General features: G+C 47.2%; 3 protein-coding genes across 4 annotated transcripts; 2 read left to right on the top strand and 1 right to left on the bottom strand.

Moving 5' to 3' along the window:
- Nucleotides 1–14,640: 14,640 nt before the first annotated feature.
- On the bottom strand, nucleotides 14,641–37,977 carry LOC8042624 (ubiquinone biosynthesis monooxygenase COQ6, mitochondrial). The gene is made up of 13 exons (XM_042293256.1): nucleotides 37,532–37,977; nucleotides 35,617–35,748; nucleotides 33,749–33,807; nucleotides 31,299–31,457; nucleotides 29,293–29,403; nucleotides 25,614–25,721; nucleotides 19,400–19,462; nucleotides 19,024–19,131; nucleotides 18,643–18,721; nucleotides 16,307–16,430; nucleotides 15,625–15,740; nucleotides 15,300–15,466; nucleotides 14,641–14,710 (listed from the first exon to the last, which is right to left on the bottom strand). Exons 1-13 carry the CDS (start codon nucleotides 37,749–37,751, stop codon nucleotides 14,681–14,683), a joined length of 1,476 nt encoding a protein of 491 aa, XP_042149190.1. The 5' UTR covers nucleotides 37,752–37,977; the 3' UTR covers nucleotides 14,641–14,680.
- Nucleotides 37,978–38,240: 263 nt separating this feature from the next.
- On the top strand, nucleotides 38,241–42,238 carry LOC115329336 (bromodomain-containing protein 4). Of its 2 annotated transcripts, XM_040216279.3 has the most exons (4): nucleotides 38,241–38,773; nucleotides 39,037–39,268; nucleotides 40,444–40,754; nucleotides 41,736–42,238. In XM_040216279.3, exons 1-4 carry the CDS (start codon nucleotides 38,328–38,330, stop codon nucleotides 42,118–42,120), a joined length of 1,374 nt encoding a protein of 457 aa, XP_040072213.1. In that variant the 5' UTR covers nucleotides 38,241–38,327; the 3' UTR covers nucleotides 42,121–42,238. The 2 variants fall into 2 exon arrangements, with proteins under 2 accessions (XP_040072213.1, XP_029846757.2); XM_029990897.4 differs by lacking the exon at nucleotides 41,736–42,238 and having other exon boundaries at nucleotides 40,444–40,984.
- A 402-nt stretch (nucleotides 42,239–42,640) lies between these two features.
- LOC120844490 (protein FAM161A) lies at nucleotides 42,641–44,576 on the top strand. Its single transcript, XM_040216280.3, has 2 exons — nucleotides 42,641–42,735; nucleotides 44,161–44,576. Exons 1-2 carry the CDS (start codon nucleotides 42,646–42,648, stop codon nucleotides 44,458–44,460), a joined length of 390 nt encoding a protein of 129 aa, XP_040072214.1. The 5' UTR covers nucleotides 42,641–42,645; the 3' UTR covers nucleotides 44,461–44,576.
- The last annotated feature ends 7,916 nt before the right edge of the window (nucleotides 44,577–52,492 follow it).

Below are 52,492 nucleotides of genomic sequence, written 5' to 3'. Positions count from 1 at the left end.
ACGCCGGGTATCCTGCCGAGCAGCCTGAAGCCCTTCTCCGCGTCGAACCTCTCGCTCGGCGTCTCGGGGAAGTGGATCCAGCCACGCTGGACCCCGAGACGACGCACGATAGCGACGGACACGGCGCGGACCGCAACGCTGACTGTTTTTTGGTCCCGCGCTACGTGTTCGTCGCTCGCCACCATGCCTTGGAAGCTCCCCGTGCCGTAGAAGCGCAGTGCACACAACACTTGAAGCTCCACAGTCATGACCGTCCACGAGGTACGCACTCTCCTCACCTCCGGTTCCTCGCGAAGTTCGTCGCACAACCACCGCACCACGATCTTGGGCAGGCGGTATTGCTTCCGAAAGATCTCCTCCGGGAGCTCGAATGCATCGCGGTGTTCCCGATACAGCCTTTCGGGCGAAAAAAAAAGCTCTATTACAGAAAAAGTCGAATTAACGAGACGGCGACGCCTCGCCGCCGAAAACATGGTGCCAATGACACCTAGTTCCGAGCAAGTACCTTTTGAAACGTACTCGGTACAAAACGAAACGTCATTTTGTTGTCACGTCCGGTAGCCGACTCCGCCCACATTTTTCTAGGGAAATTACGTCACTTTTGTTTCCAACCAATCAGACGTGATGACGTCACTTCCGTGTACTAAAAAAAGGTACATGTACAATGTCGAACCTAGCTATCCTGCGCTTCTGACCAATGATGTTTTGGGGAACGGACCGCCTGTCTCACAAGACAGTGCCCAGCCCACTCCAATCAATGCGACGATCCCGATCAACGGAGGTCCCAGCATACCTTCAGCGCTGCCTCATGAAGAGCAATCAAGCGATATGCCGTACCAGGAGGTCACCTCAGGTAAACGGAAACGTTGCAGAGACATCAACACGAAGTCGAAGCCGACCACCGGTCTGGTCGTCCTGTTTACCCCGGCCGATCCGACAGTGAGCGTCGAATCCATCAACTCACTGCGCCTCTCGGACACCTTCCAGGAACTGGCGCCTTCCTGCATTATTGAGGTGCGCCCAAACAAGTGGAAAAACGTGATTGCCGTTGACACCCGAAACGGTCAGACCACGCAATTGCTCTTGAAGTTGACCACCCTTTGCGGTATAAAAGTACGAGCTTTTGAACCAAGGGGGAAGACCTCCAGTGTCGGTGTTATTCACGACGTTGATCCAGAACTTACTGACGCCGTGTTACTTGCGTCTATGCGCTCAGACGCGCCCATAAAGGAGGTACGCCGTCTTGGCAAGTCGCGCACCGTTCGTATTGAATTTCAATCACCGACGCTGCCAGAACATGCCTATGTTGGATTGGTCTGACACCAAGCCACTCTGCATGTCAACAGCCCTTTGCAGTGCAAGAAATGTGGTCATTTTGGCCACGTGTCAACGTCGTGCAAGCGAGAGGTACAATGTCTCCGGTGCTCAAAGCCACACTCCACTGACAAATGCGACGCCCCCAGCCCGTGCTGCATTAACTGTAAGAAATCCCACGAAACAACGTCAATGCGTTGTTCCCAGTGGCAGAAACAGCGAAGTATCTGCCGCTATAGTTGCGAGAATAACATCCCCTTTGCTGAAGCTCGAGCTGAGGTCAACAAGAGTCACGGAAGCAAGGCTAATGTATCTAAGCAAACCCTGCGAGAAGACCCAGCAGCAACTGGGGACCTTGCCTCATCGCACAAGCCACGGCATCCGAGACGTTCCAGACGTCGCTCGTCAGACCACCGACAACCATCATCGCATGATCCTGCTGAAGAGAAGGTGAGCTCCATGGAAACAGAGATGCCTACCAACTATGTCTGTTCTGTGTCGGCCCCGGCTCTGGTATCAATTCCAGGACTAAACCTTCCACACAGCTACGCCGAGGCACTACGCAGTGAACCTAGGCTGCCTACAGCTGCTACTGCCTCTGCTCAAATACCTCTAGCTCCTGAAGCGTCACATTGCAGAACAGCTTCTGAAGGTCCACGCAGTACAACGCTGTCCGCCCTGATTCGCCTTGCGATTTCCACCGCACGGGAATTTATTTCCATCATGGCGTTCCCAGGGGCGCATACACTGCTGCAAATTCTCTCCTTCATTGAGCCACTTGTCGACAGCATTCTAAAATGAACCCAACTTATATATTTTTTTTCCTAATAACAATTCAACATTTATCTTCATACACGTACAGCGTGGCAACACAGGTAAAGAATAAAGCCAAGCCGATCATACCTACAGTTCTACAGTGGAACGCTCGTTGCCTTCGAACACGTCTCCCTGACCTCAGACAGCATCTCTTCCTGAATCCTGTGGACGTTCTTGCCATACAAGAGCCATTAACGCAACCTGGGGACTTTAGACTCTCACCATACGTGATTTACAGCAGTGCGCCGGCGCTAGCAAATGGACGAAGCCGAGCGCTACTGCTGGTGAAAGCTGGACTCTCGCATAACCACGTCGATCTCTCTGCGTTTTCCTCACACAGCGCAGAATACGTGGCCGCCACGATTCGCGTTCGTGGGGTGGAGTTCACAGTGGTGTCTGTGTACGTGGCTCCGGGTTCCACATCCGACTGGGACGCAAGAATCTTGAGGGACATAGCCCGTCAATGTCCCGGCAGACTTTTATTTTGCGGGGACTTCAACGCCCACAATACCACATGGGGTGACAATCGGACCACACCAAGGGGGTCAGCACTTGAGGAGGTTACCACCTCCCTTGGCCTGGAGGCCCTTAACGACGGCTCTGAAACATTTGTCCGTCAGGGTGTCCACGGCAGTGTTCTAGATCTGACCTTCACACCACGGGACATTGCAGCCTCTTGGACAGTAATGGCAGACACGTGGGGGAGCGATCATGTCCCAATCATGGTAGTATCACCTCATACGAGAACCAGAAAGTACAAGAAGTACGAAGTTACACACTGGGATCTATTCCGCCAACATCTCAGCAAAGCCCTGGAACATGGACCAATGAACGATCTTGGCACAGCAATCACGAACGCCCTCAGCCTATCAACGAGAACAGTCAATTTGCCAATCCAAAGGCCTGCACCGGATTTGGAATACCTCAACTTGCGCGCTGCTCGCAGGAGAGCCCAGCGGAAAGCTCGCCGAACGAACATTGCAGCTGACTGGCAGCACCACCGGAAGCTTGACGCGAAATTTCGCCGACATACGACACGACTGCAACGTAAGCAATGGAACCAGCTATGCGCCTCTTTCGCATCCCCAGGAGGCCTCACTAAAGCGTGGAAAATAGCCAGAGCACTCTCTGCGGAAAAAGTGCCGACACACCCTACTGCTGGACTCGCCATTTCTCTACAGCTAACACTAGAGGCGACTGCAGAGCTCCTTGCCGACGAATTTTCTAGAAATATCCCGTCACCTGCGGGGTATCGTCCCTTCACCATCTCACCCCCAGATGGCCCTCCTCCTATTTATTTTGACACGGATTTTACAGTTGACGAGCTGAAAACAGCCCTTGTGCAATGCACGCTTCCATGCCTGGAAGCTCTCGCACGTGATACCAATACCCAAATCTGGCAAACCGCTCACGTCACCCGAGTCGTATAGACCAATTTCACTGACCAGCTGCGTTGGAAAGCTTCTCGAAAGGCTAGTCCTCAGGCGCCTAACTTGGCATCTGGACGCAACAAAGGCTCTACCTGGTCAACTTTCTGGATTCAGAAGACACCGCTGCACAGCGGATGCTATCTGCGATATTGTATCTGCACTGGAAGAGGCCCGCGCGACCCGCCAAGTGATGTACTGCGTGTTTTTGGACATACGCAAAGCATTTGATGCTTTACCTCATGACACAATTCTTCGCCAACTCAGCAATTTTGGAATATCAGGCCGGGCTTATAACTACATCCGCGCCTTCCTTCAAAACCGATCATTTGTCGTCAAAGTCCTCAATGCCACGAGTACCCCAAGACATGTCACACAGGGAGTACCGCAAGGGAGTGTGATTAGCCCGTTTCTCTTTAACTTGGCGATGGCATCCCTTCCTGGAGTCATACCACAAACAGACAACCCTCTGGATACGCGCGTCAATATTGCAATATATGCAGACGATGTGGCAATATGGGCGGTAGGAACCACGGATAAGGCAAAACTCACCGGCCAAACTTTGCAGGTAGCGCTGGACAAAACGGTGGCAAAAAATTCGCGCCTTGGATTGACCCTATCCGCACAAAAATCAACCCTGCTTTTCAGCCACCCTACCTATGCAAGACAGACTCATCATATCCTTATTGAAGGCACTGAGGTGACAAGAGAGAAAACGCACCTCTACCTTGGGCATCTTATTGATGAGACGGGGAGTTGGCGACCAGCAGTAAAACGACTTCTCATGCAGTGCCGGCAACTACTAGGCCTACTGAGAAAATTCCGTGCCCACAGTCAGCAGGGCCTTCCTCCCAACGGGTTGCTCACCCTCTACAAAGGCCTTATAAAGTCGAAGTTTCTCTATTGGCTACCTCTTGCAAACATCCGCGGTCTACAGAGAGACCAGCTGGAAAGGTTTCACAGAGTTGCATTACGCCTCTGTTTGGGATTACCCTCCAACTCCCCGAATATACCTACTCTCGTAGAGGCAAGAGAACAACCGCTATTCCTCAAGGGAGAGGAGAGCAGCAAAAGGCACCTAATTCGCATTCATGTGGCGCTATCTACTGATTATCTTCTGATGAATCTCCACTCGAGGTCCTCGTCACACTTCGGCCGAATCGCTGCAGAGTTCACGAATGAGATCGGTGACCCTGGACCTCGGTTCCCCATCCGCCCACCCGACTCGACAGAGCCACCTCTCAACGTGCAGGGATCACTCCCCGACGTCCGGGCGAGAAAAGACGTTCATCCAGTTGTCGCACGCACTGCTGTGGCAGTAGCACTTGAGGAGAAGTACGCCAGCAGCCTTGAAATATATACAGATGGTTCCGTAAATAAAAGCGCAGGTACGGCAACCGCCGCTTACGTGATTTCATCCATTGGGAAAGAATACGCCGTCCGTATAAACCTTGAAACATCGTTCACGACTGCGGAAATGGTCGCTATACTCTTGGCCCTGGAATACCTTAGGACCACCGAGTGGATGACCGCTGCGGTAATATTAACGGACTCCCGCACGGCCCTGCGCAATTTAGCCAATGCCGGCGAGGGATCACTGCTCGCTCAAGAAACAGCCCATCTTGCAACGACACTACAAGAATGCGGGTGGACATTAGCATTTCAGTGGGCCCCGGCGCACTCAGGAATTGTGGGTAATGAGCGCGCCGACACCCTAGCCAAGAACGCACACGCTCTACCCTCACCTACTTACCACCTCCGACCCTTTCATGAAGCGAGACTTCTTATTGCCAGAAATATCAGGAGTCGGCACCCAGACCCATCTACAGCGCGAGGCACACCCCCCATCCCAGTCCCTGATTCCAGACTGACAAGGGCAGACGCATCGCTACTCCATCGCTCCATCGACTCCGGACAGGGAGTGTGTTTACGAGGCTAGCACTTCATCGCTACGGCCGAGCCGGCAGAGTTGACAGCCCGGAGTGCACAGTGTGTGGGGACCCCGAGGACATCACCTATATACTCCTCATCTGCCCAGAATACGACGCAGCAAGGAAAGTGCTCTTCGCCACTGTCCTAAAAGCAGGAGGACGAACGGCTACAACCACGTGTCTCCTTTTTCCCACTGGTAGCCGGCGGCAAGCATGGAGCATTTTCCGTGCCGTGCTAGAGTTTCTCCACCAGACAGAGCTTGCCGAGCGCCTGTGACCCCTGCATGTCTTCTCCTCACACTCCTATCGCGCCCGTCACCCACTCCCCCCCTTTCCCCCTCTCCCCTCTCCCTTCCCAACCTTTAAATCCGCCTGGAACTTTGAACTTGTGATTCCTCTTTAATACCCTATCCCACTTTTAATCCCTCATCCCTTTGTTCATGCGAGTCTTTTCCCCTATTAGGGTGAATAATAGTACGCATGAACATTTACCCCCTTTTCCCGTATTTCAACACTTCCCCCCTCCCCAAAAGGTTAAAAAGCGCCACCAAAACAAGGACAATAAAGGCACAAAGTCGACAGGACGGGCGCTGTATAGCGCCCGTTCTGTCGTCTTTGTGTCTTTATTGTCCTTGTTTTGTTGGCGCTTTTTTACCTTTTAAGTCATAGTGAGGATACTTCAACTTTCTCTGCTGGTGCAAGCACGTGCAATGCCAAGCTTCTCTTGACTATGAAAATAAAACATAACCACGTGTTTAGGTACGTGCACTGCCCAGAGGGAGGTTTGAGAGAAGAAAACAAAAGCGCCCCTAGGCGAGCTCCTCGCCGCGAATAGCATATGGTCTGAGATATTGCAGTGCACACCAAATTGACTAGGCCTCACTTTTCCCGTGGGCCTACTGGAAATGATACCATTTGATAAATCGATAAAACGTCTTGAGAAAGGCCATTAAAAATTGGGCGTTTTAAGTGTACGAAATGGAACAAAAAATAACTGCGCATTTCCATATAAACGCCTGTTGGACAGGTAGTCAGTATACATAGCCAGCTTAAGTCCTTTACAGACACCAAATTTTAGAATTGATACAACATTCTGACGAGCATGTTTCAAATTAACTCTCAAATTCAATACTCTGCGTAAAAAAAATCCACACCACGTAGAACGGCATTCTCAACTTAGACGCTGAGTAGTAAGTTAGTAATAAAGTTTAGCAAGCCTAAAAATTTTTGCACACGCTTAAAATTACAATTTTCGGTGATTATATATCAAATGAAGCAAATCTCTCACGTTATATTTTCAGAACGTTCAGTAAATATTCTCAATGTTAGCGGAATGTACCGTTTTGGGAGGGGCACAGGTAGTCCAAGTTGTGTATGCCCACGCTTTGCCGCCTTGGAGCCCACACCGTTGCTAACTTGGCCTCGCGGAGCCGAGGTGGGACCCACAGGGATTTTACAAGGGCAGTCTAAAAGCCCCTACGCACGCTTGCGTTTGAGTGAGTTTGAGTGCGTCTGTCTGCGGTTGCGTCGAGAAACGAAAGCGAGTCACAGGTGCATGTGTGCTTCGAATGAAGCGAGGAATCAAATGCAAGGAATAGTTTGGCACGCGTCATTAGAAGCAGGGATGTTGTCGGATGTCGCGATCCTGGCGGTTGGTGGTAAAATTTCTGTCGAAAAAGACGAGTGGACGCAAGGGTCGCTGTCGTCGCGGTGTCTAAACTCGGATCTGCTTTGGTTTCCGTCGGCTGTCTGACTGCAGACAGACAGCAAAAGAGGCGTCTGCCGCATTCAGCTCCACTGATGTGCCACCGCCAGGGTCGCAGCAGGCAACAGCATGATACTTTTGTGACGGTATCAGGTGGAAGTCGAGGGACCAGCTGTGAGGACTCAGTAAACACACCAGTCGGAGACGGGCACAGTCCTGAAAGTACAAGTAGAGGTGTCTTTGCTGCTCCCCGTGTCCAGAGGTCACAGATCGAAAGCTACCGCAAGGTGCACAGCATGGTGCTGAAGAACGGTGACATGGTGCCCCTCCGGGAGCTCTTCAGCACCAAGCACCTTCAGATGCTGCTGGAGCGCCAGGCGGTGATCTTGCACGGCCAGTACATGAGCGCCGACGTGGGCAAGGACTGCCACAAGTACCAGGGACTCTTCTACTTCAGCCACGAGAAGTTCCTCATGATGAACCTCATCTGGTACTACCGGAAGGACCTGGATAAGGGTCTCCGCTTGGCCATAGACAAGAGGTGCGCGGCGAGGAGTGGGAAAGCAGCTGAAGCACCACCACATAGTCTTTCTCGCAACCTTGCACCAGTCGTTATTTCATATGCATTCCGCTGCACTCCCTGCATCCGTGAGTTATTAGAGCTCATAGAACTTCAGTCTCAATCACGACATTCTTGTTTGCTTAAAATATTCTAGTGAACGGGTACAAAAATGAATTCTAATATTGTTTTCTCTTTGGGTTTTAATCTCGATTCCGCGGAAAATCCAGACTATATATAGATGCCACTGTTGTATCAAAGTTGACTGGCCAGTTTGACGATAGATACAACAGTCTTTCCTACGCAAATGCAACTGCGTAGTCAAATGCAAGTTAGAAACGCACCAAATAAACATAACCACGTACGAGCTACGGCACCGAATTAACCTATCCGCGGATCAACCAGGAAACGCAGTAGCATTGACGAGTTATGTGACGACAGCGCGACGCGCGCCTCGGTAGCGGACTATTCGCGCACTGAGGTGGAGCAGTGATTGACGGTATAATGAGGGTGTGCATGCCGAGTCAGTGGGATGTGAACGCATTTGCGGCGACCTATATTCCACATAACTAGTGCGCATGCTCTAGCCGTATTCCACTGCCCGGTAGACAAAGATGTCAGTGCGCAGAAAGCTGCTGAATAGTAACTCGCAGAACAAGACCGGCACGAGATCTCTTAGTCAGTGTCCCGTGGTTGTCCCACCCCTAGCGCGAGCTCCTTATTTTCGATAGCCTTTCGGCGTCTCGTGTGCTTCGAGTGTGCACGGGTAGCCATAGCGCGGTGGAGAAACACGAGCGCGAGCTGGAGGCCGAGCATCACTAGGAGACGTCTTGCCGCTCTAACCCCGTTGCTCTCGCGCCATAAAAGAGAGTAACGTCCGATTACGTCTGATTGTGCACGATCCAAGTTCGAATACAAGTGCCTGTCAGCATTCGTCAGTATCTGTCCATGCGCGATAACAAAATGTCTAAAAAATATTTTAAAAGAAGAATTGTGCAGCTCGCGGTTTAAGCGACCCATCAAACATTAATTTCAGCTTTATTATTTGTATTGCTTTCTTTCATAGCCTCCGTGAGCAAGTGTTTAATTTTACGTGATAGCGAAGCCGAAGCTATACTTGCTAAAGCATGTTCCCCTGAACGATGCTCGCACTGCACGGGCGCGCGTGCTTAGCAGGGACACTGAAAGCTCGGACTCGCTCTTGTAGCCTCTTGTAATTGAACGGACTATATAAGGAGTATTCATTGGCGGTCATAGCTGTGCGCGCGAATGCTGAGCGCGTGCTGATGGCGAGCTTCCACAGTTCTTTTGCAACGTGCATTCCGCACCATCAAGAGTGCCGGTTTTAACAGCCTATAAACGTGAGCTCGTTCTGAGCATGCGCTCTAAACAGCACCCACAAATATGGCGTCCAGTGAATACTCCCTATATAAACTGTATAGGCGGGGAAGCGTACTGACGCATGTTCGAAATCGAAACGCGACCTACAAATACCGCATTTTGCTCGCCTGGAGCGCTGCTCAAAACTTGAGAGCTACGGGCCCATGTGAATGCCAAAAGAACCAATAAACGCGAGATCTGTTCAATTTTTTCTAATATTCTTGTAAACCAACTTGTCTCCTCCAAGACTTTAAATCGTACAGCCGAAAGCCGTCGAATCTCCAACTTTCTTGTTCGTGTAGTAATTATGCTTTCTAGCACCGGGCTGGTGACATAAGCAAATTCAACGGGCTTGCAAAGACAGATCGACCAGAAGTTGGATGGGACGCAAGCAGCGGTTCATGTTTCTAAACAGTAAAAGGGCCTATATGGTGCTTGCACTGACGTAATTTCGTCTGCCATGTTGTTGTCATGCGCTGTGTGGCGCGCGCTGAAGGCGAGTGTTCCGTACGTAACCCTCAAATCGGTTGTGCGCGAAAGCTTATGTTTCATCACGTCCCTTTTTCGTTTCTACTTCCGATAAATAAAACATTTTATCACTCACTAACAACAAAATGGCGAATTGACGTCATGTGAAAAACGCCATATTTGAGTGCGCACGCTCACAATGAGCTCACACTTCTAAGCTGCTTAGACCGGTAGACTTAGTGGTGTAGTGTGAACGTTGCAAAAACACAGTGGAAGCTCGCCATGAGCTCGCGCTCAGCAGCCATGCAAGCTCTCAGCTATGGCCGCCAGTGAGTACACCTTATTCACCTCGAGATTTGATCGCCACGGCTCATATAAAGCAGGACTACGCTATGTTTCACACTTCCTTGGAGCGATACGAATTTTACGGACGCGAGGTCAAAGCAATGAGAGGCGGCAGCGCTCGTGCACTGAATTCAACTGCTAAGAGCTCGTGCTATGTACCCTTGCCCGTGCTCTTCGCCGTTAGTGTGGATAGTTTATCTCCAGCCGCATTGTGGGCAGAGGGAACCGCCACGTGCCTCATAGAGAACCATGAATAAACAAGAGCACGCTTCCCTTAAATTCAGTTTGGGTCTCGAGGCCAATAGGCTGGTGGAGGTGCATTCTTTTTCTCGTGCAGGGTTCGCTGGCTGACGGAGTCGGCCGTGCCGTTCGTACGCCACCACGACGTGCATCCGTCGGTGGAAGAGTGCTTCCTACACTCCGGCCAGGTCCCCGAAGAGGAGGCCAACCAGGCACTCAGCTACTCCGACCTCCAGCCCTTTTTCCTGCTTCACGTTCTTTTGCTCACCTCCTCCGTCGTGCTGTGCGCGTTCGAGGTGGTCCTCGGGAAAACCGTTTCTTGCAAGAAACGTGGTTAAAGGCCCGTTCGTACTCGTGCGTTTGCTTAGGACCGATCTCTTCGGACCTCTTGAGAGGACACACTTAGAGTGCCTTCATACACACGCGTGCTTTTGCTTGAGTGGCAACATCTCAGCCATTTTTCTGCCCAATCGTTTTTTTATGTATTTTGAAGTGCGCGCAATCCGGTGTCACTCAGCTGGAGCGCGTAGCCTTGTCTAATGCATAGACGCCATTTTACCGCCCAAGTCACGCACCGAGTGCGCCAGAGCGTCACGCGCTGGCACATTCAGGGCAACAATGAATGTCTTCACCCTGAGGCAGACATGTAGGCATCCTAGACACACTGGCGCCATCTATGAGGTTACCCTGGAACTGCATTCCTCTATAGCACAGGCTTTGTAATATTTGCGATATCAAACGTACGTAGTGTCTACGAAAAATGGTCGTTTGTAACATTGTCAAAAGTATTTCGAGCCAAGAAAGAATGATGCTCGAAAAATATAGGAATATAGGGAAATTGAAAGTATGATTCCCACACGGCCCCTCAAGGAAGAACAAATGACGATAATGATGACAATGAAAAGTAAGCATAATCACTAATGTCACCAATTTTAGTTAAAAAAAAAAACTGCCAGTCGAGCCCGGCTGTACCACAGTCAGGTATTTCGAATTATGGTTTATATCTAACAGTCCAAACATCCCCTTGAATTTCACGGCTTCATGCGTGGAAGGTCTGTTAAGACAAATCTGGTGTCTTTTTTTTAATTTTTGTTTCGCCTACTGTGTGTCAACGTGGACAGGTAGACGTTGTATATTTTGATCGCTCTAAGGTTTTTGACCTAGTAGACCATTCGCTCCTTGCACACAAACTAGAATCGTACGGCGTGGGTACCTCTCTTTGTTCCCTGTTTCTAGATTATTTGTCTAATAGACACAATTTTGTTCGTGTTCTTGGACATCCCACTCCCGGCCTTATGTTTCTTCTTCGGGTGTGCCGCAAGGCTCCATACTTGGGCCGATCTTTTTCAATGTTTTAGGGGCGAAGCACCTTAGGGTCTAGCCTTGTCCGTCCGGCGTCCGTGCTCACATCGATCTTGCTGGTGCTCGTGCTCGTGAGCTCACGTGCTCACGTGCCCGTGTATGGCAAAACAAAATTGATAAAAAAAAAATGTTTGCGCAGTCAACAGGATTCGAACCTGTGCGGGGAGACCCCAATGCATTTCTAGTCCATCGCCTTAACCACTCGGCCACGACTGCGGGACGAGTAGGGGGCTCTGAGATGTGGTAGTAACTCGAGAGCTGGGGTTTCTGTCATCGATGAAACGTTGCATGTAGCCGCTCAACGTCGAGACAGGAGAGGGCGCTGCGGTCAAATGCGTATATATAATCGCATTAAACTTTGCATGCATTGGCGCTGCGTTCAAATGCTCAAATGCGTATATAACCACGTTCCACACCACACATTCTCTTTCTGACATGGATGAAAACGAACGAAAGGCTCTGCATGCTGCGGCTCAGCGTCTACGCAGAAAAGCACCACCAGAGCTTCGCGCCAATCAACATCATTCACCACGTGGAGATGCGGTCAATTTTTATTAATGATTTGAGCTCGACTGTTCGCAATTCGGTCGTCTTGCAATATGCAGATGATGTCAAGTTGTTTAGGCAGATCATATCCTTGGAAGACTGTGAAAAACTTATGGAGGATGTTAGGCGTGTGTGCAATTGGTGTCGTCAGAATATGCTAACGCTCAATCCTTCTAAAACCGTTATTGTGTCTTTGTCTAGAAAGGTAGAAAAAATTAACTTTTGTTACCAGATTGGCAATGATCCCCTGCGAAAAGTCGAGTGCACGCGTGAACTTGGTGTATATATAGTCTCTTCGTTATACTTTACTGTACATGTTAAAAACATTAGAAATGGCTCTTTGCGTAAGCTGGGGAGTAATTTCTAGAATCACGCGTGAGTTCTCCACATCAACCTGTACTCTTGTGTTATATTTCTCGTTAATCCGGACCAAGTTGGAGTTTTCCTCTGTAGTCTGGAATTGTATTAGTTCTACGAGCCAAGAGATGATTGAAAATGTTCAAAAGCGTTTTTTTCGAATTGTTTACGATTGTTACATTGGTCGTACTGTTTATTATTCTTATGCGAGACTCTTGGAACGATGCAAATGCCCTTTGAGTTCCAGACGCCGTGAGCGCGATTTTGTTTTCCTGTATAAATGCATTCATGGATTAATTGATTGCCCAGATCTCACATCTGCTATTAATATTCACGTTCCGAGTCGAGTTTTGCGGGTTTCTCCAACTTTCCATGTTAATCACATCATCCATACCAGTCCCATGAGCCGTATTCAGCACTTCTACAATACCCTCAGAGGAGCAGATATTGATGTTTTTAACCCATGTAACCTGTGAAAATTTTGTTGTGCATCATTACGAAGGCGTCAAGCAGTTCATGAGCACAGAAAATAAATGAATGAATGAATGGCGAACGAAGCCCGGCCGCCCGTTGCTTTTCCCGGGATCCGATTGCGCCGGCGGCGAGCACATCACTTGCGTTGCGGGGCTGGCTGACGGCCAAGCCAGCATACACGCCGTAAAAAAAAAAAAAAGAAAAAGTGGAGGATGGTAAAAACAAGGGAAAGGGCACGCGCGCGCGCCTAGGGTGAGCAGGGAGTGTCCGCGTTCAGAACGGTAGCCTGCGCCCGTTCTTCCCCAACCCCCCCCCCCCCCTCCCCCCCTGATGATCTCCCTAACCTCAAAATAAAAGGAGCAAAAAAAAAAAAAAAGTTTTCGGTAAGTCAAGTGTGTCGACAACAACGGTCGTGCAATCGCACTTCGAACGCCTTATCTTTGGTTACCTTTTTTCATTTGCCTTTATCACTTTGCCAGTTTTCTTTTTTTCCTTCTTTCCTGTTTGAATTTACCCAACTTATTTCTTTGTTGCTTGCTTAACTTTTTTTTCTATGGAGCGGGAGATATTTATTATGCGTCTCGCCTTTCCGGTTTTTATTTATTTATTTATTTATTTTTTCGGCCAGGTTTTGGCCAGGCGCGCGTGTAAGCGCGCGGGGGTGTTTGCGATCTCCGCCAACTACGCTCTACTGCATTTAGCGGCTCTTGTAAGCTACCGTTTGTCGCGACCTTCGGTATTAGCAGAGAGGCCAGGAAATTTCAACTCTAACTTATTTTAACATATTTTTGTGTATAAAGTTATTGATATATCGAACTATTTTACGATCCCCTTTGAATTCGATATATTTGGTATCGACTGCACTTGTTGGCAAAACCTGGTACCGTTCCACGCCATTATTTCTCTTATTATCCAACCAAATTAGCAAAATTGCTCTATGAGGTCTACAATCAGAGCCATGTTAGCAACACAGAAAAAAATTATAACTTTTTTTTTATTGACAATTGACACAAACCTAGCTAATGCTAGCACATTTCGTAACCATATAATAAATATAAATGGCTCCCAACAGCACCTGAAAAAAAAATTTCTTTAGTGATTTTCAACACTTCATCCAGCAATATGTTTGTATGGTGTTGTGCCCAATTTCTGAGAAGAAATGAACAATGCAGGCACTAACACCTTTCAAGAAAAGCTAAGTGCAGGTTTTTTTGTTTTTTTTTTGTAAATGTAATACAGTATAAGCTCGTTATAACAGACCTTGATTTTGATCAAGATTTCGATCTGTTGTAAAAGAAGTATGTTGTATGCAGATATGAAGAAGAGAGGGAAAACAACCAAACTTCCCAAATCGGTATGTTATATCCAAATGTCTGTTGTAATGAGCTTAGACTGTAGCTACAAACGCCATGCACTCATTAAAAGAGTTGAAAAAATTTCTCTTTGCATGCCGTGAAACAATATAATAGTGAGATTTGCCTAAATATGACAGAATTACTATTTCCTTTTTCATTAGAGGTTTGTGCACCAAGTTCAAGGTTTTTCCACGTCCAGTGACTGCTATGTCATCACATTGTTAGTGTTTGAGTTTTTCTACTTGGGGTGGATGTGCTAGCTGGGAGAAGTGCACACAGCCAAGCCTTGCCAAACACTTAAAGCACTGTCTTATCTCGCTATGATGGCTATTATGATCATTATATATGATATTATTCTTACCATTTTGAGTGCCTAATGGCCATTTACAGAAATAAAGTCATCAATAGGATGCTCGGTCAATAATCTTGTCCTGCAAAGGAAAACAAAGGCGAAAATTGAGACATCACAGCAGCATTGTGAACAACTTTACGGTTTGCAACTATGAAGGGACGGTCACTAAGCTCTAGCAAAGTATATCTTTTATATGCAGGAAAAAACTAGATTTTAAGATGCACCCGTTTTAGCCCTCGTGCTTTTCAAGATTTAATGCAATCTAACACCCAATAACGCCGGTACTCGATTCTGCCAAAAACTTTCTCGAGCAGAGAAAAAAGGAACGGTTTGGCGTTCTGGTGCGGCTCAGAACCGGATTATAGTGGCAGTAATCCGGAAGCTCCAGACAGGCAATAAAAGCAGGGGCAGCAAATCTTAGCAGAGTTTCCTGGGGTTTCCTTAGGCTCACAAAACTTTTGACGATATTATAAACGACTCTCTCTCATGGATAGTATGTGTATTTCATCTCGCAAATATCGAAAAACCTCCGCTCTAGTAAATTGCAGTTCCAGTGTCACCTCTTAGGTGACGCCAGCGTGCCAGCGTGTTCGCTCGTCGTAAGGTACCGCAAGCACTCGGTCGTAAGGGAGTGCAAGCGTGTGAGCGTGCCTTCAGTCCCCGCATACCTTGATCGCGGTGCAGGCATCGAGGATCTGCAGGCCCACGCTGCGTGCCGCAACGGCGGGGCCCGAGTTGAACCGGTAGAGCGCCACCAGGCCCTCTATGGCCAGCAGGAAAGGCACCGTGTGCCTCTGGCGCTCCGTCTCGTAGGCGAGCAGCGTGTCGAAGCTCACTGCGCATGCAATCAGACCCAAGGTTTGCGGCGATGCGCAGTATGGAAGACAAGTAACGGAGTGGGTCACTCCGATTCCGGACTGCTTTCTATGCATGGGCGGGGGGTGGACACCAAACTAACAGGTCAAAGACGCGTTCCGTGCGCCGTGTCCTCACCTATGGGGCTGTCCTCGTAGACCGAGCGGACCAGGAGTTTCGCGAGCCCCTGGGAGTCCCCGAACCCGAGGTTGACACCCTGGCCAGCCATGGGATGGATCCTGTGAGCTGCATCCCTGACGGAGAAAACAAAACGCCACCGAACGATCTCGAACGGGTCCTAAAACAATTTTTCGTTTCGCTTTGGACAGAGTAAACAATTTTCGTTCTATAAAAAAGGAATCAGTTTTTTTTTTTATTTTTGCACAGCTTCGGTAACATTGTCGCGTTCCTTCTCCTCCTCGATTCCGTCTTTTTTTTCCCCCGACCCCAATGAGCAAAACCTCGCGCACACAGATGCGAAACATGCCTTTGGCAGGGCAACGCGTTTCTGCTAAGGAGCACAGACAGGAGCAGTTGGCACGCCCCCATGTCACTTAACAAAATCTGTTAGAACAGCATCCTATACCAGCTGCGTTTAATTGCAAACGAGCATCTGCAAGCGCCCGACAAATTCCATCCCACAAGGGTCGATCATCGGGGCTGGGCTCGGTTATGTATGGTATGCATAACACGGTCATGGATGCTTTCAGCGCAACTTTTGTCACCTGACATTGAATGACTCCTGCCTTGAAAAGCTCGGTTATGTTTGTGTTTACGGTATGTATAGTTGACAGTGACAATGATGATGATGATTGCTCACCCTATGAGGGCCACCCTGGGCAGCACATAGTGCGCAGCGTAGCTGAGTCCGAGGGGAAAGGTTGCGCGGCTGCCTGGCACCAGCTGGAGAATGTTCACGGGAGCCGCAGGGTGGCCGCCGTTCACTGCATGCCACCCAATGACATAAAGGAAACATTCAAGCGGCATGATGATAGGCAATTAGTTTTAATAAACCCAAAAACAGTGCGCAATGGCCTTTGTAGGCATGCACAGAAGCACATGAGAAGAGCAGAAAATGCATACTACATATGTTGCAACAGGGGAAATTATCATTTTTTAAAATTATTAACGATGTAGAAATTATTTTATTATTCTTAACAATATGTAAATTAAATTTTTACAGTTTATGGTGCTTAATCTTCTCTTTATAAATCTGGTGTTAGAATTGTTATAGCTTGTTCTTTTTTTGGTTCTCGATGCAATGTACATGCAAAAAAAAAAAAAAAGCTACAGAAGACTGCAATGGACAGGAGATGGCTAGGCCTACTTGTCAACGTAAATGTGATGGCGGGCGACGTCCCAACTTAAAGAACGACGCAGAAAGAAATGGCTCGAATTCATGTCGTTCTGGGTTACCTGGAGGTCTTCAAATGCGTATTTGACTAATTTCGCAATCATGACTGGCACTAATTATTTTTATACAGCATATATAAAGATTCAAAAATAATAAAACACCATAAAACCTGAAATTACCTTTTTTGCAGGAAATTGCCGTTTTTCGACCCACATCTATTTCGCTCCCTCCCTCCATCCTCCTCCTCCTCCTTCCCCCCCCCCCCCCTTCTTAAGCGGTCTTCACACTTTTTGAGAGTTAAAGCACCTGAGAATCGGGAGTTCAGAATGCAGATGTATATTCCCAACAATCAAGACAAACTTTAAAAAAAAGTTTATTTTTACAGACATTTACGCTGCCTAAGGCCCACTTCTGACGGAGCAATAGACCCTTTCCTAAATTCAGCGCCATCTGGTGGCTGAAATGGCGGTTTAACTTTTGCCATACGAATGGCGGCAATGAACCCGTAGCCTGCAGTATTTTATCGGGCAACGTCACTTTTGCATGTCAACGGCAGACGAGAATAAACTTTTCGCTATACAGGTTTTTCTGGATCATCTCATCCAGTCTCGATTCCCACAACGATACAACCAGTCAGAATGAAGCGCCAACCCAGACAGACGCCTTGATAAAGTTCTATAAGTCAAGGGGTTTCGAAGTCGATCTTGTGCCAGTAACAGGTTCACCGGGCTCGAATTAGAGAAATGAACACTTACGCAGCGCTTGCATTCAATTCCGGTTTTGCAACGTGCTACCGTCTAGAATGTATAGGCCTCGAATCCTCAGCTTAGGAGTATCTTCAGCATGTTCCTTCATCAGTAAATAGAAAGCCGCCATTGGTATGGCACATATGCCATTTTCTGATGATGATGATAGTGATCAAAGTGGCCAGACTGAATTTCGGGAAGGGTCTAGTTCACCCAGCAACTTGACGTCGCAACGCCAGCAACACAGCCCGCACGCGTTCACACGCAGCAACTGAATTGCTACAACTTGCCATCATCATCATCATAAAATTTTATTTTTCTTCCACTCTTTAGACACACAATTATGCGCTATAAACGTGTTTTTATTCATTTAAATGACGTTGAGAATACTAGTGCATCTTTCTGCAACGGTTTATCTCCAAAAACGATAAATTTCAAACCAGAGCCAAGTCTTTAGTTGTCATCATCACCGGCACGGGGTTTCACGGGAAAATACCGCATCCCTGATTGGCTGCAGCCGCTTCAAACGTCTTCGTTTTGCTCCGAGTTGCTCGCTTATTTCAAGCCGGACCCGATCTCAGCAATTCGTGTCGATGTACGGAAAGCTAGGGAACAACCCACCAGCAACACCAAAATTGCTGAGAAAGTTGCTCCATCTGAAGGCCTTAGCCCCTGCACCCATGAGTAAAGAAAAAATACATACTTCATAATGTCTTTCAAGATGCATGAATTTCCATGTCCTTTTCGCTAATAGAGGCTTGCGCCATTACAGAGATCTGTGTGAGCATTCATGACCTACCACTTTTCAGCACTGGGTGTGAGGACAAGGGAAAAAAAGGCCACATTGCAAGAAAATATGCGCACCCATGTGCCCAATTTTACTGAACAAAAGTGCCACAACCCCGCCGAGAAAAGAGTAAAAACTTTATCCACAAATTTAGCGAGCATCGACAGCTATACATACAATCGGCATTTGCGCCGAATGGCAACGTTCGCCAAAAACATGGGCACTCATGTGGCACGCACATAAACAGAGCGATCTAGGAAGGTTCTCACCTAGCCCGAACCTCTTGAGAGTGGAGCCGACCGCAGAGACCACACCCTCCACCAGAGGGATCTGCCTGCTCTCTCCCCACTGCCAGGAATTGTGCAAAAAAAAAAAAAGAAAGCAAAGCGTTGAGTTGGACGTGCTTTACACCACCTCTATGGCACCTGGAATGCTCACATTCTCTTGTTCTTTTTTGTTTGTTTTTTTGGCAGGATCGGGACATTTGACAGCATGACACAGTCTTTTGTGATGCCATCTGTGATCACTTTCGGACCACTTTTGATCCATGGTTGGGAGAGGATGCCAAACGCACCAGTTGGAGATACGAGCAATGCACCGCCGTCAACCCGTCGTGATGAGGCGGTGCAAATCCCCTCATGATCGCTCATCATCGTTCGGTTGAGGGCATCCACAAAGCTGTCCTCTTCCAGCCGCATCAACTTGTCCGCCAGATCCGTTCTCAGCGTCCACACCAGGGAAGAGTGCTTGGTGTCCAACTAAGATTGGACGAGAATAAAAAACGAAACAAGAAAAAAATTATGGTGACGCAACAAACAATTTTTTTCCTATCAACGGTAACTCTGTTTAGTCTATGCAAGGCCCAGGCAAAAATCAGTCCACTTCCAGCTGGATTATGGAACTGTAAATGAGGCTGGATCCAGCTGGAAGCCGGCTGGACCCACCTGGACCGCCTCATTTCCAGTTCCATAATCCAGCTGGAAGTGAACTGATTTTTGCGTGGGGGGTTAGGTTAGCAATCCTTACCGGCAACAGAGCCACCACGCCATGTGGTAGAAATCGCTGCCATGCCACCGTGTTGTCCGTTGGCTGCATGAAAGCGGAGAAAGATAAGCGGTAGTTAACGGGGTTGTAGAGCTACGATGCCAAAACCTGACCACAAAACAATTGTTTTCACTTGGGCTAAATAGTGTTCAGAATAAAACGCTTCACATTTATAAAGGTTGGAATGGGCACTGCTTTTTCTCTACAAACGCTAATTTTTGCAAAAAGAGGCTCGCATTTCTTCCCCTCCTTAACTGCCCGTTTGTGCCTTTGAGAGCTGCGTACAATCAAAAATATTTTTTCCCTCTCAGTGATGAATAATCTATTCGGTTTTGCTTGCTGGAGGTCGAATACAGAGGATGTAAGCTGTAAAACACCACTGTAGAACAGAATTCTATCTCTAATGACTTTGGCAGCAACGGTGGCAGCGAATGGACGTTTCATAATGAGGCATTTCTGCATTTTACAACTGACCCCTGCTGAACTTTGGGCACTTTCGAAGAGGACAAGCTGTGTGGCATAGCCATGTTTTCTGGATTCAAGCTCCGTGGACCGTGATCGTACGTCCAACCGGCTGATCGCCGTCTGTTCGAGTTGGCTGTAATCTTCAAACTTGTTATCGCTTGATTTGACTGGGCGTGCCCGTAATGCTCTGGCCACTTTGACAGCAACGGCGGTAGCGAATGGACGCTTCACAACGAGTTATTTTTGCATGTTACATGTTGCTAACTTATTTTGTTTTTACTTGTATTGAAGTGTGTACCTCACACACTGCTAGCACTGTTGCCGCCATAAGCGCTTTGTTGGGAGCGTTTTCATGTGTGGTTGCTATTTCGTTGCCCAAACATTGTTTCTGTAGTGTGTTCCTCTAAAACCTGGAGTTATGAAAAAAGAATTTTGGGAACCTGAGTGAGCGCTGTCAAAGCTATTGGAGAGAAGCTTCCCAATTGCATCGAGGAAATCGACAACATTCTGATTGACTCGATAATTAAACTTGATGCATTCGCGACGGATATAAAAAATGATGTCGGGAGGTATCAAATTCGAATTCAGCCATTCATGCCGAGCTTATTGGCATATGGAAGTTGACACTTTTCTTAAGCGCAGATGTCGAACAATTCAAGAAGGAAGTTGCGGGTTTCTGTCGAGATATATTCTAAGTAAAACAACAAAACCCACGACATCTCAAAGACAACCAACATATGATCAAAGAGCTCAATGAAGCAAAAAGAGAAATAGTGAAACTTAAACAGTACACCAGAATGTATGAACATTGAGATTAAAGGGCAACTCCGCTCAATTCCGAGGATTTCGGGATAATGAGTGATTTCGAATTAAAAAGCCCTGGTAAAAGATACTACGTCGTTTGCTTTGCGAAAAATGGCATATATATTTTTAAATCTAATTTTAAACACGAGCGGAAATCGAAACCGAAACTTCGGCTTCGTCTGGCAACATTGACCTCAGGTCGCCAAGAACATGGCCATTACGTGGTGCGAGATGTTACGTGATCCTCGGCCCAACGACGAACGGGATTGGGGCGGGCGTGTGGCAGGCGCAAGTGTCGTCTGCACCGCACTCTTCGCCACATTTTGGTGTCTACGGCATTCGACGACGTCTGCACAACTGCGGCATGAGTCTGCGCACGTGGTGTTTGTAGTGGGGACGAAACTTGGAGAGACAATAATCGCAAACGGTGAGACGATGACGGTAGTTGTGACGTGGAAGACGGCGGTAATGGCGGGACCTCGGTGGGCGGCCGGACAGCTCCTAAGAAGCGCGCTGCGCAGGCGCGTTATGTCAATCACGTGGACACCGCTGAGCGCCGAGAGGCAACTCTGCTGACGTCATGCGCTAAGCTCGCCCAAAGAAGTAAAAACAAGCAAAAGGGAGCCATGATCGTGACGTTTAGCTCAATGTTGGCTCCGCCCATGCCATAGCCTTGACTACGCTGTTGGTTGCGCCTAAATTCGCCCGCTCGAGTCAGCCGATTTCGGCAACTTGGTGAGTTGCAAAGTATGCCGGACCGTTTAAGAAACATTTAGACAGAACTGCGTTATAATATTTGACGTGTGGTCTTCCTAGGCGATACTGAAGAGGACTGCATTGTTTTTTCAGAACCAAAAATGAAGCAGAGTTGCCCTTTAAAGGGCTTCCGAATGTTACAAGTGAAGACTCGAGGAAAACTGTGGAGGCAATAGCAAGCTGTCTTGGCACAACGGTTTCTGGAAGTGACATAGTTGCAGTGCATCAGGTGAAATCCAAAGACAAAGGGAAGACAACCGTTGTGGTAAAATTTGCCACACGTTCCGTGCAAGACAGGATGCTCTCCGTAACAAAGAAGACAAAATTAAATACCAGTGTTCTAGGTTTCCAAAATAGCGAACCACCGTACGTAAATGAACATCTTTGCGTTAAGAACGAGACACTACTTGGCAAAGCTTGTCAGTCGAGCCGAGAGGAAGATTGGAAATTTGTCCAGGTAGCGCAACGTAAGGTCCCAATGCAAAAGGCTCAAAACTCGCATGTTCTACACGTCAAGTGGGAAGATGACTTGACAAGAGTTGTGCGGTTTATGCAACAAGAGCTCTGGATTGTTATTTCACGGTCAACATGCCTTACAATTATCATCAAGTTAATCAATTAACACATAACAGTGGTACTGTTTCAATATTTCATAGCAATGCACGTAGTACACGTTAAAAACTTTAATTCTTTGCTTGCGTATCTTTCACGGCATGAGTTTGATTTTGGTGTAATTGCCATAAGTGAAGCATGACTGCAAAACAATGAAATGGCATTTATACAAGGCTATAATTTGTCTTCGCTTCCACGCAATTCATTTAACCACGGAGGTGGTGTAGCGCTCTTCGTAAAAGAGAACACTGGTAACCAGGTTTTATCTGCTGCATCTATCAGTGATGATGTTATTGAAGCCCTTTTTATGAAGCTTGATTGTAACCTGATAATCGGTGAAGTGCACTGCCCTCCCAGCTCAAATAAAGCATCTTCCTTGTAAAATTTGAGTCTGTCCTTGCAAAGACATCTCATGAATATAGTGGTAGCATTTTTGTTGTTGGAGATTTTATTATTGATTTAGCTGGTGATGCTCAAAACGACTACACGCTTCTTCTGGAATAATTCAACTTACACAATCTTATATATGAATTTACTCACATTACTAGCCTAATATGTTAATTAACCATGCCCTTGGTAATAATGATATGGGTGTGAGTGCTGGGGCTTACTCTGACCAAGTAACCGAACATTTGTCTTTTTTTATTGCAGTACAAAGACAACTGCCAAGCACTGTCGAACTTTTCCGTACAGAAGCGTGTACCAAAATAAGTTATGCTCAACTTCGAAGCGTACTAGGACAAACAACTTTTTATGCCACATATGATCCTAACAACCACATAGCATACCAAAACTTCAACACTACTCTTAAAAGTGCAGTGATCCAGTGTGCTGTAAAGCAGACTTTCCATAAATATAACATACCGGTCTGTCCTTGGATGACGAGCAAAATTCTAGGGGTATTGAAAGAAAAAGATAGTTGGTACCATAAATGGAAGCAACATAAAAGCAACAATCCTAGGCCAGTTTAGATGCTTGAGAAATAAATCAGTCTCTATGATGACAAAAAGAAAAAAAAAGAATACTAGTCCTCACTTATTGAGCAAGCTGATGGGGACATAGTAAGTGATGCAACTGCCCTTCGCTCAAATAAACATGTGCTTCCTGATTTCATAAAACAGGAGGCGGTTGATACCTTTAGTTACCATTTTACTAACATGGGGCTTCCCCTAGCAGCTCAACTGCCACAGGTTTCTGATCCCCTGCAGCCACTGAAACTAGCCACAAATAGCTTCGTCACGAAGGAAATTGAAATGGCTGAAATTATATCAACAGTTGTAGAGCATCTGAGTGAGTAAAATGGCTGGACTCCACACAATTCCTGTTAAATTAGTAGAAGATAACATTGATATTTTAGGTATTCATCTTCTATATATGTTCAATCACTCAGTAGAGAGCACAATCCTATGAACTTATTAAGGTAGCTAAGTGCCTGTGTTTAAAAATGGAGATCCTTCCGAACCTTCAAGTTATAGACCAATATCAGCTAGTTTTAAGTATAATTAATATTATACTTAAAAATTTTCTTTGTAGGCAAATAAAAGATTTATAAATAGGTACAATATGTTTTGCCCTAATCAAAATGGTTTCAGGCAGAATCGATTTATCTCCTCTGCCATTCTTGTTTAAACCCAACTTCTTAAGAAGGCTCTTCGTGACAATAAGATTGCTGTGGTTGTATTTTTCGATGTAAAGAAGGCTTTTGACACAGTTAGTCACGCCGCACTACTGAATAAGTTACATAATTATGGCTTTTGTGGCAAAAGGTCCAAACTGTTCAATAGTTATCTTTCCGATAAAAGACAATCTGTGGTAATTCATGAATTTATTTCTACCCCACGAACTACGTTAATTGGAGCCAATCATTTTTTTCCCTTTACGTCAATGACTTCCCATTGTTATTAAAATACTTAGATGCATTAATGTAAGCGGAGGATATGGCACTGGTTGTTGTAGCAATGTAAAATAAGTAAGGAGCTTTCCAGAGTCTTAATAATGGTTCACAAGTAATCAACTTGCCCTTTATATAAAACAACTACTAAGTACACAGTGCTTCACTCAAGGAAAAAGGAAATAAACTATGACGAGTCTTTTTATCTGCTTAGATAATACAGAGTTGAATCATGTTTCTTCCTACAAATATTTAGGAGTTCTTTTTGAATCGGAAATGAATTGTAAAAGCCAAGTTAAAAACACATGTTCAAAGCTAGCATACAGATGTTATACACTATTGAAGGCACGTGAATATATTTACTCTTTCATTTTGCAAACATACTATATTTTTTTACTTGTGCAGTCACCTAAGTTATTGCATCGAGTCCTGGGACTGTATGTATCCTACCTACCTGGATCCAGTTATTCGTCTGCAGAAACGGGTGCTCAGAATAATCACATTCTCAAAACCCACTGACCCAAGTAGACATTTATGTAAGCAAATGCGAGTTTTATCCGTATATTCTTTGCATAAATTAATGCTAGCTCAAACTGTTCATAAAATCATAGCATCCAAATGAACCATTCTCATTAAGTTTGTTTAACTGTTCGAGCAGGCAAACGAGGGCTGCTACCAATCTTAACTTCAATTTGCCTCCACGTCAAAATATGTATGGTCAAAGACTAATAGAATATAAAGGTGCATTAATTTGGAATTCAATACCCACTGATGTAAAACAAAAATCCAACTTCTTGTCGCTGTTAAAAAGTTTGTTTGATTTAAAATAAGATTTGTGCGAACGACCTCAACACTTTATTAGGTTAGTAATATTTTTGTTTCTTGTTTTATCTGCCGCCAGTCGCAATTTAAATTTGACTTTTATTTAGACCCTGCACTAGCTTCAAGGCTATGGGCTCAATCAATTTTTGCGTATTTGTAAAAACAAAATTTTAAAATAAAGAAAAATTTAATTGATTTCGACTTTTCTTGGTCTCAGAATTGATGCAATAAAGCAGTGCAAAGCTTGGACATTATAAACAATAATAATCTCGTTTAAACAAAAGTCACAAAGCGAAACTGAAACCTTGCCCGTGGCAGGCAACATTGGTCCTTCCTGTCAACTACTGGATCTCACGTGGTACAGAGATGTCGGCCATGTCATCAACGAAAGCGTGACGGCGTTGTTGACCCGGCACAATTGCGCAGCGGCAGTATCACGGAAATGTGCTTTCTTCCTTCCCTGTCCCACGCTCTCTTTTTTATCTTTCACCCTCACGCTCCGCGCCTCGAAAACTAATAAACAAACAAAACAATTCTTCCACTTGTTTACGTTCTGCTCACTGGTGGCTGCGTCCACACACCGGCATTGACTGCGCTGCTCCACGCGCCACGCGTCGCCCGCTAGATTGGCCGGATTTTGGCGACCGTGAAGCCGCTCCGACTTCGTTGGCCGGTTTAATAAACTTTCAGGCGGAAATGCGACGTAATATTTTACGTGTAGCCTTTTCAGGTGATACGGCGTAAGACTGCGGTGTTTTCTCAACATCGAAATTTGACCGAAGTTGCCCTTTAAAGAGCCCCAAAAGGTCAGGCACGGTATCAGAAGACACAAGGGGTGTGACTTGCCTCCGACAGCTTGAGCGTCGCAATGATGGACTTCTGGTTGTAGTTCCACTGCAGGCACTTGACTCCCATGCTCTTCCGGACTTGGGAATTGAATCCGTCAGCTCCCACCTGAAATTCTTTGCAAGGTTTAGGCAGTGGGAAGTTACGGTAATCTATCTACCTTGAAATCAAGAAGAAAGAAAACACTGAAGTCTTCTGGTTCGCAGTGGTATAGCACCCAAAGACACCGATAAATCTGGGCCAAGTACTTTTTTCATGAAACGGTGGAAAGCGCTATACAGAGGAAATCAGACCAAATGCTCAATGTTTATGACAGTTTTATTCCTGACCAATTGGAAATTACTGTCAATGGAATTTAGGCAGTCACAATAATGCTTACTGTTTAAGACTACAGGATCAGGAAGACTGAAACAACCATTGAGACTTTTTTATATGTAGTCATGCCACTTAGCTTGCTTTTGTGCCATGCTACATCCACCTTTACATCATTTTATAATTATTCAAAGTGCTGGAGTAGTGACCAAGCAGTATGAACAAAAAACAATATCTCCACTACATCGAAAAAATTTTAGAAAAGTGTAATATGCCATATCATGTAATAAATTAAATCTCATGACCAGAGCCTTCAAATTTCAGTGAAACTAACTTTTACACGTTTTTGGAGCGAACAGTGTTTAGTTCAATTACAATATAACCTTTCGAAATTATATTGACCAATGCACATACTTACGTTGATATAGACTCATCATCAGCGCTATATGTGTTGTGACTATCACCAAGAACTCTACTGCGAGTAGAGTGCTGACTGTTATGCGAATATTCAATATTTCAAATAGCTTTTCGAATAATACACAATTCGATATTCGCTACGAGACAAACTTTGATATTCATATTTTTTTTACGTGTCGATTGCGGCGGGTTATCCTTGTTGAGTGCGCTTTTTACCGAGCACGAGTGCACTGCGGAAAAGCAACACCCACAAAAGCGAACGCCGCGGGTGTTGCTCCTCCGCAGTGCACCAGTGCTCGCTAAGAAGCGCACTCCACAGGGTAACCCGCCGCGATCAACACTTGGAAAAGTATGAATATCGCAATTGCATGCTTGGGAAAAAAGCACACTTTCAAATCGGGATAGTGCATGCCTGCACCTGGTGTATTTAAAAAGAAACCGAAACTTTGTAAATTTTAATATCTACACTGAGGTAAAATTATCAAAATTAAACTGTGGCTGCTATGCAAGAATAACTGTTAGTCAGAGATGCCCTGCTAACCTGCAATCATCATTTGTGATTTTTTTGTTCAAATTTGAGATTGAGGAAGAAAATATTCTCATATAGCAAAATTTATGAATACACTTAATTAGGTATAGGTGGGCATCTTGGTTTAATTTTGTGTAAAATCCGTCATTTACTTGCCATCCCAAGGCAGTGGACTTTCTGAGGTCACAGTCCATAACTGTAGTTAGATTAAACTTATCTTATAAATAAACAAGTAGGAGCTTTAGAACAACCTTCACAAGTTTAGATGTGTCCTGCAACAGTAGTGAAAGACTCGGAGAAACTATTTGATATTCAATTCAAAAATATTTGGCCAGAACCACATACAAAGCGCTTTAACTCAAAATTAGCTATTCGCACATGACTAGTACCGAGTCAAAATAAAACGGTACAAGCATCGTTTTAGTATTGAAAAAACTAAGTTGATAGTCAGCAAGCAATACACCTACATGTCATGGGGTGAAGGCCAACGAGCAGCCAGAAAGGGGAAATTCCCTCAATTCTTTCTTTCCATTCGAGAAAGAGGGAGACCCTCCTCCTTTCTGCGGGGAGTAGCTCAGAGACATGCTCCAGAGGGGAGAGGAGGAGAGAGAAGTGCAAAAGGGAGTGGAGAGAAGGAAACTGGGAGCTGGTTGTCTGCCTGGCAGAAGACGAGTATGGATGTCGGACTAGAGTCACTGAATGTTCCCAGAATACCAAATTCCATTCAGTCCGCTCATCGGAAGTTAATCCCGCAGAATCCAGTTCTGATTGACTGGTTTAGCCCGTGGCGGGAGTTATCAGTCAGCCATTTTGTGGATCCGCCCAAAACAACAAACGACGCCTGAAAAACGTTTCCGCGTTCCCACGGCTACGGCGGGTACGCATGGGTGGGAGCATTGCATATCGATGAGTTAGGATTGAACGGTGTGGAAACCACAAGTTCCCCGCACCCCTATCTAGGCCTAGCTCAGGCAGGCCGTGGGGGGTCGCCATGTGGGGGCGCGTCCCAGATGCGAAGGCGAAGCCGTATTCCCTTGTGGATGGCTTTCCCTCGCCCTTCTCGGGTGATTTGCCGAAGGCACAGCCCTCGGGATCATGAGTGGATGCGTCCGCCCCCCCTCGGGGAGCCAACCTACATTTGACCCACCCCGGATGCGTCCATTCCCGCAGGCTGTATAAAACGGCCCTAATCCAACGGCCGGGACTCTCGCTGGGGGAGGCTCTGCTCGACGGGGCCTTCCTTTCTTTTACCGATCCTCCCCCTTCGTGATACTGTCAATAGCGGCAGCGCGGACTCCGACTGGCGATCCTGTCAAAAGAGACAGCGCCGTCATCTCCACTACTGTTGGCCCTCGGGCAAATGTGTGGCGTTGCCGTGAAATAAACACATCATTATCCGAACCAAAGGAACCTACTGTGTTTCTAAGTGGTAACCCTTAAAGGGGAAACCCACAACGGACGGTGCAAGGTTGCCGGCTCGTTTGCTCGCTCTGGTTGCGCTGTTGCTGCGTTTCTGACTCTACGTCTCAGACGCTAAGCCTAACACTCGACTTCGATGTGTTTTGAGGCGTGAGAGAGAGACGAGACAGTGAGGAGCAAGTCACGCATTGCTCGAAACGAAGGAAAGAATTTTAATAAAAACAAACCAGCGTCGCCACAAACCAGGGAAGTGGATTGAAGAGCTCGCACGAGAACGTACGCCACACGGGTATGCACTTCGCTTCCACCGCACAGGGCAGCGCCATATGGGGATCGATACTGCTGCACGGCAACTCAACTCTGAAACGAAGCTTGGGGGTTTCTGCACCCTGGGAACATTCAGTGACTCTAGGTCGGCTTTCAGGGAGAGCAAATGCAGCCGTAACTGGAGACATTGGTAAGAACAATGTTACCTTTGAGCTGTAGTAAGTATAACATAATTACTTTTTAAAAGAAAATTTACGGCTCCGTCGTGAGCCTCCGGCGCCGGTACAATGCCGAGATGCGTCCTTGACTGGTCTGTTTACCGTCCTGCACCATCCGCACGTCTAAAGTGCTCCCAAAGTGGCAACCAATCGCGTCGCAAAAGCCAGCGTGCCACGCTGTCGAATGCCGTAATCCTGGCGATTGGCCAGGGAAACGCCAGCGAAAAAGGAGAGCGGACGCAAGGAACACCGTCGTCGCGGTGTCCCGTCTCGCGTCTGCTTTGGTTTCCCCCGACTGTCTGGCTGCAGAGGAACCTACCGCAGAACAGGCGTCTGCTGTATCTACCTCCACTGCCGTGCCATCTCCGGAATGGCGGCAGGGGACAGTACGACACTTTTGTGATGTCACCGGGTGGAAACAGAGGGACCACTTTTGAGGACGTCGGCGACCGAGACACCGAGAGCGTAGAGTGAGCGTTGCGAACGCCGAAGAGGGCAAACATGGAAGCTCCCTCACGAGAAGCGACGTCTCGAAGAAGCCGCGGTCTCCGTGTAGGTGGATCCGCACGGGAGGGCAGGGGTCCATGGGGTGCCTCTGCCCCAGGCACGGCAGCTCGTAGCGAGAAACCTGGCACGGGGTAGAGGGGAGCGGTGTCGCACGGGTCATTGGCCACTCTTCGAGTCGCACTCGCCACAACCAGGAGAAATGATTTCCCCAATGACTATGGTCACCGGCAGAACGAGAACAGCAGGGTGTGTCGTCCGAACGCCCGGCCTACAGCACGCGCTCCTTGCCTTCCATTGTGCTTTGGCTGCGCATATGCGCACAAAGATGCCAAAGGGCTGTCAAAGGTCAGCCTAAGGCGAGATGAGAGAAACCTCCCCCTGCCGTTCTTGCCTCGTTAGTGACTATGCCCATGCCTGAAGGACGTAACGTGTGGGGAAAACAAAAAAGGAACATTGATGTGCTGAATGATGAAAATAATCCCTGGAGAAGGGGAACAAGGGGGACAGAGGACAAACACAAATCTCCAAACACAGCTAGGTGACTAGTGCGCGACCGAAAAAATCCGCCTGGTCCGGGTATCGAACCCGGGACCTCTCCATTACAGGTGGAGCGCTCTACCAACTGAGCTAACCAGGGGTTAGACGTCAGTAGAGCAAACGAGTTTTATCAGCTGCCACCAGTCGAACACCAACAAGGGTGAAGCTTGCAATTTAAGGTTATAATTATAATGCAATTAAATGCAAAGGCGCAAGCGAGCTGGACAAGAATGATGAAAATAATCCCTGGAGAAGGGGAACAAGGGGGACAGAGGAAAAACACAAATCTCCAAACACAGCTAGGTGACTAGTGCGCGACCGAAATTTTCACCATTCTTGTCCAGCTCGCTTGCGCCTTTGCATTTAATTGCATTATAATTATAACCTTAAATTGCAAGCTTCACCCTTGTTGGTGTTCGACTGGTGGCAGCTGATAAAACCCGTTTGCTCTACTGACGTCTAACCCCTGGTTAGCTCAGTTGGTAGAGCGCTCCACCTGTAATGGAGAGGTCCCGGGTTCGATACCCGGACCAGGCGGATTTTTTCGGTCGCGCACTAGTCACCTAGCTGTGTTTGGAGATTTGTGTTTGTCCTCTGTCCCCCTTGTTCCCCTTCTACAGGGATTATTTTCATCATTCTTGTCCAGCTCGCTTGCGCCTTTGCATTTAATTGCATTATAAACATTGATGTGCATTTTTTTTTATTTAATAGTTTATTGGTTTTGACGTCAAACATGTAGTTTATTACGACAGGAGGAGGGCGAAATTGACTTGCAGTAGAACCTCTCAAAGTACAGGATGCGGGGGAGGAAATTTCGCAGAAGCCTGGTCATGCTGACAAAGATTAGGGCCCTATGCTACACGGCACGACCAAGCGGAACCAAGGCACTGGGGCAACGTTGTCTGCAGCGATTGGTCAGCACCGTGCCGCAGACCAATCGCAGTTGACAGCGTTGTCGTCGTCTCTTGGTCCCGCCGTGTAGCATAGGGCCCCAGGGAGCACGAAATGTGTCCCACACAAACCACGCACACTTTTTGTTTTATATGCAATATTTATTTTTTATATTTATTTTTAATTTTTTTTTCGATCCCTCTCTAATACCTTTTCTTACCTTTGCTTCTACCTTTTTATTTTCTTCCCTCCCTCCCCCGCTAACCTTAACGGGGAAGCTGGATCGATGTAGAGGTCACGTGATATCAATTCCCCCTTTAACATAGCGGGGACACTGCCTTGTGTAACGCTCCCCCCGTGTCACTCGTTCGTGACGCATGTTCGTGATGCTCCTTCTCATAGAAAAGAACCCAGAAAACACACTCTGCGTTAAAATATAAGCACTCGGCTCATTCTATTTATCTTCACCAGCCTTCGCCAGTGCAGAAAAGTACACTGTGGTGCAGAAAAGTGCGGGGCACCGTACTTCTGGCAGTGTTTTGAGATGGGGCCGCGCTCGTGACTGGAATACGCACGCCGGGAACGCACCTTGACTCCTGAACAGACGCGCACCACCTGGGACGGGAGCCGCGCCAGGCGCCGATAGAGGGCGTCGGCCAGGTTGCCCATGTCCACATCAAAGGCCACATCTCCCGTCGCCGTCCGGCCGTCGAACGTGATGCGCGCCTCCGAGTGCGACTCCCACACCTGCAACAGTCGCCGTGCGTCCCACTCCCCATATCACGACCTTCCCACGTACGCGTACGTCGGTGCATCCAACCATTCACACGATCCATGGACGAAGTACGCTGCCCGGAACGCGTCTCCGACCTGAGTGTTCAGCCTCCTATTCCACCGCGCGTCAAAAGCGGTCCCCAAGTGGCGACAAAAGACGTTGCAGAAGCCGGAGCGTCACGCCGTCGGATGTGGGGATCCTGGCGGTTCGTGCTAGAAGTCCCGGCAAAAAGTGTGAGCGAACAAGCGTCGCTTTCGTCGCAGCGCCCCAACGCCTGGCTGCCGAGGCGTCTATGGACTTTCGGGCTGAAGAGCGACGCGCGGCAAAACAGGCATCGTCGGGCGACGGAGTGACGCTTCTACGATGTTGTGGGGTGGAAATCGAGAGACTGCATTATAGGATGCGGTAAACACGTCAGTCGGAGATGCGCTCCAGGCTTGATGGTCTGGAAACTTCAACAGTTTCTGCCCTGGTAAATGGTGTCCTCGTACGCAGCACTAATCCATGTAACAGTAAAAAAAAAAAAGTTGTTTAAAAAGTGTTTGGTAATTTTTTTAAAAGCGGACGTAGCACCCTTCACGTGGCATTTCAATTATAATCTAAAATAATATGAGACCTAGGTCTCGAGTGCAGGTAGCGTTCCCTGTCGTCCATCTGGGGTTCTGTGAAAGAGTAGACGTATCCAGGAGTGATGAACCGAATCTGTCGAACTTCAGATTCTGCAAAGTTCGGCACATGACCAACTTTTGAAGAAAAGATCGGCAAAGATTCGGCAAACGTTAGTGCACGCACGAGAACGAGACGAGCCATGGATTGGAAATGGACGCCATGCGATCGTGCAGTTACCAACGTACAGTGTGATACTACCAGCGGTTACGGCAAGGTGCAGAGTAAGCGACATGGTAACTGTGTGTTTGTCAGCCTTTGTGAGTGTGGTTCTCTTCAATATTTTTTGCCTGAAAAACAGAAGATCGTCCAGAAATTAACACACTTCATTGCACAAGTGACAAATGATGCGGTACATTCTGGATAACGTGATTTTCATTTGATCTTTCCAGTGATGCAACGAGGTGGTTGCAACATTGACCAACAAGTACTTTAAAGCACTCCTCACAGCTATAGCAATCCTGTTTTCGGCTCAGAATTAGTTTGTGGCAAAGCAAAATAAGATTGAATTTTAATTCGCATTATTTTGTAGTTTTCATCTATCCGCATAAAACTAAACACAGAACTATCTTGCTTGACGTTGCACATCCGACATTCCTAACTCTTCCCATCTTCCTAAACATCTGTGTGTGTTTTAACATCAGAAACCGGCACTTTAAAAGTTAATAACAAGACGTTGCAAATATGGAATGCACACTTTCATACAAGGCTGGCGTCAAGTGACTCAAATAAAAAAACATCCATATTTACAATAATATCACTACCCTTCTGGTGAAGGCCCAGTGCAATTGCGTTCATTTTCACGCACGAAACGGTGACTCGCAGGAAAGTAAGAACAGTCTTACCGCCTTTGCTTTAACAATGTATACACGCTTGCAAGTTTGCGCTGATGAGAGTTCAAAACCAAAACTTGCGTATCGTGACTGCGCCCGCTACCACCCAACCTCGTTGTCACACCGCCTCTGCAAAACGTCACTGTAAAATTGCCAGTGAACACTCAAAATGACACTGAGAGAATTAGCTTGTACAATAACACCTTACTTAGTAATAACTATGTCAATATGCATTGAAAAACAAAATCTTTTCTCGAAAAATTGAAATATCAACTTTTAAGCCTGGCAACAATGTATTTTTGCCGAATCTTTGCTGAACCTTTAGAAAAGTTTGGCAAAACTTTGATTCAAATTCGGCACCAAATTTTCAATTCGGCAAAAGTCCAGCCCATTTCTAGTATCCAGCGACTTTCTTTCCGGTGGCTTTTCATCATAGTGACATTCAGAGCTGTGATGCAACTATACTGAAAAGCATTTAAGGTACTATGCATGATTATAGCTACAATTTTAAAAGACTAAATCCTCTCCAAGTTAGTGCATCTTCATTAACCACACATTTTCTGGTGTAGCTTCAGCTAAGCTAATTACGGTCACTTTCCCAAGTCGCATGAGCAAATAGACAAGTTTACATTGATTTAGGCTGAACATCAGCGTTGCACATTGTCACTGCCTCAAGCACCAACCTTAACACGCAGCTTTGTTACTATTTACGAGCAAATGCGACTGGATACAGCTGTAAAAACACAACCGTATTTATAGCTCACCTGCATGCGTTTGATGGCCTGAATCTTGGACTTCGGAAGCATGTCCCAGACGCCAAGACCTGCCAGGAATGTTGATAAGCAACTTGTACAATTCCATCAAATGATACGCCAACTGAAACACACCAAACATTAGAAAGTCACTGCCTGCAAGTCATACAGAGTTAACCCTTTGAGTGCCTTCCTATTTTGTCCCCATATGTCAAACACAAATTTTGGTCCCATGCAGAAAAACTGTAGCATGCTTTATGAAGTATATCTATTTATCAAAGACACTATCTATGGACTCAAAGTAATTGATGTCTGCATCCCTCTAACCTAGAATATTTTTCTCGAATTATACTTGTCGAATTGGAACAGAGTGTGTGCTGGTCAGGATAACATAAAGGATGGGAATTAAGAACATAAGACACAAAGACGGACAGACGATGCTTGTTTTATGTTTTTCCCATTATTTATATTATAGACCTTTTCATCTCAGTAGTTACCCAACCGGCGGATAGAGGGCACTGGCACACTCACTGCCATTGGGCGACTTTAATGTGGTTGATTTCGGTTTCAGCGCGCTTGCGGCTGTCTTTGTTTTATGTCATTTTCGCCTAATTTCTCGATAAAAATGTGTCCGTTATGGCGCACAACTAATAAAACAGCCGTAGTGAACCACCCCGAGAACCACGAAATGGTTTCAAGTCACAATTGCTGACGTTTTTTACTAACACTTTACAATGTATCTGGTCTTGTTCATTGTTAATTTTGGTCAGGTAAGGCAGCGAAATATATGATGCGCAAGGGGGACTTCCATCGTCTATGGCCGTACCCACTGACCGCAGTTTCCAAAAAAATAATGAAGACACTAAAGCGTACATGTATAGTAGAAAATGCAGGTCTACAACCTGATTATAAGCCTGCTGAATCGCGAAAAACACATGAAGCCGGAAGTTCACTGCTAACTGTCCGATTTTTGCGGACACTATTTTTTTGTGAACTCTAGAGATAGGATATGTGTCCTATAATAATGCAGATATTCTAAAAAAAGAATAAGTGATATTGTCGGGTGGGAAATTTCTTTAGCCATTGGCCCGGGCTAAAGGGCTCATTAAAAGCATTTCACAACGTTGGCAATGGGAAATAAACTACTTGTTTGACTGAGATATGATTACGATTACGACATACTCAGCATATGAGATAAGTGACAGGCCCGTCAAGTGATGTCTTGAAATTTTGTGTTTGCATAAACTTGTCCAAATGAAATTAAAGGGCTCCAGAGGAGTGACCTCCCGTTCGTTTGGCTAAAGTTGAATGGTAGGCACCGCTTTATGCGCCTGTGTAGTGTCACCACCGCGGTGGCCCTGCCGTCGGCTCTGTGCACGGGCCGACGCTTCTCCCAGATATGGTTTGTGCACACTAGCAGTGCCCACACCCGGTTTAGGCAAAAGAGGACTTGTTTCTGAACGGCACGTTAGTGAATACTCTGGGGTGGTGCTCAGAGTGCTAAGCCATGGCTCAGTTTGAGTTATGACAGGTTCCCAGTCCACACGTCTGCATTTGAGAGTGATTGAGCGCAACGAGAGAATTCGCACTGGCGTCATCTGTCAGGTGGCCCTAGACCACTTCAGATCTGTACATAACTAAAGATATTGCAGCATCTACGAGACCATCTCTACACACTATCCACGAGGAATGGTCGCTCATAACATTGTCAGAATTATTTCAAACCCACAGTGAAAGCATGATGTGCCATAAGGTGAAGAAATATGCACGTATCCAAAGAGTTCCAGAGCTGCCCAAGAGAAGGCGCAGTCGACACCACTCGGAGCGAGATGGGTGAACCAGCTTTAGCGCACGACTGCGACGTCTTAGCGACACCTTGCCTTGGAGAAAGCTCTTGCTGCCGGGTGTCAGGGCGTACACCCTGTTGCTCCAGTTCTCCTCATCGTGGTCAGAGCGCAAGGTGCGTCGATCAATCAGCAACACCCGCTTGTCGGAGAAGGCCTCTGCCGTACCTGCGCCGGACATTCAAAGGACGAAAGTATGAGAGGTCGATGCCAGCAGCGCTGCAAGATCTACGAGGGAGGTCTAACGATACAAGCATTTTACAAGTACCGACAAGAACTGCGCATTAGTATCACGTACGGTAAGGAAAAGGCTACTGTTGAGCAGTGTTAGAAGTGTAATATACTGTCGGCGTCAGAGTTGAGTGCTTCAGAAAGATGTTCGACTTCTCGTTTTAACAACGGGGGTGTTGTGCAGCCTATGCTCGAATCTCACTTGAAGTGGAAAGTGTGATCAAGTGTGCACCGAACCCGCGTTCTGACAAAGACTTGTGCATAAACAACAACTCAAACAGCGTGTCCAAAAAGAAAATTTACTGCCTTTTTTTCACTGCAAAAATTAAATAGACGTCGCCAAACACTCGTTCTCCGACTAAATGTAGTGTAAGCAGACCATACCAGATACCGAAATTTCAGCACTAACCGTCACCTTATTCAAAATAAGTAATTTCCTGAAGGTTTCCACGGGGAAATTGGGTACATTGTCACCCTTCTTCGGTAACTTGCGTCGTACAACTCCACGTATTTGGGAGCTCCGTCTGCCACCATTTTCGCACTGGAAATTTGAGAAAATCACTTGCAACGTTTTAATGAGGTAGCGGTTAGTTCTGAGACTTTGGCATCTGATTCAAACCACTAGCGTTACAATCGGGCTGAGAATAAGCATTTGGCAATGCATAAGTCATTTTTGCGGTGAAAAACCCCTGTAAATTTTTTGGTGGGACACCCCGTACTTTATGCGGAGAGCAAGTCGTCTGCTTCTTGAGCTGGGGTTGTGGTGACATCAGAACAATGCCAATTCTGATTGGCATTGATTGGAAGGATTGGGCAGGAGATCGAACTATAGGGGTCGCTCTGACCCGTTTGTTTTCCCCACGCTTGGTGTTTACTCAACTCAAGGCCTGTGCACATGCCGACAGGCCTTATGGGCATGTCCATGCCATCTTCTACAATAGAGCGCGGGGCACAGTTTAATGTAAAAAAATACTAACAATCGACGAAGCGAGGTTAAGTGCCGGATCTATCCTCAGAGAATGCGAGCTTGACCCACTTCGGCTTTTGTGCTGAGCTGGGACCGTGCATGCTGCATTGTTCATGCAGGCCATAGTGGAAACAAAAGAGCCCCTCCTCCCCCTCACCGGAGAACACGAACTCCAGCCGAACGTTGACGCCGCGTTCGGTTATGTTGGCCGAGCGCTGAGTCATTGTATTTGTTGTCCCCATCCGTGTAGTTGTAAATTTAACCGCTTGGGGCGTCACGGTCTGTCCTCCTCCCCAATAGTGGGTAGACCTCAATGCAAGGTGTCTTGAGGTCTACCCACTATTTTTTTCGATCAGCCAATAAGAACTCGGCGTTTTGACATCATCGCAACCCCTGTGGAGGAAGCAGACGAACTTGCAATGCGCTCCTGAGAAATTTCCCGGAAACTAAAAAAGCACAAGAGCGGTTTGATATGATTTTTCCTGCGACACCAACCGCACGACGTGAAATATTTGCCAGTTCCGTCCAGTGAAAGTTCTGAACATAGTAAACGCAGAAGTGCTGCGGCGCGGACGGTGGATGCGACGCACGCGAAACATTAGCGGTAGCACTGTGCCAACTGCAGCAAGTTTGCTAGCCTTGTTCCGTGCTCGAACGTTGTCCGATCTCCCCGTTTACGTCGGTAGTAATAGTAAGAGCAACGTTTATTTTGGTTCGAAAGAGCTGCGGTATCGTAGTCTTCGAATATCTCACCGAGCGCGCAGGCGAGAGCAGCGCCGGCAAGACCAGCGCCCGAGATGACCACGTCCCACTTCTGCCCGACCAGGGCATCCACTTCGTCCTCGTCGCTTTCCGAAGACGCGTCGCCGGCCATGCTGCTACAACTCCGCCCGCCTCTGCTGGTCACGCTCAGTAGCCGCGTCAGTTTGAAAGGCAGCAGCGAGGCCGCCAGACCTCGACTCAGCGCCGGCATGGCACGCACGCCGGGAGGTTTCCAAATCGAAACAAACCTAACTCTCCTTCAAACTCGGCTTTCTTTTCTTTGTATTTTGTATCGTGCAAGAGGTCATGTGCAGAGGAACTGCTGAGCGTCTCAAGATCTAAATACGCCAGTTAGTATCGATTACATATGAGCATTTGCGGTAGCGTTCGTAACACCACGACCCATAAAGACAGCTCAACCTTTACAACCTACAGGAGCGGCCATTTAAACAATATGAGAAACACACAGAATAATATAGTTTTCGGTTCAACCTTTATCATAAATAAAAATAATATTTAATTAATATTAAAATTTTTTATTGAAACGCATCGCGCATTTTATTTCTCAAGAAAATAGACGTTTAGTTTGCTGCGGTCTCGCACTTGTTGCTATGGTAACCAACCGATGCATTGCGTCTCCTGCCAACTCCTGCGTCCCGCCAGCGCTCGCGCTATTTAAACCGTAAACGGGCATCGTTAGACGACTGTACGACTGACGACAGTACCAACAGTGGCACGTTGACACTGGGAGGCACCCGTCCTGGTCCTGTTCAGTTTTCCGACGGCCATGCTGCCTTCCCGCCGCCCGAGCGACAACCTCGGCTACGGAAGGATGAAGCTGACCGAACGTCGCCGCCTCGTGCTTGGCGACGTTCATATTTCGCTCGAGACACGAGGGGAGCTACTCCGACGCATCGACGAGATATACGCCCAGCTGTTGGCGCTGACCAACGGGGACGGTGACAGTACAAAATTGAACGGCGCTGCGGCACCCTCGGCCGCTAGTCTCTCGCCCCCACCAACTGAGGACAGCGACGGGCCCTTCGACGGCGACGCCACCCTGGTTCCGAGTCCTCCACCCCTGGAGCCGAAAGGTCCTTCCCCCGTCCCTGGTACATCTACGGGACATCGTGACGTTCTGGAGACGTCCAGGGGACCTTGTGTGCCGTCTGGGCCCGTTCCGAGGACTCGGACTCGAAGCACCGGTCGCAGATGTGAAGGCAAGCAGGCGGCGTAAGTGACTCTCTCCCAGAGGTAATGCATGGTTCGATAGGCGCCTTGGGGGCGCCAATAGGACATTGACATTGGGTTGTTCTGAATGTATACGCTCGCAATGTATACGTTGTTGAAGCTGATGAGCTAGCTTGCTCTCAGAAGCAACGAACTATCTCATCTGTGGCCGCAGTAAATACATGTCTTTAATTCAAAATTTAATTTTTGACGAATTTTTGTTATTATTGATTTGGCACGTTTGCGGTTCCCTTTGCTTCCCACAGGGACGGCGCCCCACCCGTTCCTGCTGGTGGCACGGCTGCGCAAGGAGGTGGGGTCCGTCGAAAAGAGGCACGACAGCAGCCGCAGCGCGCGCCTTCTGCGGAGAAGAAAGTGGACGCGGCCCGAGGGACCAGTGTGCCGTTCCGCGCCAAGCCTCTCCCGGTCCGTATCCTCGCCGACTCATACAAGCAGCAGAAGAGAGCCGAGGAAGAAGTGAGGCAGCTCAGGTCCAAGGTATGCATCTACTACTACTTCATATTTTCACTGAATTGGTGGTACCTCTCTTCTCTTGGCAGAGGAGGGGGCTGACTGGTTAACACATATATGTTAACGCATCGGAGCACGGGTAGCAAAAGCTTTAGTTGCAGAACCCAGACATTCTGGGCTCGATCCCTGCCCGTTTCAACCTGGACGGCCAAGCGTTGTACCAGTGTGTGGTAGTGTATTGCAACTGTGTGATGCAGCATTTGACTCCAAGCTAAGGGTGGTACCGCTCTGGCAACATTTTATCTGCAGTGAAGACGCTGGGTGTTCATTATGGCTGACTAACTTCCTGCTGTCTATACATGCATACAATGAATCCCGATGGGGAGCATTTTAAGGAAAGTTTTAAGGCCTTGCACATATTTATTTTCTACAATTTGCAAATGTTGGTGTGTGGTGGGGGTGGTGGGGGAGGTAGGTGTTTTGATCATTGCAAGAACAGGTTAGTATGAGAGGGTGTGCTGCTACAAATGTGGGATAAGGCGGTGAACTCTCATTTCGTATCGAAGATCCGTTGCATTGCTGTTGTCTCGGCGCATTTTTAGGCATCAGTTTCTTTAATAAAAAAAAAGTCTTGCAATGCTGTTATAACTTAGCCCATACTCGTTGAGCATAGAAAATTCTGAGCAACCAGTGCTGATTCTCCTGGCACAGCACTGCATGCCCATTTTCGCAATAATATTGAAATAAGTACTTCTTACAGCAGACATGAAAAATGGCATTGCACGTACGATGTGCACGCGCACCGGAGCGCCTTGGCGAACCATCGGTGTTTCTAGCAGGCTTAATTTATTACACTCGTGCTTGTTCCCTTACAGGAAGTGTGTCGACTATAGGGGTCGAACCTCAAACCTCTTTGCACGTATTGCTGGCTCGGTATTTTAGATGCAAAGCGACATCGGATCTCCAGATGGCAGGTTCAGACACCGGTCAAGCCCACTTTCGGACGGGCTTTTTGCAAAGAATTCTCCGTGTAACCGAGTTTTCAGTTGCACGTTGAGAGATCCCCAGGTGGTCGGCAATGAATCCTTCGAAACGCTGGAGCATTGTGGGTTTGCCCCGTGAACTCCACTTTTAATTGTCGCTGCATATTGAAAGCGTTGTAAAATGACAGGTGCATTACAGATCCGTCGCCGTCTCTGCAGGCATGGGCCAAGGAAATGCTGAGGTGTGCGGCGATGCCTTTCTCCACCAGAAGGCCCATGTTCCAGCGGCAGTGCTCGGACCCCGTTCTAAATGTTCCTGTTCGCGAGACTCTCTCCAGACCTTCACGACGGGCACCGCCTGCTACTGACGTACTCCAGGGAGACTGCAGAAAGGCGAGGAGAAGCCGCAGCTGCCCCAAGCTCGACCAAAGGACTCTTCCTCCCGAGAGTCCAGTAAAACCACCATACATGAGCACGCCTGGGAAGATCAAGCCGAACACCAACTTGTTGCTTCGCCAGCAAGCAGCCCTGTAAGTGCACTACAGCTTAAGGCTGGTTCGCACGCTTGCAGCTGCTTACGGCAGAGTGCAATACAACTTTTTATCTCCCGGGTATCCATGGAACATTTGCGATTTCTGCAATTTCGAAACAATGTTGTAAATGGCTATGTCTTCTTGATAGTATGTATGTTGGTTCTCGCAAGTACAGCAAAACCTTTGCTCTAGTTAAATGCGTTTTCAGGGCCACCTGATAGATGGCGCCAGCGTGCCAGTGGGTTCCCTCAAGATCAGAAAAACTCTACCATAAGCGAACTTTGATGTCTGAACTGGCCTTTACGGCCAGATGTTGTAGAGTTGATTCGCGCATTTGACTTTGTGAGTGACCTTTGTGAGACTCTTTAGGACGAGGACATGCTGATGTTTTATCCCAGACCTAGTGCATTGTACCTTTGTGCGACTCGTTATGACGAGGACATGCTGAAGTTTTGTCCCAGGTCCAATATCTTCATAAATTTATTCACAATTTTTTTATCATAGGTTCGGAATAATCCTGACAATATTAAGAGTGGCAATTTTTTTTCATAGCGAAAGCATAAATTTAATCTCGCAAATAATGTAACACTTCCAGTGTAGTTCAAAAAATGTCTGCACATTGGGAGCTTTCCAGGATTACAGTAGTGGCATGGCAAGGGTTTTTTTCAGGGGTGTTTTGGATCATCTCAGAAAAAAGAGGGGGGGTTCAACCTTGAACCCCCTCCTCCTTTCCATCTACGCCGCTGCGCAACTACCCAATAGATAATGCCCATGTTTTCCCTCGTCGTAAGCAGTTGCCAATGCTGTCGTACACTCATACCCAAATCTGTGCCAGCCTCTAGAACATCCACCATGGGTAAAAAGAGAGCCTGCAACGCAGAGGGTTACAAATGGATATGAAAATGTGTCTGGATCCCGATGTTCATGCATGCACCCAGCCCTACCTATACGCGGTCTTGGTCGTACGTTTGTTTGCAGAGAGCGGCGGAGGGAAGAAGAAAGGCGAAGGGACGAGGAGGAGCAGCGGGAACGCGTCCGAACCCTCCGCAAGTCCCGGGTGGAGCTCCAGATGCGGGCCCTCGCGTGCCGCCTTTCCAGGCCTTGCAGCAGCGACTCCATCAGAGACAGGCTCAGGGCACATAGGTCGGTTAGGCTGTCGCTCCTCGAACTTGTCTTGTCGCTCCTCGAACCTGTCTTGTCGCTCCTCGAACCTGTCTTGTCGCTCCTCGAACTTGTCTTGTCACTCCTCGAACTCGTCTTGTGTGGCTGTCCTTCCAGGGTTCAATCGATGTCCACCAACCTGAGAACGTGTCAAAGGCTGCTTTTTGTGCGCTCTCGAATCTCTTCATGCTGCCATAGATAAGAAACTTGTTCCTATGCATGGGGACAGAATAGAAAGAAAACGGTCTGTTTGACGCTGGTCTCGTCAGATACGACGCTACATGTACACAAACCTAAAAGCTTCTTGGGGACGCACGCCGGAAAGTAGATCGGAAGAGACTCGCTACCGTCCGTGCGTGGCGGCATCAACCAGATGGTTTCTTTCCGGTTTTCTCCCTCTGCATTGGAATGTGTTTTTTCTTTAAAATTTGAAAAATTTGAGTATCCTAATTGGCGTACCTAACTTTGTCAAAGGTTTTTGCACTCGCTGCATTTATTTGTACTTCTTAATTTTTTTAATGACAGAATAGCGCTCTTGAATACCCTGGAGGCACGGTTTCCCCGCTCGTTCTGTATGTTATATGGTCCCATGTTCGTACACGTCTTGTCCTGTGACACATGTGTTTCGTGACGCATACATCTCGTGTCCTTGACCGTACGCATCATGCATATAGTGTCCTACGATTGTGGTCTAAAGGAAGGCCGTTTCACTTCCAGGATGGCAACCATGCAGCGTCTTGAAGACTACCGCCAAGAGCTCCAGGACATCCAGGATCGCGTGTCCAGCAATCCTCTGCTGGTGGAGAGACAGGCCCTGGTGAGTGGTGCTAGACACAGCTGCTCGCAAGAGCAGGAATTTGCCTATATAAATGCCTTGCGGTCCATGAAATATGGAGCATGTAGATCATCGGCAAAGGATCTGTTCTATACTCCGTTTCGCCCCTCCACGAACCTTACTGAACGCTACGAGCCATCGCATCCAATCCAGCACTGTAAACGTGTCGTGTGACACTGCACCCCACGTGTCGCTGCTCCCCTCGTAGAGGTCGTTGTACACTCGCGTACCCTTGAATTGGCTTCAATGGCTCGTAGCGTTGTCTGCGGTTCATCGTAGGGTGAAACTGATTTCACTGCAAATGTCATTGAGATGTATAGAGTTAACATTGCTTCTTGACAAGTCTTGTTGTCAAAGACTAGCGTATTCGAAGCTTCAAGACGCCCCAAAGTTTTGCTTGTGTTGAGGCCTATGCACATTCTTCATGCTGCAGTTATATTCTGCTTTAGAGTCGGGCTCTAACATTTGAGCATAGTTGTAAACCCGAGACTGGGGATACGGACAAGGGACAAAACACAGAACGACACGGACGAAGTCCGTGTCGTTCTGTGTTTTGTCCCTTGTCCGTATCCCCAGTCTCGGGTTTACAACTGTCTGTATCCCCTTGTCCGTATCCCCTTGAGACTTCGTCCGTGTCGTTCTGTGTTTTGTCCCTTGTCCGTATCCCCAGTCTCGGGTTTACAACTATGCTCAATTTACACCAGCTAGCCTGCACCCTCACCACTGCTTCTAACATTTGGATTTGAGCATGCTTGAGTGGCGCCATCTGTCGGCCACCCGACAGATGGCGCCACTTCTTAACTTATATTTTGTGCACCATTCATCCTTCGGTCATCATTTCGAACTAATTCTAAGACTGTTTCTCACAAATAGTGCATACATTTGATCTTGCGAAATCGCTGCAAAAGCTCAAGTCTCGTTATAGGTTCCAGAGCCTTTCGATGGACATAAACAAACCTGTACTAGTAAACCAAATTGCAAGTCGCAATAGTGTTTTTCCTCGAGTTGTAATATAGTACAGCTTGTTCCCCGTGGGTTAGTTTGATTGGGTGAAATGAATGCTGAAGCTCACACCAGCAATGAAACATGCAAAATACTGAGTTTTTCTAGACTATCTGCTCGAATGCAAGTTGTAGGGCATGTGATATCTCCCCACTAGTGAGCGCAGTAAAATGTAAATGCTGGTTTTGGCGAAGCCTTCCTTCGCTGCTTTCCTTTTTTTTTTTTAATTCTTTTTCAATGGCTTTTTGTAATTTGGCGTTACATGCCGAGCGTTTCGAAATGTGTTTAGTTTGGGTGCCTAAAAAATGAACGGCCAAGCTCCCTTTTAACGAGGCTTTAGGGATATCAGGCTTAACGATGCGTCACCAATATTCCAAGTTCCGGCAATGCATTTCTCCTTCGTAGTACGGAGCCCAACGCCTCCTGGAACACCAGTACGAGCGAAAGCTGCAGGAGCTGGGCCTCGACCACCACTTCCAAGAGTCCAAGGCAGCGCTGCACGTCCAAAGACGTAGGTCGGGGTCGCTGGACTCTCGCTCCGTGGCGTCTGGCTCATCCGCGGGGTCGCCACAGCGTTCCAGGAGAGAGGCGCCTGCCGCCGACCTCGATGCACGCCCTCGGAGTGCATCCTTGCGCTCTTCGGCCGCTTCCGACGAACAGAGCGACACGGAGAGCGCCCGCGGAAGTCACCCTGACCTCTCCTAAGCATCTGGAGAAAGGGAGAGTGACCGGAAGTCTGCGGTATCTGCGCCCAGTTCCAGCATCCGCACGACAGCTTCGACCTGATGCGGATCCCTTCGTACGATTTTAATTTAGTGATTTGAAAGATGTGTTTTTTTTTTTTTTGGGGGGGGGGGGGGTTGGTACTGGGATAGTTGTGTTCGCATTTTGTACTTTTTATTCTTTTCAGAGTACCCGGTTAAGCCTATTCGGGTGGTGAAACTAGTAAACAAACAAGTGCTGTATGCAACTTATTTTTAAATGACATAATTATGCAAAACTTCAAGCCTGTTTGTGAAGCACCCCATGCATGCAGCAGTGCAGGTAACGTACAAGGCCCGTTTGACTTGCTGTGATATTTTTTTTAATTCTTAGGTCGTGAAAGCTACACTAGCACGGTCTGTGCAGGTGATATACGGCCAGGGGGACATGGTATAGGGGATTGGTAGTCACGATGTGAAAGATAATTTAACTTTTCTTAATACCTTTCATTGGTCAAATACAAAACCTTTTACTTCGTGCAACCGAGAGGATGATTAACAAATTTGAGTTAATTATTCATGTATTGTGACGATTATACCCCTATATTAGGTCTTCCTGGCCATGAACCTTGCCTGCACAGACGGGATTACTGTATTTCGTTGTTTTTTTAGAAAAATCGGGACCCTCTAAAAATTCCTGTATCATGCGTTCCGTGTCCAAATGTTTAGAATGGATGTATGTAGACAAAATATATTTGCACAGTTCTTTTTTTTTTTTGTGCTTGACAAACATAATTAAGCTTATTTGGTGACATTGAACAGAATGTTCTGCACAAGTTTTTCTACAAATTTTAGCTGACATTTGGTGAACAAAGGTTTGCAACGGATGTACATATGTGCAGTATTTTTAAGTATAAAATTGATCTCTGTGCCTTTAGATTTGTTTTATCATGCGTATTTCTAAGTTAAATAACACTAATCTATTCTTCTATTGAGTCTGTTTTTATTGGGCCTATAGCCGACTGGCACAGGCATATATATACCTGTGACAAGCGTTTTGTAAAAATGGTGTTGGATGAGCAATTTCGCCGAATATGTGGAATAGGACATTTGCCTACGTAAAATTCCGTGCTATATGCGGCACCGGTACGTCTGAAAGCCCGTCCAAGCGGGAGACTTCAAAAACCGTAAGGCTATACACTCTGACATAAATTGTGTGGCAATCCACTTTCGTACCTTGCGAAAGTGGATTGCCGCACCTTTTGCGCCTTGTTGTGTCCTCTTCTCTGCTTTTGTCCTCGTCTTTGTTGCGCACAAGATTGTATAAGATGTCAAACCAACTCGCCCAAACAACCACTCTTCACTTTCGTACTTTTTTTTTGAGGGGGGGGGGGGGGGGGGGGGAAGAAAGGAAAAGCAAGGAGTGTTTTTTTTTTGTTTTTTTTTTGTGTCAAATCTTGTTTGTGTCTTTTACGGGGGCCTTGAGCATGCTCATCACGTGGGTCCGGACGCCCACTCGCAAGCTCTGTTGGCTTTTCGGTCAATCGCTCAAGGCCATTGTTTCTTACGTCCCGAAAACGGAAAAGGGCTGTGTTCGAAATCTTACCCAAATAGAGCCGAGCTGCTCCAACGGGTCATGTCACGTGATAACGCAGATAGAACGACGCTGGACGCGAGTAGGTTTTTCAAACGCACCGGTCTTCCTTCGGTGATTTTCCAAAAGAACTAAGCCTTTTTCTTTCTTTTTTTCTTTTTTCCTCAGGTAGGTTCGCTCTTCGCAAATTTTATAGAGAAAATGCACCACCTGTGGGCAGAGCTGCACAAAATCGTAGCGCAATAGGTTGAGAAACCGAATTTTGCGGTCGATTTGAAGAGCCTGGCCGCTATTTAGGGGGGGGGGGGGGGGTCGCCTGCACACTCGCAGTACGAAAATACTGCGAGTGTGCAGGCGAGCTGGTAGATGTTCATCATGTTGAAAACCACCCGCGGCCGAGATTGGTAAAACATCAGAAACTTGGTAGAAGAAAAGGGACACAGGGAAGTAACAATTGGGGGGGTGGGGGGGGGGGGGGGGGTGACGTTTCTTTCCTGTGTCCTTTTTCTTCTACTGTTTCCCATCTTTTGCCTCAGTCTCGGGTAATTTTCAACATTATCAACTTTGTGTGTGTGCGTACATGCAGGGTAATTTTTAGACTTTTACACTGTTTTTTTTAATAAAGCTGGGAAAGCTACAGTAATGCAGTTTCTGCATGTGAGTTACACGGCCAGGGAGCATAATATGGGTGCTAATCGTCAAGATAAGTCGGCTAATTAACTAAAATATGTTGATAAAAGTTTTCGACTCAGTAGAGTAAATATATGGTGCCAATGAAAAACTTGCTGAGCGTCATGGAAAACCACTAAATCAATCAATTTTAGAAATACCTTGAGAACATGGGAAGCTCGATAGAGCACTGAAGTTTCCCTTTCGAGCAGCAGGCCACCGGACCGGTAATCTGCCCTCGCTCTTTTTTCGTCTCTTATCCGCGTTTTTTTTTTTTTTCTTTTTTTTTATTGTTAGCTTTTTTTTTTTTTTTTTTTTGCAGTAGAGGTAACTTTAGCGCACTGCTGCGCTTCCCATGAGCTCAAAATCCTTCTAACAATTACTGAAATGGTGGTTATCGAATTGAAATTGTATGAAAAAACGGTTCAAGTACAGGCGAGCTGGTGTATGTTTGGTTTCACTAATTAAAATTGAATTGACAAATCTTAGTTGATTAGCCCATTTACCATGATGATTATCCTCCTATAATATGCGCCGCTGGTCGTGTGATACATCTGCACACACCACATTAATAATGTAACTTTCATGTATTTTTTTTTTTTTCATTATGATCTAAATCTGTGTTGCTGTTTTCTTAGAACGCGGCCACGCTGCGGCAAAGCGAGATACACAACATAGCAATAACGACTCTGCAGATGTCGCTTCTCCGCAGTACACCGGTGCGCCAGGAGAAGCGCACTCAACGGTGCTGAACCTGCGCAACCAGGTCCACAAACCATTCCATAGTAGATCCACGGCGCTTTCCAAAAATCCGCGAGGGAGGCACCATTCCGCTCCGTACTACCCGCTTCAAATCGACGAGCGGAAGTATTTTTAGAGCGACCCACCGATTCACCGGAGATGGTCGGTCGTTCAAAATGGCCGCTGCTCGAACTTGACAAGCCGACCAACACCTCAGCCGACTGAGAAAGGTAGACTCAATGACACGTGTCACAACCAAAATAATAATAAAAAAGAACAAATGAGATTGAGTAACTGGGGCACGGAAAAGATGCAAGGATTAAAGAACTTGAATGGGCAGTGGAAAACGCTGAACAATGCTCTCGGAGAAAAAGCATAGCAATTAATGGATATCCCCCAGACGATCGTGAACACTCGACAGCAGTCATGTCAAACCTAGCAACGAAACTGAACCTATCTCTGCCGCAATCCGATAAGATAGAGTCTATGCGCATTCTAAAAGCGGGGTTCGGTAAAACACCTATACTCCGTTCACGCTCGCCGCCGCGTTTTCTGCCCAGCGTTTCGCCCCAGCGGCAAAAGCTGGGCGGATTCGCTAGTGGATCCGCAAGTGTAAACGTACCATAATTCAGCTCAGCTCTCGTGTTTGTGGCATATATGCCACAAACACGAGAGCTCGAGGTCGCTGCTTTGAAGCGTTCTTCCGCAGAACGGGCACTTCTCAAACCCAAGAGCACAGGCTAGCTCGCACTTAAAGCTTTGGGTGCAGTCTCAGCGTAAAACCCGACCTACAAAGCAGTTTTCCGCGAGGTAGAAAAAGTCTACTCGCCAACCTTCTCATTTCCCCCTGTCCCAGATATCTTGACGTCGGCGTGACTCCTTTTGTTCCTGCGTCTTGGGCCTAGATAAGACGGGATAACCTCCCTGCTTACCCAGTCCTAAGATGCAGCAACAAAAGTTGTTCCCCCCGCCGTCAAGATGACAGTGGGAGAGGAAGAAATGGCAAGGGTGGCGAGGAGGACTGTCCTACCCTGCGGAAAATTATTTTGTAGGTCGGCCTTTAAAGGGTATATTATAGTACGTTAAATTAAAGGAGTATATATGTGTATATATATATATATCTAGAGAGAGAGAGAGAGAGAGGGGGAATATAGTACGGTTTCAATGACAGATCAGAGCGGGACAGGCCAGCAAACGCAAGAGCATATCAACGAGAACTTGACCAGGTTACAGATGTGGTATTTCTGGAATGCAAAGGATTGTGAGGGAAATGGGTTACAACTTATGCGTCTAAATAACAAATAAAAAATGCATATATATATACATATATATATATATATATTAGAAAGAGGGAGGAGCGGTTGCTCGCAGCTCGAATTGATGACAAAACTGAACTAAATTCAACGATGCCTTTCGACGCATTTAAAGAATGGGATAGTCATATTGAAAAAAGTACTAGCTGAAGGAGAAAGAAACGAAGACCAAGTCCCATATATCGTTCAAATATATGTTAAAAGCCTAGGAAGCGCAGTGATGAACTAAATCTTTACATAGCACTGCAAAATCACTGGTAGATATAGATGTGCTTATACTTACCGAAATAAATATTGAGATAAAACGAAAGACGTTTACAAATCTCTGTAATGCGAAACTAAAGCGCAGCTCTTGAGGAGGGAAGGAGGAGGAGGGGAGAGTTTCTTCTTTCCTCCTCCGAGGAGGGGAGGAAAAAAGAGGAGGGGGAGAAGTTAGTCTTTCCTCCTCCTCCTTCTTCCCTCCTCTTCTTCTCCTGTAGCTGAATTTGTTCATGGGTGACGTGACACAAAGTCGTGACGTCATTTTCCCCGCTACATTTAGCGAGAAACTGAATTGGTATTGCGGTCACGAGACGTCGATTTCCCCGCTAAATTTACCGGGGAAACTTAACCCGCTAAATTTAGCGGGGAAGCTAAACCCGCCAAATTTAGCGGGAAATTTTCCCGCTAAAGGGGGTTCTTGCATACTTTAACATCAGCTGCGTTATGACTATTGACGTATCTTTACAACATACCAAAGCTCTCGTGATAAATGTACAAGACAGCTGCCATGTCTTTCGCCAGATAACTTTCACATTAAACCTTCAACGTTCACTGAATGCCGAACAGGCATCCGTTTTCGTCTCGGTTTATTAACTTCTACACAAAAAGAAAATGATGAAATCTCGACTTTTTCTTTCTCTCCAACCGCTACAGTGACAACATGGGACTAGTCCCATATGCCGGTATGCCTGTTAGAAAGTGCGGCGAGTCTTCCGGTGAAGACCCCAGAAGTCAACCCAACTGTCATTGTCGGCAAAAGGCGGCCCGTGTCAGTCGTTTGCAAAGCGACGTAGATGGAAACAAATCGCCGCTGCGTTTTTCGCGGCCTTGGAGATGCAGGAGCGAGCCGACGTTAAAAAATGAAAGCTGTTTACAACTCCCTGTAACGCCGGATTACAGCGCAGCTCTAATCCGGAATTTATTCCTTTTCTCTTTCATGCGGCAAACAGTACATAGGACAAATTGGAAGATGTATAAATGACAGATTAAGTGAACATAACAACAACACCCGATTAGCAAACTCAGGACTTTCGGGCATTTACTGCCGTGACTGTGGGCGCACTGCGGACTTCAAAAATAGCACCGCAATTGGAAAGAACCATCACCAATTAACACGTGAGATAATAGAGGCAGCTAACATCATAAGGAGTGATACTTGTGTTAGCAGTCCATCCATAACGCTTACTGAAAAATAATTGTTATATCTTGACTCTCGAAGGTAATGTGCGATAGACATTGCTGTTTGTTTGTACAGAAGGGAACGAAGTGAGACATGACAAGTTTAATATGGGTAAAAGAAAAATAACGAAGACGAAAATACAATTTGAGTTGTAAGTCAGCGCGACGTGAGTGACTGTTTTTCTGGTGTGCGTGCATTTTCAGCGTGAGTGAGTTTACTTTTGCGTTTCTCCTACAATATGAATATCCAAATCGCCCAAACATCCATTCTAAAAAAAGCGCAGCTCTTGAGGAGGAGGAGCAGGGGAAGGGTACCGAGGGGAGGGTATATCCTTCCTCCCTCCTCCTCACCTCCTCATCCTGTCTGCTACTCCTCCCTCCGAGCTGCGTCGCCGTCGTCTCACGAGGGTCACGTGACGTCATCAGGAACGATGCGGATGACGTCATCAGTACGTCACTGATGATGTCATCAGTGACGATGCCGATGACGTCATCAGTGACGTCACGGATGACGTCATCAGGGACGATGCGGATGCCAATGACGTCATCAGGGACGTCTCGCGTCCCATAATGCACCGCGCGGTTACGCCGACGGCGACGCCGCTCAAGCCTGAAACGGGCGCCAAAGAGCTCCGCTCTAAAAGATGCGTTTGAACTACGACAGTGACAGCGTCGTGGTCTGTTTCAAGTACTTTTTACTTTTTCTTGTTGCTTGGAGTCGGGACGCGCGAGAAGAACACGTAGAAATAAACGGTGGCTTAGCTGGGCTACGCCAGGATTTACGTAGCTTGAGCTTATGCGCACAAAATGAGAGGCGCTATCAAGCGGCTCCGGTACAGCGTCAGACTTGGCTGCTGCGCAACGGAGGCGCACAGCTGGGCACTCGGCGGCGCCAGTGCGTCTGCCGCGACTATGACGTCACTCCTCTGGAATGCGCAGCGCCCCAGTTGTGCGCCGTGTGACGTCACTGCTCCTCGAGCATGCGCAGCACGGCTGTTTGAGAGCAACGCGAAACTGCTCAACCTCGGCCAGTGTAGCTCACGCTACAAAATAAACATTCATTGGTCGTCGCAACGTAGTCGCGACCAAGTAACTGATCGACGCTGTCAGCCCTACTGCGCAAGCGCAGTAGGGTCTTTTTCTTGCTTCGTTTACCACACGATAGATGGCGCTTGGCTCTCAGCAGTGAATAAGAAAACTAGGTATTTTCTTATTCACTGGTGGCAAGGGGGTTTCATAGCCTCACTTTTTTTGCACTGCGGAGTGAATATAGATTTCACATTTAAATATACTAAGCTTAAATGGTAAAACAAAATGGCTAGGTGGCGTAAGCTACCGCCCGATCCAAAGGGCTCAGCCGTATTCATCCATCCATCCATCCTATCAAATTTGTCAATTTTCGTCACATCTCTAATTATGCTACAAAATGTGGATCTAAATATTCTTTAACGAAGCTTTTAGGAAACATTCGCCGGCTATTAATTGTTTATGATCACGGTGCTGGTGAGGTAGGCTCTTACCCAATAGGCGACATGGATTCGGCTGACGTGCTGCGGTTTCGCGGATGCATCGCAGTGAAAAGGCAGAGAGCTTGAAGGAAAGAATGCGCAAAAGAGTCCAGTTTTCTTTTACAAGTTCTATAGCGAAGAATTCTTTTGGGCTCCCTATTTTTGTGTTTTTTTTTTAGAGCGCAGCTCTTAGGGGCCCGTTTCCAGCCTGAGCGGCGTCGCCGTTGGCGTCGGCGTCGCCGTCGCCGTCGGCGTCGGCGTCGGCGTCGGCGTCGGCGTCGGCGTCGGCGTCGGCGTAACCGCGCCCCTCCCTCTCCTCCTCCCTCTTCTTCTCCCCCTCCTCCTCCCCTCCTCCTCCCCTTCTCCTCCTCCCCTCCTCCTCCCCCCTCCTCCTCCTCCTCCCCCTCCTCCTCCTCCCCCTCCTTCTCCTCCTCCTCCCCTCATTGTCCGGCTTGAGCGGCAAGGAGGAAAGCAGTACGAAGGTGGAGGAGGGGGGGAGGAGAGACGAGGAGGCGGAGGCGAGGGGAGGGGAGGAGCTTGAAGGACGAGGAGGTGGTAAAGGAGAGGGAGGGGGAGCAGGAGGGGAGGAGGACTAGCAGGCATGATCACGAGGGAGGAGGAGGAATATACCCTCCACTCCTCCTCCTCAAGAGCTGCGCTCCAATTCGGCGTTACAGGAAGTTGTAAACGGCTTTCACTTTTTTGTTCCTTTTCACACCTTTTACGATGATCGGTGGATGAAATTCAATTTCAGAATCGTTTCATAGTCCC

This window comes from Ixodes scapularis, unplaced genomic scaffold (assembly GCF_016920785.2).
Source record: "Ixodes scapularis isolate PalLabHiFi unplaced genomic scaffold, ASM1692078v2 PGA_scaffold4__175_contigs__length_147842914, whole genome shotgun sequence".
Classification (NCBI taxonomy): domain Eukaryota; kingdom Metazoa; phylum Arthropoda; class Arachnida; order Ixodida; family Ixodidae; genus Ixodes; species Ixodes scapularis.
This window is presented reverse-complemented; position numbering and strand designations above follow the sequence as displayed.

Bases quoted from the DNA above. Each gene is read 5' to 3' on its own strand.
- LOC8042624 (XM_042293256.1), bottom strand. From the start codon at position 37,751: ATGCCGGCGCTGAGTCGAGGTCTGGCGGCCTCGCTGCTGCCTTTCAAA. The intron at 33,808-35,616 runs GCAAGGTGTCGC...CATTCCTGGCAG, and splicing joins CAGCAAGAGCTTTCTCCAAG to GTCTTGGCGTCTGGGACATG. The intron at 15,467-15,624 runs GTGAGGACACGG...TTGCATGCGCAG, and splicing joins CTACGAGGACAGCCCCATAG to TGAGCTTCGACACGCTGCTC.
- LOC115329336 (XM_040216279.3), top strand. From the start codon at position 38,328: ATGCTGCCTTCCCGCCGCCCGAGCGACAACCTCGGCTACGGAAGGATG. The intron at 38,774-39,036 runs GTAAGTGACTCT...TGCTTCCCACAG, and splicing joins TGTGAAGGCAAGCAGGCGGC to GGACGGCGCCCCACCCGTTC. The intron at 39,269-40,443 runs GTATGCATCTAC...CCGTCTCTGCAG, and splicing joins TGAGGCAGCTCAGGTCCAAG to GCATGGGCCAAGGAAATGCT.
- LOC120844490 (XM_040216280.3), top strand. From the start codon at position 42,646: ATGCAGCGTCTTGAAGACTACCGCCAAGAGCTCCAGGACATCCAGGAT. The intron at 42,736-44,160 runs GTGAGTGGTGCT...TCTCCTTCGTAG, and splicing joins TGGTGGAGAGACAGGCCCTG to TACGGAGCCCAACGCCTCCT.